The 72089-nt window shown below is 38.1% G+C and overlaps 5 protein-coding genes across 8 annotated transcripts in view; 4 read left to right on the top strand and 1 right to left on the bottom strand.

The window, feature by feature from the left end:
- The first annotated feature begins 25641 nt into the window (after positions 1 to 25641).
- On the top strand, positions 25642 to 31810 carry mybl2 (MYB proto-oncogene like 2). 2 transcript variants are annotated; one of them, XM_023324553.1, is made up of 15 exons: positions 25642 to 25907; positions 26291 to 26387; positions 26473 to 26544; positions 26617 to 26709; positions 27488 to 27708; positions 27796 to 27928; positions 28014 to 28073; positions 28530 to 28715; positions 28794 to 29066; positions 30034 to 30176; positions 30263 to 30362; positions 30443 to 30553; positions 30701 to 30817; positions 30906 to 31034; positions 31118 to 31810. In XM_023324553.1, exons 1-15 carry the CDS (start codon positions 25888 to 25890, stop codon positions 31244 to 31246), a joined length of 1884 nt encoding a protein of 627 aa, XP_023180321.1. In that variant the 5' UTR covers positions 25642 to 25887; the 3' UTR covers positions 31247 to 31810. The 2 variants fall into 2 exon arrangements, with proteins under 2 accessions (XP_023180321.1, XP_023180319.1); XM_023324551.1 differs by having other exon boundaries at positions 28524 to 28715.
- Positions 31811 to 32398: 588 nt separating this feature from the next.
- On the top strand, positions 32399 to 46819 carry rpn2 (ribophorin II). Of its 2 annotated transcripts, XM_005815554.2 has the most exons (18): positions 32399 to 32489; positions 32762 to 33009; positions 33120 to 33215; positions 33789 to 33964; positions 34038 to 34113; positions 34196 to 34330; positions 34788 to 34964; positions 35250 to 35368; positions 36907 to 37012; positions 41768 to 41859; positions 41960 to 42074; positions 42210 to 42404; positions 42492 to 42578; positions 43378 to 43473; positions 43827 to 43902; positions 45219 to 45348; positions 45820 to 45925; positions 46240 to 46330. In XM_005815554.2, exons 1-17 carry the CDS (start codon positions 32477 to 32479, stop codon positions 45869 to 45871), a joined length of 1989 nt encoding a protein of 662 aa, XP_005815611.1. In that variant the 5' UTR covers positions 32399 to 32476; the 3' UTR covers positions 45872 to 45925; positions 46240 to 46330. The 2 variants fall into 2 exon arrangements, with proteins under 2 accessions (XP_005815611.1, XP_023180996.1); XM_023325228.1 differs by lacking the exon at positions 45820 to 45925 and having other exon boundaries at positions 46240 to 46819.
- Positions 46820 to 48314: 1495 nt separating this feature from the next.
- LOC102238359 (glucagon family neuropeptides-like) lies at positions 48315 to 51958 on the top strand. Its single transcript, XM_005815553.3, has 6 exons — positions 48315 to 48443; positions 48733 to 48844; positions 51117 to 51221; positions 51407 to 51511; positions 51604 to 51729; positions 51818 to 51958. The coding sequence occupies exons 2-6, from the start codon at positions 48762 to 48764 to the stop codon at positions 51822 to 51824; spliced, it is 426 nt and encodes a 141-aa protein (XP_005815610.2). The 5' UTR covers positions 48315 to 48443; positions 48733 to 48761; the 3' UTR covers positions 51825 to 51958.
- Positions 51959 to 54513: 2555 nt separating this feature from the next.
- cdk5rap1 (CDK5 regulatory subunit associated protein 1) lies at positions 54514 to 64731 on the top strand. Of its 2 annotated transcripts, none has more exons than XM_023353502.1 (13): positions 54514 to 54958; positions 55042 to 55145; positions 56037 to 56071; positions 57073 to 57173; positions 57244 to 57457; positions 57542 to 57662; positions 58275 to 58505; positions 58663 to 58760; positions 59248 to 59303; positions 60646 to 60776; positions 60850 to 60996; positions 61787 to 61927; positions 64422 to 64731. In XM_023353502.1, exons 1-13 carry the CDS (start codon positions 54688 to 54690, stop codon positions 64515 to 64517), a joined length of 1746 nt encoding a protein of 581 aa, XP_023209270.1. In that variant the 5' UTR covers positions 54514 to 54687; the 3' UTR covers positions 64518 to 64731. The 2 variants fall into 2 exon arrangements, with proteins under 2 accessions (XP_023209270.1, XP_023209269.1); XM_023353501.1 differs by having other exon boundaries at positions 60847 to 60996.
- Positions 64732 to 64852: 121 nt separating this feature from the next.
- Positions 64853 to 72089, bottom strand: part of LOC102224717 (bactericidal permeability-increasing protein-like) — a 7513-nt gene continuing 276 nt past the window's right edge. Inside the window, exons 2-16 of the mRNA XM_005816213.2 lie at positions 70203 to 70313; positions 70002 to 70116; positions 69795 to 69926; positions 69561 to 69716; positions 69415 to 69478; positions 68480 to 68540; positions 68308 to 68399; positions 68036 to 68212; positions 67899 to 67958; positions 67648 to 67815; positions 67500 to 67567; positions 67370 to 67412; positions 67226 to 67289; positions 65396 to 65472; positions 64853 to 65285 (exon numbers count right to left, since the gene is read on the bottom strand). Of these exons, the coding sequence (XP_005816270.2) occupies positions 65244 to 65285; positions 65396 to 65472; positions 67226 to 67289; positions 67370 to 67412; positions 67500 to 67567; positions 67648 to 67815; positions 67899 to 67958; positions 68036 to 68212; positions 68308 to 68399; positions 68480 to 68540; positions 69415 to 69478; positions 69561 to 69716; positions 69795 to 69926; positions 70002 to 70116; positions 70203 to 70308 (1425 nt within the window). The 5' untranslated portion in view covers positions 70309 to 70313 and the 3' untranslated portion in view covers positions 64853 to 65243. The remainder of the gene's footprint in view (positions 65286 to 65395; positions 65473 to 67225; positions 67290 to 67369; positions 67413 to 67499; positions 67568 to 67647; positions 67816 to 67898; positions 67959 to 68035; positions 68213 to 68307; positions 68400 to 68479; positions 68541 to 69414; positions 69479 to 69560; positions 69717 to 69794; positions 69927 to 70001; positions 70117 to 70202; positions 70314 to 72089) is intronic.

Below are 72089 nucleotides of genomic sequence, written 5' to 3'. Positions count from 1 at the left end.
AACAAGCATAAAATGACATGACTACTAAACATGAACAGGTATAAAATGGCACAAATACTAAACATGAACAAGCATAAAATGACATAACTACTAAACATGAACAAGCATAAAATGACATAACTACTAAGCATGAACAAGTATAAAATGGCACAACTACTAAACATGAACAGGTATAAAATGGCACAACTACTAAACATGAACAAGCATAAAATGACATAACTACTAAACATGAACAGGTATATAATGACATACATATTAACATGAACAAGTATAAAATGACATAACTACTAAGCATGAACAAGTATAAAATGGCATAACTACTAAACATGAACAGGTATAAAATGACATCACTACTAAACATGAACAAGCATAAAATGACATGACTGCTAAACATAAACAGGTATAAAATGGCACAACTACTAAACATGAACAAGTATAAAATGACACAACTACTAAACATGAACAAGTATAAAATGACATAACTACTAAACATGAACAGGTATATAATGACATACATATTAACATGAACAAGTATAAAATGGCACAACAACTAAACATGAACAAGCATAAAATGACATAACTACTAAACATGAACAGGTATATAATGACATACATATTAACATGAACAAGTATAAAATGGCACAACAACTAAACATGAACAGGTATAAAATGACATCACTACTAAACATGAACAAGCATAAAATGACATGACTACTAAACATGAACAGGTATAAAATGGCACAAATACTAAACATGAACAAGCATAAAATGACATAACTACTAAACATGAACAAGCATAAAATGACATAACTACTAAGCATGAACAAGTATAAAATGGCACAACTACTAAACATGAACAGGTATAAAATGGCACAACAACTAAACATGAACAGGTATAAAATGACATCACTACTAAACATGAACAAGCATAAAATGACATGACTACTAAACATGAACAGGTATAAAATGGCACAAATACTAAACATGAACAAGCATAAAATGACATAACTACTAAACATGAACAAGCATAAAATGACATAACTACTAAGCATGAACAAGTATAAAATGGCACAACTACTAAACATGAACAGGTATAAAATGGCACAACAACTAAACATGAACAAGCATAAAATGACATAACTACTAAACATGAACAGGTATATAATGACATACATATTAACATGAACAAGTATAAAATGACATAACTACTAAGCATGAACAAGTATAAAATGGCATAACTACTAAACATGAACAGGTATAAAATGACATCACTACTAAACATGAACAAGCATAAAATGACATAACTACTAAACATGAACAGGTATAAAATGGCACAACTACTAAACATGAACAAGCATAAAATGACATAACTACTAAACATGAACAGGTATAAAATGGCACAACTACTAAACATGAACAAGTATAAAATGACATAACTACTAAACATGAACAAGCATAAAATGACATAACTACTAAACATGAACAAGTATAAAATGACATAACTACTAAACATGAACAAGCATAAAATGACATAACTACTAAATATGAACAGGTATAAAATGACATAACTACTAAGCATGAACAAGTATAAAATGGCATAACTACTAAACATGAGCAAGTATATAATGACATATCTACTAAGCACGAACAAGTATAAAATGGCACAACTACTAAACATGAACAAGTATAAAATGGCAAGACCACTAAACATGAACAAGTATAAAATGACATAACTACTAAGCATGAACAAGTATAAAATGACATAACTACTAAGCATGAACAAGCATAAAATGACATAACTACTAAACATGAACAAGCATAAAATGACATAACTACTAAATATGAACAGGTATAAAATGACATAACTACTAAGCATGAACAAGTATAAAATGGCACAACTACTAAACATGAACAGGTATAAAATGACACAACTACTAAACATGAACTAGTATAAAATGGCACAACTACTAAACATGAACAAGTATAAAATGGCACAACTACTAAACATGAACAAGTATAAAATGACACAACTACTAAACATGAACAAGTATAAAATGACATAACTACTAAACATGAACAGGTATATAATGACATTCATATTAACATGAACAAGTATAAAATGGCACAACAACTAAACATGAACAAGCATAAAATGACATAACTACTAAACATGAACAGGTATATAATGACATACATATTAACATGAACAAGTATAAAATGACATAACTACTAAGCATGAACAAGTATAAAATGGCATAACTACTAAACATGAACAGGTATAAAATGACATCACTACTAAACATGAACAAGCATAAAATGACATAACTACTAAACATGAACAGGTATAAAATGGCACAACTACTAAACATGAACAAGCATAAAATGACATAACTACTAAACATGAACAGGTATAAAATGGCACAACTACTAAACATGAACAAGTATAAAATGACATAACTACTAAACATGAACAAGCATAAAATGACATAACTACTAAACATGAACAAGTATAAAATGACATAACTACTAAACATGAACAAGCATAAAATGACATAACTACTAAATATGAACAGGTATAAAATGACATAACTACTAAGCATGAACAAGTATAAAATGGCATAACTACTAAACATGAGCAAGTATATAATGACATATCTACTAAGCACGAACAAGTATAAAATGGCACAACTACTAAACATGAACAAGTATAAAATGGCAAGACCACTAAACATGAACAAGTATAAAATGACATAACTACTGAGCATGAACAAGTATAAAATGACATAACTACTAAGCATGAACAAGCATAAAATGACATAACTACTAAACATGAACAAGCATAAAATGACATAACTACTAAATATGAACAGGTATAAAATGACATAACTACTAAGCATGAACAAGTATAAAATGGCACAACTACTAAACATGAACAAGTATAAAATGACACAACTACTAAACATGAACAGGTATATAATGACATACATATTAACATGAACAAGTATAAAATGACATAACTACTAAGCATGAACAAGTATAAAATGGCATAACTACTAAACATGAACAGGTATAAAATGACATCACTACTAAACATGAACAAGCATAAAATGACATAACTACTAAACATGAACAGGTATAAAATGGCACAACTACTAAACATGAACAAGCATAAAATGACATAACTACTAAACATGAACAGGTATAAAATGGCACAACTACTAAACATGAACAAGTATAAAATGACATAACTACTAAACATGAACAAGCATAAAATGACATAACTACTAAACATGAACAAGTATAAAATGACATAACTACTAAACATGAACAAGCATAAAATGACATAACTACTAAATATGAACAGGTATAAAATGACATAACTACTAAGCATGAACAAGTATAAAATGGCATAACTACTAAACATGAGCAAGTATATAATGACATATCTACTAAGCACGAACAAGTATAAAATGGCACAACTACTAAACATGAACAAGTATAAAATGGCAAGACCACTAAACATGAACAAGTATAAAATGACATAACTACTAAGCATGAACAAGTATAAAATGACATAACTACTAAGCATGAACAAGCATAAAATGACATAACTACTAAACATGAACAAGCATAAAATGACATAACTACTAAATATGAACAGGTATAAAATGACATAACTACTAAGCATGAACAAGTATAAAATGGCACAACTACTAAACATGAACAAGTATAAAATGACACAACTACTAAACATGAACAGGTATATAGTGACATACATATTAACATGAACAAGTATAAAATGGCACAACAACTAAACATGAACAAGCATAAAATGACATAACTACTAAATATGAACAGGTATAAAGTGACATCACTACTAAACATGAACAAGCATAAAATGACATAACTACTAAATATGAACAGGTATAAAATGACATAACTACTAAGCATGAACAAGTATAAAATGGCATAACTACTAAACATGAGCAAGTATATAATGACATATCTACTAAGCACGAACAGGTATAAAATGGCACAACTACTAAACATAAACAAGTATAAAATGGCAAGACCACTAAACATGAACAAGTATAAAATGACATAACTACTAAGCATGAACAAGTATAAAATGACATAACTACTAAGCATGAACAAGTATAAAATGGCACAACTACTAAACATGAACAGGTATAAAATGGCACAACTACTAAACATGAACAAGTATAAAATGACATAACTACTAAGCATGAACAAGTATAAAATGACATAACTACTAAGCATGAACAAGTATAAAATGACACAACTACTAAACATGAACAGGTATAAAATGGCACAACTACTAAACATGAACAAGCATAAAATGACATAACTACTAAACATGAACAGGTATATAATGACATACATATTAACATGAACAAGTATAAAATGGCACAACAACTAAACATGAACTAGCATAAAATGACATAACTACTAAACATGAACAGGTATAAAATGACATCACTACTAAACATGAACAAGCATAAAATGACATGACTACTAAACATGAACAGGTATAAAATGGCACAACTACTAAACATGAACAAGCATAAAATGACATAACTACTAAACATGAACAGGTATAAAATGGCACAACTACTAAACATGAACAAGTATAAAATGACATAACTACTAAACATGAACAAGCATAAAATGACATAACTACTAAACATGAACACGTATAAAATGACATAACTACTAAACATGAACAAGCATAAAATGACATAACTACTAAATATGAACAGGTATAAAATGACATAACTACTAAGCATGAACAAGTATAAAATGGCATAACTACTAAACATGAGCAAGTATATAATGACATATCTACTAAGCACGAACAAGTATAAAATGGCACAACTACTAAACATGAACAAGTATAAAATGACATAACTACTAAGCATGAACAAGTATAAAATGACATAACTACTAAGCATGAACAAGCATAAAATGACATAACTACTAAACATGAACAAGCATAAAATGACATAACTACTAAATATGAACAGGTATAAAATGACATAACTACTAAGCTTGAACAAGTATAAAATGGCACAACTACTAAACATGAACAGGTATAAAATGGCACAACTACTAAACATGAACAAGCATAAAATGACATAACTACTAAACATGAACAGGTATATAGTGACATACATATTAACATGAACAAGTATAAAATGGCACAACAACTAAACATGAACAAGCATAAAATGACATAACTACTAAACATGAACAGGTATAAAATGACATCACTACTAAACATGAACAAGCATAAAATGACATAACTACTAAACATGAACAGGTATAAAATGGCACAACTACTAAACATGAACAAGCATAAAATGACATAACTACTAAACATGAACAGGTATAAAATGGCACAATTACTAAACATGAACAAGTATAAAATGACATAACTACTAAACATGAACAAGCATAAAATGACATCACTACTAAACATGAACAAGTACAAAATGACATAACTACTAAACATGAACAGGTATAAAATGGCACAACTACTAAACATGAACACGTATAAAATGACATAACTACTAAACATGAACAAGCATAAAATGAAATAACTACTAAACATGAACAGGTATAAAATGACACAACTACTAAATATTAGCAGATGTAGAATTACCTAACTACTAAACATGAACAAGTATAAAATGGCACAACTACTAAACATGTCCAATTATAAAGCGACATAACTACTAAACATGAACAAGTATAAAATGACATAACTACTAAACAGGACCAATTATAAAGCGACATAACTACTAAACATGAACAAGTTTAAAATGACATAACTACTACCCTCTGCCGCCACACATCACATAGTGCACCCGACCCCTTTGGCCCCTCTCTCAGGTTGTGGGCCCATGGGAGGGGGGACCCATGTTTCCTCTTCGGGCTGAGCCCGGCTGGGCTCCTTGGGTAAAAGCCCGGCCACCAGGCGCTCGCCATCATGCCCCCCATCCAGGCCTGGCTCCACAGTGGGGCCCCGGTGACCCGCGTCCGGGCGAGGGAACGCCAAGTCCAATGTTTTCTCTCATCATTGGGGTCTTCGGGCTGCGCTTTGTCTGGTCCCTCACCTAGGACCAATCTGCCTTGGGTGACCCTACCAGGGGCATGAAGCCCCAGACAGCATAGCTCCTAGGATCATTGGGGCACTCAAACCCCTCCACCACGATAAGGTGGCAGCCCAAGGAGAGGAAATACTAAACATAAACAGGTATAAAATGGCATAACTAGTAAACATGAACAAGTATATAATGACATACCTACTAAACATGAAGAGATATAAAATGACCTAACTACTAAGCATGAACAAGTATAAAATGGCACAACTACTAAACATGAACAGGTATAAAATGACACAACTACTAAACATGAACTAGTATAAAATGGCAGAACTACTAAACATGAACAAGTATAAAATTACATATCTACTATACATAAACAGGTATAAAATGGCATAACTACTAAACATGAGCAAGTATATAATGACATATCTACTAAGCACGAACAAGTATAAAATGGCACAACTACTAAACATGAACAAGTATAAAATGACACAACTACTAAACATGAACAAGTAAAAAATGGCACAACTACTAAACATGAACAAGTATAAAATGACACAACTACTAAACATGAACAGGTATAAAATGGCACAACTACTAAACATGAACAAGCATAAAATGACATAACTACTAAACATGAACAGGTATATAATGACATACATATTAACATGAACAAGTATAAAATGGCACAACAACTAAACATGAACAAGCATAAAATGACATAACTACTAAACATGAACAGGTATAAAATGACATCACTACTAAACATGAACAAGCATAAAATGACATGACTACTAAACATGAACAGGTATAAAATGGCACAACTACTAAACATGAACAAGCATAAAATGACATAACTACTAAACATGAACAAGCATAAAATGACATAACTACTAAGCATGAACAAGTATAAAATGGCACAACTACTAAACATGAACAGGTATAAAATGGCACAACTACTAAACATGAACAAGCATAAAATGTCATAACTACTAAACATGAACAGGTATATAATGACATACATATTAACATGAACAAGTATAAAATGACATAACTACTAAACATGAACAGGTATAAAATGACATCACTACTAAACATGAACAAGTTTAAAATGACATACCTACTAAACATGAAGAGATATAAAATGACCTAACTACTAAGCATGAACAAGTATAAAATGGCACAACTACTAAACATGAACAGGTATAAAATGACACAACTACTAAACATGAACTAGTATAAAATGGCACAACTACTAAACATGAACAAGTATAAAATGGCACAACTACTAAACATGAACAAGTATAAAATGACACAACTACTAAACATGAACAAGTATAAAATGACATAACTACTAAACATGAACAGGTATATAATGACATTCATATTAACATGAACAAGTATAAAATGGCACAACAACTAAACATGAACAAGCATAAAATGACATAACTACTAAACATGAACAGGTATATAATGACATACATATTAACATGAACAAGTATAAAATGGCACAACAACTAAACATGAACAGGTATAAAATGACATCACTACTAAACATGAACAAGCATAAAATGACATGACTACTAAACATGAACAGGTATAAAATGGCACAAATACTAAACATGAACAAGCATAAAATGACATAACTACTAAACATGAACAAGCATAAAATGACATAACTACTAAGCATGAACAAGTATAAAATGGCACAACTACTAAACATGAACAGGTATAAAATGGCACAACTACTAAACATGAACAAGCATAAAATGACATAACTACTAAACATGAACAGGTATATAATGACATACATATTAACATGAACAAGTATAAAATGACATAACTACTAAGCATGAACAAGTATAAAATGGCATAACTACTAAACATGAACAGGTATATAATGACATACATATTAACATGAACAAGTATAAAATGGCACAACAACTAAACATGAACAAGCATAAAATGACATAACTACTAAACATGAACAGGTATATAATGACATACATATTAACATGAACAAGTATAAAATGGCACAACAACTAAACATGAACAGGTATAAAATGACATCACTACTAAACATGAACAAGCATAAAATGACATGACTACTAAACATGAACAGGTATAAAATGGCACAAATACTAAACATGAACAAGCATAAAATGACATAACTACTAAACATGAACAAGCATAAAATGACATAACTACTAAGCATGAACAAGTATAAAATGGCACAACTACTAAACATGAACAGGTATAAAATGGCACAACAACTAAACATGAACAAGCATAAAATGACATAACTACTAAACATGAACAAGCATAAAATGACATGACTACTAAACATGAACAGGTATATAATGACATACATATTAACATGAACAAGTATAAAATGGCACAACAACTAAACATGAACAGGTATAAAATGACATCACTACTAAACATGAACAAGCATAAAATGACATGACTGCTAAACATAAACAGGTATAAAATGGCATAACTAGTAAACATGAACAAGTATATAATGACATACCTACTAAACATGAAGAGATATAAAATGACCTAACTACTAAGCATGAACAAGTATAAAATGGCACAACTACTAAACATGAACAGGTATAAAATGACACAACTACTAAACATGAACTAGTATAAAATGGCACAACTACTAAACATGAACAAGTATAAAATGACACAACTACTAAACATGAACAAGTATAAAATGGCACAACTACTAAACATGAACAAGTATAAAATGACACAACTACTAAACATGAACAGGTATAAAATGGCACAACTACTAAACATGAACAAGCATAAAATGACATAACTACTAAACATGAACAGGTATATAATGACATACATATTAACATGAACAAGTATAAAATGGCACAACAACTAAACATGAACAAGCATAAAATGACATAACTACTAAACATGAACAGGTATAAAATGACATCACTACTAAACATGAACAAGCATAAAATGACATGACTACTAAACATGAACAGGTATAAAATGGCACAACTACTAAACATGAACAAGCATAAAATGACATAACTACTAAACATGAACAAGCATAAAATGACATAACTACTAAGCATGAACAAGTATAAAATGGCACAACTACTAAACATGAACAGGTATAAAATGGCACAACTACTAAACATGAACAAGCATAAAATGACATAACTACTAAACATGAACAGGTATATAATGACATACATATTAACATGAACAAGTATAAAATGACATAACTACTAAGCATGAACAAGTATAAAATGGCATAACTACTAAACATGAACAGGTATAAAATGACATAACTACTAAGCATGAACAAGTATAAAATGGCATAACTACTAAACATGAGCAAGTATATAATGACATATCTACTAAGCACGAACAAGTATAAAATGGCACAACTACTAAACATGAACAAGTATAAAATGACATAACTACTAAGCATGAACAAGTATAAAATGACATAACTACTAAACATGAACAAGCATAAAATGACATAACTACTAAATATGAACATTTATAAAATGACATAACTACTAAGCATGAACAAGTATAAAATGGCACAACTACTAAACATGAACAAGTATAAAATGACACAACTACTAAACATGAACAGGTATATAGTGACATACATATTAACATGAACAAGTATAAAATGGCACAACAACTAAACATGAACAAGCATAAAATGACATAACTACTAAATATGAACAGGTATAAAATGACATCACTACTAAACATGAACAAGCATAAAATGACATGACTACTAAACATGAACAGGTATAAAATGGCACAACTACTAAACATGAACAAGCATAAAATGACACAACTACTAAACATGAACAGGTATAAAATGACATCACTACTAAACATGAACAAGCATAAAATGACATAACTACTAAACATGAACAGGTATAAAATGGCACAACTACTAAACATGAACAAGTATAAAATGGCACAACTACTAAACATGAACAAGTATAAAATGACATAACTACTAAACATGAACAAGTATAAAATGGCACAACTACTAAACATGTCCAATTATAAAGCGACATAACTACTAAACATGAACAAGTATAAAATGACATAACTACTAAACAGGACCAATTATAAAGCGACATAACTACTAAACATGAACAAGTTTAAAATGACATAACTAGTACCCTCTGCCGCCACACATCACATAATGCACCCGACCCCTTTGGCCCCTCTCTCAGGTTGTGGGCCCATGGGAGGGGGGACCCATGTTTCCTCTTCGGGCTGAGCCCGGCTGGGCTCCTTGGGTAAAAGCCCGGCCACCAGGCGCTCGCCATCATGCCCCCCATCCAGGCCTGGCTCCACAGTGGGGCCCCGGTGACCCGCGTCCGGGCGAGGGAACGCCAAGTCCAATGTTTTCTCTCATCATTGGGGTCTTCGGGCTGCGCTTTGTCTGGTCCCTCACCTAGGACCAATCTGCCTTGGGTGACCCTACCAGGGGCATGAAGCCCCAGACAGCATAGCTCCTAGGATCATTGGGGCACTCAAACCCCTCCACCACGATAAGGTGGCAGCCCAAGGAGAGGAAATACTAAACATAAACAGGTATAAAATGGCATAACTAGTAAACATGAACAAGTATATAATGACATACCTACTAAACATGAAGAGATATAAAATGACCTAACTACTAAGCATGAACATGTATAAAATGACACAACTACTAAACATGAACTAGTATAAAATGGCACAACTACTAAACATGAACAGGTATAAAATGACACAACTACTAAACATGAACTAGTATAAAATGGCACAACTACTAAACATGAACAAGTATAAAATTACATATCTACTATACATAAACAGGTATAAAATGGCATAACTACTAAACATGAGCAAGTATATAATAACATATCTACTAAGCACGAACAAGTATAAAATGGCACAACTACTAAACATGAACAAGTATAAAATGGCACAACTACTAAACATGAACAAGTATAAAATGGCACAACTACTAAACATGAACAAGTATAAAATGACACAACTACTAAACATGAACAGGTATAAAATGACACAACTACTAAACATGAACAAGCATAAAATGACATAACTACTAAACATGAACAGGTATATAATGACATACATATTAACATGAACAAGTATAAAATGGCACAACAACTAAACATGAACAAGCATAAAATGACATAACTACTAAGCATGAACAAGTATAAAATGGCACAACTACTAAACATGAACAGGTATAAAATGGCACAACTACTAAACATGAACAGGTATATAATGACATACATATTAACATGAACAAGTATAAAATGACATAACTACTAAGCATGAACAAGTATAAAATGGCATAACTACTAAATATGAACAGGTATAAAATGACATCACTACTAAACATGAACAAGCATAAAATGACATGACTGCTAAACATAAACAGGTATAAAATGGCACAACTACTAAACATGAACAAGCATAAAATGACATAACTACTAAACATGAACAGGTATAAAATGGCACAACTACTAAACATGAACAAGTATAAAATGACATAACTACTAAACATGAACAAGCATAAAATGACATAACTACTAAACATGAACAAGTATAAAATGACATAACTACTAAACATGAACAAGCATAAAATGACATAACTACTAAATATGAACAGGTATAAAATGACATAACTACTAAGCATGAACAAGTATAAAATGGCATAACTACTAAACATGAGCAAGTATATAATGACATATCTACTAAGCACGAACAAGTATAAAATGGCACAACTACTAAACATGAACAAGTATAAAATGGCAAGACCACTAAACATGAACAAGCATAAAATGACATAACTACTAAACATGAACAGGTATAAAATGGCACAACTACTAAACATGAACAAGTATAAAATGACATAACTACTAAACATGAACAAGCATAAAATGACATAACTACTAAACATGAACAAGTATAAAATGACATAACTACTAAACATGAACAAGCATAAAATGACATAACTACTAAATATGAACAGGTATAAAATGACATAACTACTAAGCATGAACAAGTATAAAATGGCATAACTACTAAACATGAGCAAGTATAAAATGACATAACTACTAAACATGAACAAGCATAAAATGACATAACTACTAAATATGAACAGGTATAAAATGACATAACTACTAAGCACGAACAAGTATAAAATGGCACAACTACTAAACATGAACAAGTATAAAATGGCAAGACCTCTAAACATGAACAAGTATAAAATGACATAACTACTAAGCATGAACAAGTATAAATTGACATAACTACTAAGCATGAACAAGCATAAAATGACATAACTACTAAACATGAACAAGCATAAAATGACATAACTACTAAATATGAACAGGTATAAAATGACATAACTACTAAGCATGAACAAGTATAAAATGGCACAACTACTAAACATGAACAAGTATAAAATGACACAACTACTAAACATGAACAGGTATATAGTGACATACATATTAACATGAACAAGTATAAAATGGCACAACAACTAAACATGAACAAGCATAAAATGACATAACTACTAAATATGAACAGGTATAAAGTGACATCACTACTAAACATGAACAAGCATAAAATGACATAACTACTAAACATGTCCAATTATAAAGCGACATAACTACTAAACATGAACAAGTATAAAATGACATAACTACTAAACAGGACCAATTATAAAGCGACATAACTACTAAACATGAACAAGTTTAAAATGACATAACTAGTACCCTCTGCCGCCACACATCACATAATGCACCCGACCCCTTTGGCCCCTCTCTCAGGTTGTGGGCCCATGGGAGGGGGGACCCATGTTTCCTCTTCGGGCTGAGCCCGGCTGGGCTCCTTGGGTAAAAGCCCGGCCACCAGGCGCTCGCCATCATGCCCCCCATCCAGGCCTGGCTCCACAGTGGGGCCCCGGTGACCCGCGTCCGGGCGAGGGAACGCCAAGTCCAATGTTTTCTCTCATCATTGGGTTCTTCGGGCTGCGCTTTGTCTGGTCCCTCACCTAGGACCAATCTGCCTTGGGTGACCCTACCAGGGGCATGAAGCCCCAGACAGCATAGCTCCTAGGATCATTGGGGCACTCAAACCCCTCCACCACGATAAGGTGGCAGCCCAAGGAGAGGAAATACTAAACATAAACAGGTATAAAATGGCATAACTAGTAAACATGAACAAGTATATAATGACATACCTACTAAACATGAAGAGATATAAAATGACCTAACTACTAAGCATGAACATGTATAAAATGACACAACTACTAAACATGAACTAGTATAAAATGGCACAACTACTAAACATGAACAGGTATAAAATGACACAACTACTAAACATGAACTAGTATAAAATGGCACAACTACTAAACATGAACAAGTATAAAATTACATATCTACTATACATAAACAGGTATAAAATGGCATAACTACTAAACATGAGCAAGTATATAATAACATATCTACTAACCACGAACAAGTATAAAATGGCACAACTACTAAACATGAACAAGTATAAAATGGCACAACTACTAAACATGAACAAGTATAAAATGGCACAACTACTAAACATGAACAAGTATAAAATGACACAACTACTAAACATGAACAGGTATAAAATGACACAACTACTAAACATGAACAAGCATAAAATGACATAACTACTAAACATGAACAGGTATATAATGACATACATATTAACATGAACAAGTATAAAATGGCACAACAACTAAACATGAACAAGCATAAAATGACATAACTACTAAACATGAACAAGCATAAAATGACATAACTACTAAACATGAATAAGCATAAAATGACATAACTACTAAACATGAACAGGTATAAAATGGCACAACTACTAAACATGAACAAGCATAAAATGACATAACTACTAAACATGAACAGGTATATAATGACATACATATTAACATGAACAAGTATAAAATGACATAACTACTAAGCATGAACAAGTATAAAATGGCATAACTACTAAACATGAACAGGTATAAAATGACATCACTACTAAACATGAACAAGTTTAAAATGACATACCTACTAAACATGAAGAGATATAAAATGACCTAACTACTAAGCATGAACAAGTATAAAATGGCATAACTACTAAACATGAGCAACTATATAATGACATATCTACTAAGCACGAACAAGTATAAAATGGCACAACTACTAAACATGAACAAGTATAAAATGGCACAACTACTAAACATGAACAAGTATAAAATGACACAACTACTAAACATGAACAGGTATAAAATGGCACAACTACTAAACATGAACAAGCATAAAATGACATAACTACTAAACATGAACAGGTATATAATGACATACATATTAACATGAACAAGTATAAAATGGCACAACTACTAAACATGAACAAGTATAAAATGGCACAACTACTAAACATGAACAAGTATAAAATGGCACAACTACTAAACATGAACAAGTATAAAATGACACAACTACTAAACATGAACAAGTATAAAATGACACAACTACTAAACATGAACAGGTATAAAATGGCACAACTACTAAACATGAACAAGCATAAAATGACATAACTACTAAACATGAACAGGTATATAATGACATACATATTAACATGAACAAGTATAAAATGGCACAACAACTAAACATGAACAAGCATAAAATGACATAACTACTAAACATGAACAGGTATATAATGACATACATATTAACATGAACAAGTATAAAATGGCACAACAACTAAACATGAACAGGTATAAAATGACATCACTACTAAACATGAACAAGCATAAAATGACATAACTACTAAACATGAACAAGCATAAAATGACATAACTACTAAGCATGAACAAGTATAAAATGGCACAACTACTAAACATGAACAGGTATAAAATGGCACAACTACTAAACATGAACAAGCATAAAATGACATAACTACTAAACATGAACAGGTATATAATGTCATACATATTAACATGAACAAGTATAAAATGACATAACTACTAAGCATGAACAAGTATAAAATGGCATAACTACTAAACATGAACAGGTATAAAATGACATCACTACTAAACATGAACAAGCATAAAATGACATGACTGCTAAACATGAACAGGTATAAAATGGCACAACTACTAAACATGAACAAGTATAAAATGACATAACTACTAAACATGAACAAGCATAAAATGACATAACTACTAAACATGAACAAGTATAAAATGACATAACTACTAAACATGAACAAGCATAAAATGACATAACTACTAAATATGAACAGGTATAAAATGACATAACTACTAAGCATGAACAAGTATAAAATGGCACAACTACTAAACATGTCCAATTATAAAGCGACATAACTACTAAACATGAACAAGTATAAAATGACATAACTACTAAGCATGAACAAGTATAAAATGACATAACTACTAAGCATGAACAAGTATAAAATGACATAACTACTAAGCATGAACAAGTATAAAATGACACAACTAATAGACATGAACAGGTATAAAATGGCACAACTACTAAACATGAACAAGTATAAAATGACATAACTACTAAACATGAACAAGCATAAAATGACATAACTACTAAACATGAACAGGTATAAAATGGCACAACTACTAAACATGAACAAGTATAAAATGACATAACTACTAAACATGAACAAGCATAAAATGACATAACTACTAAACATGAACAAGCATAAAATGACATAACTACTAAATATGAACAGGTATAAAATGACATAACTACTAAGCATGAACAAGTATAAAATGGCACAACTACTAAACATGAACAAGTATAAAATGACACAACTACTAAACATGAACAGGTATAAAATGGCACAACTACTAAACATGAACAAGCAAAAAATGACATAACTACTAAACATGAACAGGTATAAAATGACATCACTACTAAACATAAACAAGCATAAAATGGCACAACTACTAAACATGAACAAGCATAGAATGACATAACTACTAAACATGAACAGGTAGAAAATGGCACAATTACTAAACATGAACAAGTATAACATGACATAACTACTAAACATGAACAAGCATAAAATGACATAACTACTAAACATGAACAGGTATAAAATGACATCACTACTAAACATAAACAAGCATAAAATGGCACAACTACTAAACATGAACAAGCATAGAATGACATAACTACTAAACATGAACAGGTAGAAAATGGCACAATTACTAAACATGAACAAGTATAACATGACATAACTACTAAACATGAACAAGCATAAAATGACATAACTACTAAACATGAATAAGTCTAAAATGACATAACTACTAAACATGAACAGGTATAAAATGGCACAACTACTAAACATGAACAAGTATAAAATTACATATCTACTATACATAAACAGGTATAAAATGGCATAACTACTAAACATGAGCAAGTATATAATGACATATCTACTAAGCATGAACAAGTATAAAATGGCACAACTACTAAACATGAACAAGTATAAAATGACATAACTACTAAGCATGAACAAGTATAAAATGACATAACTACCAAGCATGAACAAGTATAAAATGGCACAACTACTAAACATGAACAAGTATAAAATGGCACAACTACTTAACATGAACAAGCATAAAATGACATAACTACTAAACATGAACAGGTATAAAATGGCACAACTACTAAACATGAACAAGCATAAAATGACATAACTACTAAACCTGAACAGGTATAAAATGGCATAGCTACTAAACATGAACAAGCATAAAATGACATAACTACTAAAAATGAACAGGTATAAAATGGCACAACAATTAAACATGAACAAGCATAAAATGACATAACTACTAAACATGAACAGGTATAAAATGGCACAGCTACTAAACATGAACAAGCATAAAATGACATAACTACTAAACATGAACAAGCATAAAATGACATAACTACTAAGCATGAACAAGTATAAATAACATAACTACTAAACATGAACAAGTATAAAATGACATAACTACTAAACATGAACAAGTATAAAATCACATAACTACTAAACATGAACAAGCATAAAATGACATAACTACTAAACATGAACAAGTATAAAATCACATAACTACTAAACATGAACAAGCATAAAATGACATAACTACTAAGCATGAACAAGTATAAATAACATAACTACTAAACATGAACAGGTATAAAATGGCAAGACCACTAAACATGAACAAGTATAAAATGACATAACTACTAAACATGAACAGGTATAAAATGGGAAGACCACTAAACATGAACAAGCATAAAATGACATAACTACTAAACATGAACAGGTATATAATGACATACATATTAACATGAACAAGTATAAAATGGCACAACAACTAAACATGAACAAGCATAAAATGACATAACTACTAAACATGAACAAGCGTAAAATGACATAACTACTAAACATGAACAGGTATAAAATGGCACAACTACTAAACATGAACAAGTATAAAATGACATAACTACTAAACATGAACAAGCATAAAATGACATAACTACTAAACATGAATAAGTATAAAATGACATAACTACTAAGCATGAACAAGTATAAAATGACATAACTACTAAACATGAACAGGTATAAAATGGCACAACTACTAAACATGCACAAGTATACAATGGCACAACTACTAAACATGAACAAGTATAAAATGACATAACTACTAATTATGAACAAGAATAAAATCACATGACTACTAAACATGAACAAGTATAAAATGACATAACTACTAAACATGAACAAGTATAAAATGACATCACTACTAAACATGAACAGGTATAAAATGACATCACTACTAAACATGAACAAGTATAAAATGACATCACTACTAAATATGAACAAGTATAAAATGACATCACTACTAAACATGAACAGATATAAAATGACATCACTACTAAACATGAACAAGTATAAAATGACATCACTACTAAATATGAACAAGTATAAAATGACATAACTACTAAACATGAACAAGTATAAAATGACATCACTACTAAACATGAACAAGTATAAAATGACATCACTACTAAACATGAACAAGTATAAAATGACATCACTACTAAACATGAACAAGTATAAAATGACATAACTACTAAACATGAACAGGTATAAAATGGCACAACTACTAAACATGAACAAGTATAAAATGACATCACTACTAAACATGAACAGGTATAAAATGGCACAACTACTAAACATGAACACGTATAAAATGACATAACTACTAAACATGAACAGGTATAAAATGGCACAACTACTAAGCATGAACAAGTATAAAATGACATAACTACTGTCAGGATACAGGTTGGAGTGAGGGTCCTTTCCAGAGACGAGCTATGCGGAGGAGTTTGACAGCCTGACGCACCTGCATCAGATTCCGGTAACCAGCGCCAGGCTTCTTAAGAAGCGGTGGAACCACCAGTCATCGCTCCATGGTTACCACTTGTTGATCAGACTCAGCCCTAAGATCTCGCGTAGTCCATGTTAAGTATTGTCCAGTCATTTTGTCCTTTTTCTCTCCGTTACCTCTCAGATCTTGATCCCACTTCCCGGAGCCAAGCCTGGAACTTCACCGGTCAGGCGCGTCTCGCTGGTTGGCACCTCCAAGCCGTTCTGATCCGCTGCAGCCCGGGACCCCCGAACCTACCTGGACTCTCGTTTCCTCCTGACGTCCTCCAGTCTCAATTCTCGAACCATCGTTTGACCTCATTAAAACAAACCCTCTTAACCGTAAAGTCTGTTCTTCTGTGCACACCTGCATGTGGGCAAGGAAATTAAAATCCAACATGACAACTACTAAACATGAACAAGTATAAAATGACATAACTACTAAACATGAACAAGTATAAAAAAGGGGGACTCTACGCTGCCATATAAAAGCATCATAATGGACACCAGCAGAGTTAAAAGAGGAAAAAAATCATTAGGTAATTCACATGTAAATGTGGCTCGAAGCTTATCTCCAAGGTTTTTTAGTGCTTCCCTGAAAGCATCCCTGTAGCTGATCGTCTTCCACCGATGCTGAAGTCGCTTTTCCATCGTAGTGAGGACGTTTCTCTCCATTATCGGCGTCCCTGCCTGCAGGAGAAGGAGTATGTTCTCTGGCTTGCTGCACCCCTTCAGCAGGTCCTTAAAGATGGCCTTCCCCTGGCGTGTAATCGTGTCCGCGCTCATGTTGAGGACTGTGGGTTTGGTTTCAGCCCAGAGTTTTTCAAAGAGTCTATCACAGATGGCCTTGTATTCCTCTCGAGGGTAGTCTCTCTGTCCTGATTTATCAATAATCATCTTGATCATGTCTCCGACCAGGCTTCTCACGGCTGTTTTGCTCCTGTCTACCTCTTCAGACTGGTCTTCCTCTGACTTGCTGGTGGATTCCATTTCTGGTTCTTCCAGTTCCAGCTCACAGATAAAATTTTGAACTGGATGGGAAACTATGAATCCAGGTAGATGTGAAGCTATTTCCTCTCTTTCCTCTTCAGAGCAAACTTGGGAACCTGTTAACTCATCATTGCCGTCATCGTCCAGCACTGAAGAAGCCGACATCTGATTGTCCCACTCATTCACAGAAGTAGTGAAGGCAGATGAGGAATCATCAGAGCTGGACTCCGGTTCTGATTCATTTTCCAGCAGATTTCCAGTCAACAAGATCTCTGGTTCAAAGAAGGCTTCTGTGGGTGATACTTCATCCAACTTTGGCTGCCCTTCTAGTTCCTGTGGCTCTTCGGTTGACTGACTCTCCGGTACAGAGTTCTCCACATCTGCATGAACATCAAGAGGATCGAACGGCTCAGCAGGTGAGATTTGATCAACCTCAGGCTCCTCTTTGTGTATATCTGCGGCTCCCTGGACGTCTAGAGGAATAACGGCTGCCGTGGTCGTAGTTTTCTTCTCATCTTTGGATGGCTGAGCCTCTGCTACACATCCTTTAATATCTGAAAGGTTGTTGACATCTTCCACCTGGATCTCCAGCGTTGACTTGTTTTCAGTCAGAGAGGTTTCCTGTTGTTCCTGGATGATCAATGGAGCCACCTTTGATGAATGTTTGCCAGTGAAATTTCTGAAAAATCTCTTCATCTTCCCCATCAACCTTTCAATCTTAGATTTCGGCTCACAAGTTGTACCGTCGGCTGGTTTCTTGAATTCCGATCTATCCAAAAAGTCCTGCAAAATCAAACTGGTTTCATCCACCATATGTCTGATTATTGACATGCCAGCTGCTTGCTCAACATGTTCTCTTGTAGGAGCACCTGAGTCCAAGCTGTCATTGACTCTACCCATCAGATATTGCACAATGAGCCTGTTTAAATTGTGTGTGTGCTCAGTAATGATGTCTTCATTGATCTCCAGAAGTTTAGCAAAGGTTTCGGGAACTTTGTTTCCCAAGGCCGCCTTCAAGTCCTTCATTGTGCAGCTTTCCTTGTGGAGACTTTGCAGAACGTTGCATGTAAACAACTCCAAGATGTCTCCAAAAGTCTCCTGCAGAGCACAGGTGGTGCTGGGTTCTGGGTTCCCATTTGATAGTCCCAACCTCTCCTTCGGGGAGATGCTTTTGAAAAACGGTTGGACCGCAGCCATCAGGGCTTCCACGGTGATGGTCTGTGTCTCTATGGTTGGTGAACTCTGTATGTACATGATTATTTGTCAGGTTTGAAGATAAAATTCAGGTTTTCTGTGAGAACAACAGGCTCTGCAAGGAACAACTGCGAAGTGACCTCAGGGAAAAAGAACGAGCAAATAAAGACCCACACGTCATAGGCATCAAACCCGCCCACACAGCAGCCTTATGTCGTCACGTACGAAGTCACGTTGGTCAGCAGACACTTTACTGCGCATGTCAGACTATCTATTTAACTATTTAAATGATTTACATTTGGGATTATTCAATAATTTACCGCAGATCGCCTCTCTTCGCCCAGCACAATGTCCGCAGCCGTCAGGTTTTATTTTTAGCACATCGTGTGTGAAGCTCACACCGCCGGTGCTTTATTATTATTATTATTATTATTATTATTATTATTATTATTATTATTATTATTATTGTTTTTTATTATTTTTGAAGGCTTAGTTTGTCAAATGCCGTCATGGAGGAAGCTACAGCTTCATTTTCCTCTGGCTGTGACCACAATATGGAAAAAAATGAACAACTATAAATTTATTTTATCCAGCAATCTGTCATATTTTACATTACAACGGCATTTTCCAGAAAGTATTTTTCCAGTCAGAAAATATTTACCTGTAATAAAGTAATTGAGGATCCAGAAATGTGAAGCAGACGGTTTCTATGGGTGGCGGGGCGTTCTGGATTCTGATTGGACAGCGCCTTCAGGGAGTGGGCGGGTCTTATCTGTCTGGTTTAACGCCTGGATGATGTGATGAAGCTGCAGCAGCAGCAGCAAGCAGTGGCGATTCTAGCCCAGTTTTAGTGGTGCTTTAGTATCTCAGCTCCCTTGAATAGGATTGCCACCCGTAAAACACGGAATCGTCCCATATTTGGCCGTTAAATGTGCGTCCCATTTTAAACCGATACATAACTGTCCGATAGACACGCCTATCATACACACATCAACACTAAATTTAACAATAATGACCACAATAAAACACAGGAAATATTAAGGTCAGCTACATTGTCTAGCTAAAGGACCCCCTGAACGCTACGGACAGACGCTGAACGTCCCGGTTGCCCAGAGACGGACACTACGCAGCCGCAGTGAGCTGCTATCAACCCGCGTCTATTTTAAACGTCCTCGACCCGATTCCATGTCCTTAGAAGCAAAAACGCTTTAAAAAAACAGACGTGAGTGAAAAGACGCGAATTATAAACTGAACAACTTCAGAGAGGATGGATACTGTGGACATCGAAAGACAAAAAAAATGTGTCCGTCGTGGCGCAGTCCATATATCAGACAGAATGGATCATTAGAGGAACTGCAGACCCGCTAGAACCTAAAGAACCAGAAATCAGCGTCTCTTCATCCTCAATCATCTCCTGACGCTGATATGGTACAAAATATTTAGTTATTATTGATTCAGTTTCTTATTGTGATTTTAGTTGACTATTGTGGTTTGATTCTTTGCTTAGGATGTTGAGTTTGGATGATATTTAATAAATAATAGCATTAGCCAAAATAAGTGGCCATTTAAAGAACAAATCATACTAATAAATTAACAGTAAATATATAATTATTTCCTACATTATATTACTTTCTGTGTGTTTTATTAAATTTTTTTTTGATATACTGTATTTTATGAATAATTTCTTCAGTGGTCATTTAATGTATTTCTTCAATAATATTGTATTAATGTGGTTTACCAGTTTGGATAATCTGACTTCCTATCAATGAAGAAAAAAAATTGCTAAGTACTTAATTAATTTAGAATTGTTTTCATATTTTTGAAGGAAATTGTGTACAGCATTGGCTTTATTTATTTGAAGAGTATTTTGTAGTTCTGTACAAAATGTTGTATATGTGCAAAATATTTGGATAAATAATGGGTTAGTCTGATCCTGGTCTTAGCCTTGTTAATTACTCTTTTTGGTCTTTTTTGAAGTTTGATTAGTGACTGTTATGTTGTTTTGTACTTAATGTCCCAAATCTCTCTGGAGTCATTTAAATAAGGTAAAACTAAAGAACAGTGCAGAATGATAGATTGTTTCTGTGTCTGTGAATAGAAAGGTGTTTGGTACTGAAACTATGACAGGCCCACTTCATGAACTGTGAACTGAAATATTAAAACCCCGACTCATCATGTCTACTTTTCCATAGATGGACATTCATTCTTGTTTAAAGAAAAAAGGCCAACAGCCGCATAACGTTCAGACAAAAATAAGGGTAATGCAATTTCTAAGAATGATTTTCAAATAAAGTTCAGGTTAATGACTAGTTTTCACTAGTCATTAACCTGAACTTCTACCTTGATAGTAAACTGGTTTTAGGTTTATTAATCCTATGCATTTAGTAAAATGTTCTTCAAATGACTGGAAATGCAGTTTTGAGTAGATTTTATTTTAATTTCTGGGAGAGCAGATCACACTAGGACCGTGTCTCTCCACAGCTGCTTGTGTCTCATTAATGTTAGCAGATGTTGGCAGGTATGATGTAATCTTGAGATTCTGTTTCAAACTGAGTATATACACCTCTGGAAAAAATTTAAAGTTTCTCTATAAGTATATGTTTGAGTGAAATGAACATTGTTCTTTTATCCCATGAATTACTGACAACATGTCTCTTCATTTTGTTTGTGAATGTCTAGATTTAGAAAACTGCACCAACAAATATCTTCTTAGCCTTACTGGGGGTTAAGCACCCCTTACGGTCAGATCCTAGAATCGCCCCTGCCGCCATGTTATTGACTCAGGTGACAAAAACTTTTAACATCACTGCATATGGGAAATCATTCCACAATCATTCATGAACACCAAAGGAAGACTGGCAGAAAATAGGTGGCAGGGCGTTATATATACGCACCTATACTAACAAGTATGTCCTGATCGTAAACATACTACTAATATACATTAAATTAAAAAAAAAGCTAACAAGCTAACATTAAGCTGATGTGCCATCTAACTAAATGTAATTAATTGAGTAAACTGGTAAACAGTCAAAAAGAAGCGTTACTGACCCCAGCTCTGAAACAAACTGCTGCTGTGTAATATTAGCATGCATTTCATTCAAAACTCCACATATATATATATATATACTGCTCAAATAAATAAAGGGAACACTCAAATAACACATCCTAGATCTGAATGAAAGAAATATTCTCATTAAATACTTTGTTCTGTACAAAGTTGAATGTGCTGACAACAAAATCACACAAAAATCATCAATGGAAATCAAATTTATTAACCAATGGAGGCCTGGATTTGGAGCCACACACAAAATTAAAGTGAAATAACACTACACGCTGATCCAACTTTAATGTAATGTCCTTAAAACAAGTCAAAATGAGGCTCAGTATTGTGTGTGGCCTCCACGTGCCTGTATGACCTCCCTACAACGCCTGGGCATGCTCCTGATGAGGTGGCGGATGGTCTCCTGAGGGATCTCCTCCCAGACCTGGACTAAAGCATCCGCCAACTCCTGGACAGTCTGTGGTGCAATGTGATGTTGGTGGATGGAGCGAGACATGATGTCCCAGATGTGCTCAATCAGATTCAGGTCTGGGGAACGGGCTGGCCAGTCCATAGCTTCAATGCCTTCATCTTGCAAGAACTGCTGACACACTCCAGCCACATGAGGTCTAGCATTGTCCTGCATTAGGAGGAACCCAGGGCCAACCGCACCAGCATATGGTCTCACAAGGGGTCTGAGGATCTCATCTCGGTACCTAATGGCAGTCAGGCTACCTCTGGTGAGCACATGGAGGGCTGTGCGGCCCTCCAAAGAAATGCCACCCCACACCATTACTGACCCACTGCCAAACCGGTCATGCTGAAGGATGTTGCAGGCAGCAGACCGCTCTCCACGGCGTCTCCAGACTCTGTCACGTCTGTCACATGTGCTCAGTGTGAACCTGCTTTCATCTGTGAAGAGCACAAGGCGTTAGTGGCGAATTTGCCAATCCTGGTGTTCTCTGGCAAATGCCAAGCGTCCTGTACGGTGTTGGGCTGTGAGCACAACCCCCATCTGTGGACGTCGGGCCCTCATACCATCCTCATGGAGTCGGTTTCTAACCGTTTGTGCAGACACATGCACATTTGCGGCCTGCTGGAGGTCATTTTGCAGGGCTCTGGCAGTGCTCCTCCTGTTCCTTCTTGCACAAAGGCGGAGGTAGAGGGCCTGCTGCTGGGTTGTTGCCCTCCTACGGCCTCCTCCACGTCTCGTCTCCTGGTAGCGCCTCCAGCCTCTGGACACTACGCTGACAGACACAGCAAACCTTCTTGCCACAGCTTGCACTGATGTGCCATCCTGGATGAGCTGCACTACCTGAGCCACTTGTGTGGGTTGTGGAGTCCGTCTCATGCTACCACGAGTGTGAACGCACCACCAACATTCAAAACTGACCAAAACATCAGCCAGACAGCATAGGTACTGAGAAGTGGTCTGTGGTCCCAACTGCAGAACCACTCCTTTATTGAGTGTGTCTTGCTAATTGCCAATAATTTCCACCTGTTGTCTATTCCATTTGCACAACAGCAGGTGAAATTAATTGTCAATCAGTGTTGCTTCCTAAGTGGACAGTTTGATTTCACAGAAGTTTGATTTACTTGGAGTTATATTGTGTTGTTTAAGTGTTCCCTTTATTTTTTTCAGCAGTGTATATTTATTTATATATAGGTGTGGGTGTGTGGTTTTATTTTGAAGGTCCAAACGGATGACTTTCCCTCTTCCCATTCGGCTCTCTGCGCATATCCGCAGCGCAGCCACGTCACAGCTCTGGCAGTTTCGGGGAGAAGGGCGCGAGATAGAAATTGCAGAGCGCGGACGGAATGATTGTTCCGCCGCAGCTGATCGTTTCCTGGCTGCACAGTCCAGCTGAAAACTCCAACCACCTCCACTGCTGCTGGCTGCTACATTAAAATATTAATAAAGCAGTGAACGTCGTGATATTTTCCTATCACATTTGCACATGACGTGCGGCGGCGGAGGCAGGCAGAACCACTGGGTGACTGTAAACTAGAAGAAAACAGAGGGAAATGTCCTGGTGGCCGCGCGGGTAAGAGACTCTTCACTGCTGTCTGGGTTATTCTCTGGAGGTTTATTACTTGTTTAAAGGAGCTTTTCTTTCACCCAACAGTGTTAGAAACAATCACACTGCTTGAATAAACACAGTAAACCCGAACGTTCATTTTTGAGCTGCCGCCCTTTTCCGGAGTCATGAACCCTGACTGGGCCTTTTTTGTTTTCCATCAACCGCTTTCTGTGTGAACTCAGAGAGAAGAGAAATCCCAGCTTTCATCTCAAAAAGCACGATAAAACTAACAGTCGTCTCTGGAAATGTATCATTTAGCCTCCGATCACCAGCTAACAGCTAAACTCGCTAAACTTGTTCTCCTAATCTGTTATCCATGTCGTTTTTTGTTTTGGTCTGGTTTCCAGTGAGGATGGAGACGACGCCATGCATCAGGACACTGATTCTGATGTGGCCGAGCAGAGGGACGGAGGGAAGGGGAAGGTGAAGTGGACACAAGATGAGGTGATTGTTGGGACATGTCCCCGTTTGGCTCTGTTTATGTGTCTCCATGCGGGACAGCCGGCCTGAAACCTGTTGATGTCTGCAGGATGACAAGTTGAAAGCGCTGGTCCACAAACTGGGATCCAGTGACTGGAAACACATAGCCAACTTCATCCCAGTGAGTGACTAACGATCTTCATGTTTTATGGCATCATATTTAAAATCCTGAGCATAGTGTTTTTTGTTTTAGAATCACACAGAGCAGCAGTGCCAGCACCGCTGGTTTAAGGTCCTCGATCCAGAGCTGGTCAAAGGTCCCTGGACCAAGGAGGAGGACGAGAAGGTGGGCAGCATTTTGCTTATAGAATGTCCCGAACTGAACTGAAAAGAAACCAATATGCCCATCGTATCTCAGGTGGAGTGTATTGTTCATCTGTCACAGACAATTCTGATAAAATACAGTAATGCTGGTAACCTGTGAAAATGTTGAGAGGTGTGTGAATACTTTTGCAAGGATCTCTTGTAGCAGTCAGTCTTGCAACAAATCTAAAGATTAGGCTAAAGAATGCTGCTGTATGCCATCTTCATGACTGTCCTGACGTCCTGATAGCTCAATATCTGAGAAACGGAGACAATATTCCAGAGCAACATGTCCTGGACACCACAAGTACTACTCTAGAAAATTTGTAATGTGCTTCCCTAGCACACCAGACGCATAAAAAGTGTGATGTATGTCACTAATCTGCTCACAGTACCTGATTTTAATCACATTTTCAAATTTATTGATACCCTAAATAAAGAAAAATAGTCAAATTAACAATCCAGACAAAACTGTTTTGGGGGGATTTCGACATCATTAATTGAAATTTTTTGTGACAACAATAAATCAAAATTCTTATCATGATAAGAAATTTTTCATGATAAATGATACAATAAATGCCCACCCCTAACTTGAACGTCAGGAAATAAGGGCCGATTTATCGGTGCACCCCTTGTGTCCGTTGAAGTTTCTGGCTGTAACTTGACAAAATATAGTTTCAGGGATATTAACAATTTTGCAAGTCTATGATGTGTAAAAACTGTGGTCTATAAAAAGAAACCCCACACATTTCTCCCTTCAGGTCATCGAGCTCGTGAATCTCTACGGCAACAAGCAGTGGGCAATGGTGGCCAAGCATCTGAAGGGTCGGCTGGGGAAGCAGTGCAGAGAGCGCTGGCACAACCACCTCAACCCCAACGTGAAGAAGTCGTCATGGACAGCCGAGGAGGACCTCATCATCTACAAAGCCCACTGCCTGCTAGGAAACCGTTGGGCCGAGATCGCCAAGCTGTTGCCCGGAAGGTCCGCTGACTCCAAAGTCCTTTTTGTTGGTTCTGGAAAAGCCTGCCCGATCCCCCGACGATCTCATTTTACGGTTTCTGTTGACAGGACGGACAACGCCGTCAAGAATCACTGGAACTCCACCATCAAACGCAAGCTGGAGATGGGCTTCTACGCCCGAGAGGTGTTCAGACCGAACGAGCTCGAAGAGCTGTTGGCACGCCTGAATAAAGACTCGCAGGTAAGTTCACCTCAACCTGATGCTCAGCGCCGCCCTGCTGGCGCTGCGTGGTGCTGATCCCACTGTTCTGCCTTCTGTCACCCAGGGGGGCAGCAGCTGTCAAGATGCTTCAAGCAAAGAAATGGAGCAGAAAGACCAGCTTCCAGTAAGAACATGTTACATTTAGCTCAGCAAGTATTCAGAGATGACAGCGTGGATAAAACATGTTATCACCATTTATTTTCTGTTTGGAATGTGGAAATTAAATGATACTAGGCCTGTCATGATTAATTTCGCTGGACAATAAATGAACCCAGAAGTTATTTCGATAATGATCCGACAAATGCAATTGTAAAAAGGTCAAACCTATGGAAAGTCTATTGGACACCGTCTGCATCGCCATGCATCAGGACACTTTTCTTTTTGTGATAGTGTTTATTTTATTTTCTTAGTGGCCCTAATACTCCGTCTTACTACCAGAATAGATGTGTTGAAGTTTAAGGTCTACGGAGTACTTCTGCAGGCAGCTGTAGCTGTGTAAATATTAGGACAGACCGAACTAATATCTCCTTTAGTTAACAGCTGCTATCAGTGAGTTCTGCTATTTCTAACCAAGCTGCAGAAAGCGCCGGCTGCCAGTGAAGCAGAGCCATCCAAAGCCGTCTCATCACCGAGGGACGATTCAGACATCAAGATGGAAGTTGACCCTGGTGAGGAAGCCAGCAGTACCAACTGGGTGGTGGACAGCTCTGGTTTCCTTTCCCCCACTGGCCCCGCCCTGAAGGAAGTGCTCGACATGGTGGATGGGGTAAGGATCCCTACTGCAGCAGACATGACTACAAAACATGGCGAGCAAGACGAATCGTCCCCCCTGTCCCACATGCAGGACCTGGATGGCTGGTGCAACCTGGCGGCCTTTGACCTTCCAGAGGACAGCCCCAGCCCCGAGCGCCACCAGTTCCGCCTGGAGGGCTCTGCCCTGCAGGAGCTGAGCAAAGGCAGCAGGGGAGAACTCATCCCCATCTCCCCCGGGGGGATCAGCCCGCCGTCCATACTGACCCGCCGCAGCCGGAGACGCGTCACACTGTCTCCAGACGGCGCACACTCCATGACGCCCAAGAGCACTCCGGTCAAAATCCTGCCATTTTCTCCATCTCAGGTGAGCTGTTGGCTGCTCAGGGTTTCACACGTTTTCTAATGAGTTATGTGAACTGCATTAATCAAAATGTTTTTATTAGGGATGCACCCATCCACTTTTTTCACTTCCGATGCCGTTATCTGAGGTTTAGTATCAGCCCATAGAGAAACGTAGTGCTGAATTGACTTAAAGTGTTCCTTTTTTACAGTGTTTCTTTTATTATATATAATAATAAATGATAAATGCAAACATAAATGTAGTGAATTACAAATTCATTTAATAACTACACCAGTACAGCACATTTAAAGGGGCGGTATTATATGTTAGCGCCATTTTACAGCACAATTAAGTAACTATATTACCTTCCATTGTTATAAAAATGTTGAACATGTGAAATATGCCTTAAAAGAAATTTGACTGAATGTTGATAAATGTTTGACCAAGCTTCACAAGTTTGGTCAAACATGTAAAAACAACATTAATTTGTTCAGTCAGTGCTATTAAGAGTATATCAGCCAATGTTAAATAAATAAATAAACTGACAAAAACAGGTTGTCTACTTTAGTTAAATATGTAAAAAATAAACTGCAACGACCTTTCAAATGGTTCAGAAAGTGTGATTAAGAATTCTAAATATAATGTAAAATTAACAATAAAGCGTGATGTTGCTAAGGACACAAAGCATAGAACTAGACTGAATAGATCTGCCCTCATGGATAGACCACATTGTCACCGATACCCAGTCTAGAATTTTTTTCAATATCAGGACAGATGCAGATATTAATATTGAATCAGTGCAGATCTAGTTTATATCAGTATTGAAAGGATTGTTACCGTGACTCGATACCGCTGAGGTCCATATAGTCCGGTCACCAGCTGATTCTCTAACTGAATGTCTTGTTACACCATCTTGTCTAGTGGCCATGTTGCAGAGAGTAACCCAAACAGTTCTGAGGCCTGCTGCTGATTTTCCTGTTTGTCGTTTCAGTTCTTGAACCTGTGGACGAAGCAGGACTCTCATGACCTGGAGAATCCCTCCCTCACGTCCACGCCAGTGTGCAGTCAGAAGGTCATAGTGACCACACCGCTGCAGCGAGACAAGACCCCCCTCACCCAGAAGGAGAACTCAGTGTACGCAATGGAATCTGGTGATTGGCTTGGACTGCATATTCCATCCACAGATAAGCGTGACCAACGTTTTTTTTTTTTTTCTTCAGGTTTGTTACACCTAACCACAAATCGGAGCTGAGCACAACCCCACGGACGCCAACGCCGTTCAAAAATGCCATGGAAAAGTACGGCCCCCTGCAGCCTCTGGTGAGCGGCGCTCTGAGGCTCCAGAAACCGCTACCTCCTTGTTTTTGAGTTTACCTTCACTTCCTGCTTTCCCTTCTCAGCCTCAGACTCCGAACCTCGAAGACGACATCAACGAGGTCATCCTGAGAGAGGCAGGCATCAACATGGTCGTCGTCCAGGCAACGCCGCCTGATCCCCGCCGCAAAACAATGGTGAGAACCAAGCAAAGCCTTGGAGGCTTGGTACTAGGGCTGCACCGATAAATCAGCCATGATTTCCTCAATTTTGGGTGGCCTTGCAAAAGAAACAGATTTTTTTCCCACCGATGCTTATTTCTTGTATTTGTGTTTTGACCTCAGCACCGCCCTCCTATGAAGAAAGTTCGGAAGTCCCTGGCTCTAGACGTCATGGACTGCCGGGTGGTGCCAATATCCAAGCGCAAATCCAGCAAAGCGGAGGCCAAACGCAGCATCAAGGTGAAGTGGGAATGAATGGAACGATGGCTTCCTTGCAGACCGAGCGCCCATAAACACTGAGCTTTTCGTCTCTCCTTCTTGGTCGCAGGAAGAACCGGTGACGGTTTGTCTCAACTCGTCGTTTTGCAGCAAGAGGCATGAAAACATATTAGACCAGGGCTTCCTGTTGGGACCGAGCGACACGGCCATCTTTCCCAGCGCAGCATCTCCTGCACCCGTAGGTTCCTGTAGTTTTCGAATTGAGAACATAAAAAAAAAAAATCTAATTTTTCCATATTTGTATACATTTATTATTTCCAGATGTCAAAAGAATGGAAGAAGGTGGTTTGTGGGCAAACTAAAGACCAGCTCATAATGACGGAGAAGGCGAGACGCTACCTCCGCTCTCTGAAGAGCCATCCACCAAGCCGGGCTCTGATTCTGTCCTGAGATCCTTCTGCCTCCCTGGAAAACAAAGAAACGACAAACAAGACACCTACAGTTAAAATGACTCATGTTGCAGTGGTGCTTTACTTCCCATTATAGTTGATCATACTTGTTAGAAAACAACAGTGATTCTAAGAGTAACAAATCAGTGAAAAGTCAGGGTTTTACATTGCATAATGTATCTAAAATGTAACCATTTGTTTTGTAACGTTGTGAACTACAAACACTCGGGTAGAGTTTCCATATCTAGTCATCGTATGAAGAAGATTTAGATGTCAGTGGTAGGTTGAGGGATCATGTGGTTTTTAGGATTTCCCCACCCCGCGGGGAGGAACCAACATGTTCCAGTTACATGAATAAGTGGTAAATAAAGTTGGCTCTCTACCTTGTTTTATTAAGAAAAAAATGGTTCAGCCTGTTAAATTTTAGGCAAGAGTCATAAAGCAGAGAACTTCACTGAGCACTGTTTAAAAGGTGGATGTGTTGTAAGGCACTCTTTGTAAATATATTTAGGCTAAAATGTTTTACTCTTGTGACAGTTTGTCACAAGTGGAATAAAAACAAATGTATGTACTGCACCCGTTTGGCTCTTTTTTTGCTGCTTGACCTCATAGGACTCAAAACAAACTAAGGCTATTTGTTTATAAATGAAATTAGAAAAGAAGATGAAACGTAAATAAAATAAGTATTTTCCAATTAGGTACGTTTTTTTTTCCTTTGAGTTCTGATATTACGAACGTACGACAGATCATGACCAGGCTAAGAAAAAATACATGAATAAAAAGGAATGCTGTGCTGCCTGTGAATCTACCTATGTATTGATTGTATGAATGGACATACCTAATCTTTTAACACATCAGCATCAAAACATTGGTAGTAGGACTTTAAAACGATTGTGCAAACGACAGTATTTCGAACCATGGACTTCACGAGTAGCTCGCATCATATCAATATTTTTGAGCGTCTATAATTTTTAATTTTTGAAAAGTATCTTAGTCGGGTACTAATACTCTGTCGAACATAAAATCCAAAACGTATATTAAGATGTTTAAAGTAATGACGTGTTTTTGAAGCTTTTTAAAAACTTGGATATAAATCACAGTTTTGCATGCTTTAATGCTTTTATTTTGAAAGCAACCGTTGAAGACGGAAGTCATCCGTAACCTGACAGGTTTCTCTCTGGGACACCGGAAGCAGTCGTGGGTTTGGTGACGCTGCATTAGACTGCAAGATATGATTCTGACCAGTGAGTATATTCAAATAATTAATACAACATTCTGTGCTACTGATTCGTATTGTTCATTAAGTTTATATTATAAATGAATATTTAACTATATAATTAGATAAAAACGCCGCTTGCTGCACGCGCTGCGGTGCTTCCTGTCGAGGTTAGCCTGTTCTGCTCTTAGCTAACCCTTTCAATCGGCGCGAGACTTATCTGAATGAATGAACGAATAAATGAATGAATGAATAAAATATATAGTTATGTGTATGTGTCTTTTCTATGTAATGTAACAGTGAAGCACGCGCTCAGGCCGAGTGGTGGGCTTGCTAACTTCGGCTGTGTGTCCGCGGAGCTATTCGGGGTTCTCCTCCTCAGCCTGGCTCTTGCTGGAGCTCAGGCTCTCACACCGTCTCACCACCTGTCCCTGTCTGATGTGGGCCGGCTCCAGAATCTTCTGAACCAACCATACGACGACCTGGAGTCCGCATACTACTCTGTGGTTGGGCTCACCAAGCTCGGAGCAGCTGTTCCAGATCCTGCAGTAAGATATTCACCGCTTCTGGTTCTGACCACAAACTATTAATGTCACCAATGATTCCATTCATCATGTGCTGTCCTACATGGGGGTCTCCTTATAAATCTGTTTTGCAGGAAGTTTGCCAGTTCCTGAAATCCCAGCTGGATCCCGGTAGTGTTGATTCTTTGTTCTTTGCTGCTGAAACCAGTAAGGCCATTTCAGGATGTGAGGTATGAATTATTATCCTGCTCATTTACATCCCCCACACTAGTTTAGTCATAGTTTTGTTGAGCACAGAACATGGATAAATAAAAGCCAGTAAAAGAAAGAAATTGTCATTTTTAAAGACAAAACAATCACTACAGAAGATTGACAAGATAAACAGCATTAACAAAATTTCCGTTTTAATTCAAATATACTTAATTTATCCTTAAAGGAAACCGAATGTTGTCGTAACTCGTATCTTCAGAGTTGTTGGGGATGGTGTTGCTGTGGGTACTAAAGATCTCCAGTGGCAGTCAGTCTTGCAACACATCTACTGAGGCCTCTGACTGAAAACTGTTGCTGTGACATGCTAATAGCATTAACTGCTAATAAAAAAACCCTAAATGTCATTTAAGAACATGAAGAAAACGCATACAAAAAAACCCATATAATTGATCAGATTTTTATTATTAGTGCTGATATTATATTTTTGATATTATATTTTGACTATTTTTTTTTCACAGCAGGATTGAACAGCATAGGAAGTGTTCTATGTCTTACATTTAACGCAGTGGAAATAACCCTGGTCCTTTTTTTAGATCCCTGTTTCCAATGAAACCAGGGACATCCTCCTGGCGGCGGTCAGTGAGGACTCGTCCATGTCTCAGATCCACCGGGCAGTGGGCGCTCTCAGCTCCTTGGGGCTCCCACTCGCTTCACAGGAAGTGGTCGGTGCCCTCACGGCTCGTATCAACAAGGAGGACAACGTCATGGCGTAAGTGAAACGTGGAATCGGTCCGATCAGCAGCTCCTCTGAACGCTACCTTACTCCGCCTGTTTGTGTGCAGCATCATCTCGGCCCTGCAAGCCGCATCCCGCCTGTCCCAACAGGCAGAACTGGGAGGAATCCTGGAGGAGATTGAGGTGATTCTCCCAGCCTCCACTAGGTGGTGCCATATTGCCGCTGTGGAATCGGTTTGAGAGGTTTTTGTGTTTTCTCTCTCAGGATCTGACGGCTCGCCTGGACGACCTGGGAGGCGTGTACCTGCAGTTTGAGGAGGGGCTGGAGGCCACCGGCCTTTTTGTGGCAGCGGCGTACAGCCTGTCGGACCACGTGGATATGGAGCCGCCTCTCAAGGAGGTAGGAGTTCTCGCATCATCTCAGTTTTTCCTCTGATACCCCTGAAAGTAGGCCTGTCATAATAAAGAATAAATCAAAATTAAAACAGCTCAGTAATTTCCATTTGAATGATTCATAATTTTTTTCTTTTCTCTCTTTCTACCAAAAATTGGATGATAAAACTTTTCGGTCCAGTGCTTGGGTCTCAACTAGAACCTTTTTTGAAGGACAATTTTATTGACGGAGACTTCATAATTCATTTTATTTATTCTTTATTTTGCATATTTAAAATGTCTCCCAGTTGTCTCAACAGTTTCAGTGTTGAATGTTACAATTTAAAGTTTATTGATCTTTGAGAATGCATTATTATGCCATTACTGTTATATTGCTAGAAAATTGTCTCAAAGCAACAATATTATCATGTATCACTGCAACTTAGCCAAATTTGCCTACCTGAAAACCTGCTCTCTCCCCTCAGGACCAGGTCATCCAGCTGGTCAACTCCATCTTCAGTAAGAAGTCGTGGGACTCTCTGTCTGAGGCGTTCAGCGTGGCGAGCGCTGCTGCTGCCCTGTCCAACAACCGCTTCCACGTCCCTGTGGTGGTCAGCGCTCAGGGCCCGGCCACCGTGTCCCACAACCAGCCGACCCTGCAGGTACACCCACTAGCTGCTTCCTGCTGCGCACAAACACGTGGCTAAAGAACAGCTTTTTCCCAACAGCTGTCAAAACAATCTGTCCACTTTCCATCCTCTCTGCCCCCCTGCAAACACACCACACCCTCATGCTGCACCCTACGAACTGATTAAGACTTTATTTATTTATCACTGAGGGTAAAACTCCAATGTCATTATGTTCTTGAAACATAAAGACAAATAATTATCTTATGTCTGTAACGGTGTCATGGTGGTGATGTCATGGCTCTGGGTGTTTTATTCCAGCTCCTGGTCACTGACGTCATGTCCCAGCCTCTGGCCTCAGCCAGCGTTCTGGTGGAGTCTGCATATGCTTTGGCCTCCAAGAGCACCGTTCTCAACCAGGCACCGTTCACTCATAACAAGTACGTATGACGGAGGTGACCTCACAGGAGGCGGAAAGTGACTGAGAAAGGAGGAGAGGAAGAAACTGTATTGTTGCTAAGCCTTAAAGATTTAAAGTTAAAAAAAAAAGATCAAGATTAACAAATATATTATTTCCTAGTGTTTCCCCTACGAACTTGGCTTTGGTGGTGACATGGGGAGGGATTTTTAGAGGTGCATAGACTGATCGGCCTGATTTCTTTAATTTTGGGTGAACCACTATCGGTCAATACTTGCATATGGAGCTAATCTTAACTCATCTTTTCTACATTAGAAGCCCTCGACGTTTTTACTCCACTAGTTACTAGGATACCTGTGTAAGATAGCGGTGCGTTCGCACTACGTTTTCCTGTGAAAGTGTAGTGCGAATACTTTCAGCTGAAGAGAGAAACTCAAATTAGCTAAAAAGCTAAAGTGAAGCAACAATTCTTACAGGGCTTTTACAATAAATCTGCTAAAATAACTTAGATCTGAGTAGGTCTGTCCCAATAAGAAATAAATCAATTAATCACATGATGAATTAAGACAAATCAATAATTTCCATCTGCATGATTTATCATTTCACCCATTTTTCTCTTTCAAGCAAAAATTGGATGGTAAGTTTTCAGTCTGGTGTTTTGGTCTCAACTAGAATGTTTTTTTGAAGGACAATTTTGTTAGCAGAAACTTCATAATTAATTTTATCTGTTGTTTTGTTTATTTAGTTTGGATATTTAAAATGTTTTCCAGTTCCAGTGTAAAATGTTCACTAGAATATAAAGTTTATTGATCTTTGAGAGTGTGTTTTTGAATCATTATGCCATTACTCTACTACTTGAAAATGGTTTCAAAACACCAATATTATCCTTTATCACAATAATTTCTGGGACAATTAATCATCCAGCAAAAGTTGTTGATGTGACAGGCATAGATCTGATTGGAAATAATAGTTTAAACTGCTGTTTTCTAGCTTTAATTTATGAAAATGTTCAAATGTTTTATCCTTTGAACATACCTAACTGCCTCTGGACTCATTTACAGTTTGAATGTTAGCCTTTAGCTAACATAATGCCGAAGTAGCTGTGCCAAAAGCAGAAACCTTTAGAAAATATGTTCTTCATGAGAAAATTAAGAAAAGAAGTTAAAGTACTAAGAGACAAAAGTCATGGAATAATCATGTCCTAAAAATGGGAAATATTTTGAAATTTGATAAAAGGATAAAATAAACACAGTGAGATCATCTGAGGTGTGTGAATGCATTGATGCCAATACTTCAAAATATATAGAACCTCAATATGAATTGTGATGATGGGAGCAAATGAATAAGTAAAAAATATTTTCAATTTAATGGCAATATTTAACATCACGATATGTTTTTTTCAATATCGTGCTACGCTAATCCACAACAGGATTACCTATCCCTAAGCTAATGCAGCTCTGATTTCCTCCATGTTCTGCCTTAATAACTGTGAATCCCATATGGGTGTGGGCAGCAGTCCTGCTGATCACTTACTGTGTTGTTCTTTTTTCCTGTTTTCAGTGGCGTCTTTGAACTGAATTTCATGTCCAGCAAGCCGGCCAGTGGATATTACCAGTTCACTATTGGTGTGACTGGGGACAGCCGACTGGTGGCCAATCACATTGAGGTATGATTAGTTTCACTAACTAGCTATGTTTAGGTCAAGTGTAGACCTCTATAAACTACTCTCTGCTTGTGGAACTTTACATAACTCCACATTTGATTAGTTAATAGTTGATTATTTAATTAGATTCCAATGATTAATCTCCATATTTAATTTAAATATTAGTGTTAAATATTGACATGCTTACTCATAACTCCTGTTCTATGGGGCATAAAATGCTAGCTAAAATGTCTGTTCATATGCTTTAATCAATGGTGGTAAGTAACAAAGTACAAGTACTTTGTTACTGTATCTAAGTACAATTTTCATCCATCTGTACTTTACTTAAGTAGATTTAATAATGGATACTTTTAGTCCACTATGTTTTACAGTAAGTATCTGCACTTTCTACTTCACTACATTTCTAAAAATCTGTTGGGTTGCTCGTTACATCCAAGTCGCTTTGTGCTTTTTTTTCCGTTAAAATGTGAAGTACAGGGACTTAACGTGGCACTTTAAAAATCCAAGCAATAACTTGATTTATTAATTACGTGTGTCTGTTGTTACCCATCGCCTCCTCCTTTCACTCACACGTGGAGTTCCAAGACATGCGCAGTGGTTTTCTCTGAGCAGGAGAAGATGTCTGTCTAAAATTCCGCTACATAAATCATAAGATTTGGCGACATGTAAAATCAGCAGCACTTCACTTTCACAGACGATGGGGACTTTGTCCAACTTTTAGCGTCACTTGGAAAGGAAGCTTAAAGAAAGGTAAGCTATGCTTACATGATGTTAGCAAAGCTAGCTGTACAGAGACACATATATTGCATCTGCGATGAAAAAAAGTTGTCACTCATGCGCTGAATTATTGTGAGGAGGTGTTGACTGTGGTGTCGCTTATATGGGACGACGCTGTGACCCAAGTCTGCGGTACAATGATATAATATTCACGAACTATCCAATTCTTCTGGACAGATTTTTACTAATCCTGTAGGACTGAAGCCTCACTGAGAGCCGCTCTTTGTTCTTGTAATACCCTGCATACTCTGCAGTGGCTATTATTATTTTATTTAATAAAAAAATAAATACATATTTATTTAATTGCCGATTAAATAACATAAGAACGCAGAGCATGCTCATTGCTCTTTGATTGTTTTCGTCACCTGTCATGGTGACAGACAGGGTGAGTATAGTCACGGTGCTCCTTCTGCTTGGTTACTTCTTGCTTGTTGCGCCTTGGACAGTGTTCATAGTTGAGCATTGTTTACCGTTAATGCATTGCCTTAATTGCTGTTTAATAGTGCAGACAGTTGTGGTTTCTGACATGGGCAATATGGGCAACCACCCAGGGCGTTATTTTTTTAGGGATGGCAGGAGACCTCTGTGGATTGTGGCACAGAGATGGAAACAAAGCAGAATGAAGGAGAGTTTGAATTGATAAGGATGCTGATTAAATTTGTTCCAGCTCTAAGTATATAATACTTAAGTGTTTTATGGGAATGTGGATCTTTCAGATCAATTTGAGAAGCAATTTTGATAGGTGCACTTAATCTTATTGTGTCATGTAGCGCAGGGCGCTGGTCTTGATCTTGACTTGGTCTCAGATTAGGTAGTCTTGACTACAACACTGCTACGTGGCTCCTTGGTTGCATGTCCTCCTCCACCCACCTTTGTTCCATCCCCTTTCTGTTGGATTTTTTTCAAAATCAATACCACCAGTGGCAAAAAAGTTAAGTTCATGCTATGTGAGGACAGGAGACAAGATGTTTCCATCCCTGAAATTATGATGCATAGAATCACATATCTAAGTCTAAACTGTCACAGAGAGTAAACACAATAAAAACATGCTTTATCTGTGGCATTGTTCATTGAAATGGCACATTACTGATGTATTAAAATTAAATGCAATAAATACACTTAATGATATTGTATTAGCGAATGTATATACTTGCATTCAGCAAGTACTTTTACTTTTAATACTTAAGTATTTTTAAAAACCAGTACTTTTTTACTTTTACTCAGGTAAAAATGTTAATGTGGTACTTTTACTTTTACTAGAGTACATTTTTGTCTGTGTATTTGTACTTTTACTTAAGTAAATTTTTTGAGAACTTTCTCCACCACTGGCTTTAATGTTGGCAAACATGCTACTACTTCTACTCTGAAGTTCCACCTATCCATCCATTTTCTAACACCTTTGTCCCTAGTGGGGTCAGGAGGTGCTGGTGCCTATCTCCAGCGAATGTTTCGAGCGAGAGGCGGGGTCACCCTGGACAGGTCGCCAGTCTGTCACTCTGAAGTTTTCTTTTCTAATTTTCATTATGACAGTAGAATAAGGAAAGTTCCAGAAACCTCTTAACATTTTTATTTCACCTTTATTTGTAAATCTCATTCAAACAAAGGGTTTCATTTTTCAAGAGCAACCAGTTTGAAATATACATACAAAACAATAATATAAAACATAATATAATCAATTAACTGAAAAAGTACAACTCAAAATAACAAAAACCCCATAGCAGTAAAACATTAGGAGCTGAAGCAATATTGCTAAATGCCTGATTATCCATAAAATAATCAGAGACTGAATCATTCTGTTTGTTAGTGTTGCATTGCGGGTAGGTTTTTCATATTATAGCAGCTTCTTTTGCTGTTTGGTTTTGGACACCACCAAATTGAGTCTCAGCTGGTTAAATAGAAGTGAGCAAAAATGTACATGATTAAATCCAATGTGGCACATTTTTCCTTCATCTTTGGGTCAAAACCAACCAATATTTGAAATGTATATTCTGCAACAAAAGAACAATTCTTCTACTTTTGGAGCTCCGCTGTGATGGGTTGAGGGCGGCAGATTACATGAACAGGAACATTTCATCCAGATTGATTTAGTTACTTCTAAATCAGTATCATTCAATACTGATTGAACAAGCAAAGATGCACAGTGTATTCACATTGTTTTCTAAACATAGAACAAAACCTCTGAAGAATAAAAACAATTATATATAATCATGTTTATTTTTGAAAAAGCTATTGTGTAGAAACTTTTAAAAGGAAACAACCTTTTACATTTAGTGTGGATTACAGGCATTGTGTCCTGTATTTATTTCCAACAGATGTTGGATGTTTTTAAGGTTAATCAGAATTACTGTCATTGAAAGTTTTATAATAACTATTCTATTGTTAGCTAAGGCATAAAAAGATACAAATATCTAATCACAGTTGCATAATTGCGGTGAGGTTAGAGAGATGCACCAATCTGGCCAGTACCATATTTCAGATATATTTGATAATTAGTTTCCAATTTTGACCAATCCCATTCTGATTATTTTTATTATTTCCTTTTTATTTAAACATATATTTGTTTACCCTTGACCAACTCTTTTATTACAGGCAAATGCAAAGTGGAAAACTTTAGGTTTATTAGAAAGATAAAAGTTAACAAGGATAACTTTGCAATCTCTTCATTTTCTGTTGAGTTCATCTAATGAGGAATTCATGATTAATGTTTGTAATATTTACCTGTTGAATTAAGAGAAAACTGGAATGATCAGGCCTGAATTTAAACAACTTCTCTCCATATAAGACACTATCAAAAAGACCTCCAAATCAAACCTACACACTCTGACCCCTACAAATACACACACTCCAGAACTAGTCTAATAATAGCCGCAGCTGCTTGACTCAGCAGCGTACTGCGTGTGTTAGTGTCTGCTTGGATCACGGCACATTTGTATATCCATTCAATAGAGAATGCAACATGAATCATAGCACCTCTGGATACAGCCACAGTGATCTCAACCAGTTTGTCTTTGTGTCCATTAGTTTTATGATACAAAGCCTTGCATAAGAATCCATGCCCCTAGACTTATTTCTCATATTTTGTTTTAAGATATTGTGGAGGCATTTATTAGGTATTAGAGGTATAAGATATTAGAGTCATCACTCTAAATAATCACTGTAAGCAGTGATTGTTTGTGATGTGGAAGGTAACCGTTACATGATTTTCATATCTCTGCGAATAGAAAACTGAAAAGTTGTGGCATGAGTGATTATGCATCCCTTTTAGACTGACATCCAACACAAATGGCCTTTTTCCATCAGTGCCTAATCCGCGATGTGAGACTGGGCTCTACGCCACACTGTTCTCACTTAAACCAAGAAGATGGAACACATCAGCCCAGTTCTAAAGTCCTTCCCCTGGAGTCTGTCATGAATAAGTTTGCCTTTATTGCCAGTTGGCTGGAAGATGTTTGCACATGTCTGTAGAGATATAGATCTTAAATCTTATTCATAAAGATCTTAGAAAGGTCTTAAATTTGATTTGGTGAAACCTGCAGAAACCTTGCATGCAGTGCTAAGGGTTTTCCACTAGTAATAATTATGTGGTATCAACCCCATTTTTAGAACCTATTTTGAAACCTCATAGGATTCAGTCACTGAGTGGTCAGAAGGAATCCACTGGTTGCTGAAAAATCAGTCACATTTAAAGTTTGTCATGAGCCACGCAGAAGAAGGGCTAAAAAATGGAGCAATTCGGTCATCACTCTACAGTAGGGGCAGGGTCTCCTCCAGAAAACCTGCTAGGGCAGTCCACCAGCGGCCCACTATGCTTTTGTGTTTAAAAACATGTTATGTTCTCTTAACAGGAAATTAGCCTAGATAATGATGTGTTATTGTATTGTTTTCTTGTGGCTTTGCAAAACGCATCACATTTTAACCTGTAGTTACCTAAGGAACTGAGCTAATAATATCCCTTGTTTCATTTAAACTGTTGACTTGCAGCTGAAGGTCAAAGTTTCCACTGAGGTGGCTGTTACTAACATGGACCTCTCTGTGGTGGACAAGGACCAGAGCATCGGCACAAAGACCACCAGGTCAGGAAACATGGCGGACCTCTGGAGCTGCTGCTCTGCACACCCAGAGGCTAGATGTTTAACACCACTTGTTGTCTCTTCCTTTGGTCTGATAACATAGAGTGCAGTATCCCTCCAAAGCCAAGAGCTCCTTTACAGCAGACAGCCACCAGAACTTTGCCATGTCCTTCCAGCTGGTTGACGTCAACAATGAGCAGGAGCTCACCCCTCACCAGGTATGTAGCTGTCCTCTGAGCTATTGTTTCTGCTTTTATAATTACCGCTGTTAGCGTTAAATTATACAGCTGATTGGCCAAGAGTTGGGGCTCATCACTGCGGTTAACACCCAACGCCTTTGTTGTCCCTACAAGACGTTTGTCCGGCTGCACAATCAGAAAACTGGCCAGGAGGTCGTATTCGTTGCCGAACCAGACAGCAAGAACCTCTACAAGTTCGAGTTGGACACGGCTGAACGGAAGTCAGAGTTCGATTCTATGTCTGGTACCTACTCTCTCTACCTCATGGTTGGAGATGCCACCCTGGAGAATCCCATCTTGTGGAACGTGGTCAGTGTCCAACCAGGCTTTGTTCTTGGAAATGGCGGTTTTTCATATGTAAAGTGTTGCTGAAACTGACTTGTAACCTCTCAACAGGCTGACGTCATCCTGAAGTTTGCAGAAGAAGAAGCTCCAGTTGCTGTTCAGCCAAAGACTCTTTATGTACCAAAACCAGAGATTCAGGTCTGTTTTCTTTCATAGTTTGTACATCCTTAACAAGGCTTAAATTCATCAAACTAAAATTAAGGCCTTAGAGTGCCCTAAATTCATAAAAAATATATATATAGATTGGCCTGAAATAATCACAGGTCTTAAATTTTGTCGTGAATATGTAGTTTTCTTTTCTTACTGGGCCTGTATCAGGCAAAAGTTTGAGTGGTGCACAGACATCATCACTGCCCTCTGTCTCTTGATTTGGTTAAGGCTACTGGTAACAAGCTGCTAATGCTAACTAGCCTAAATTGTTTTGTCCATCACGGGTAAGTGTGACTATATCGCCACGTAGCTGGACAACATTTGTCTTCACCATTGATTAGCTTCTGTTGACAACCCATATGAGGCTACATGCAGTCTGTGCCTGTTGTGAATGGATTGGACAGTCAGTAGTTTAAGGCCTAGTCCACATGTAGCCAGGAAGGGGGAAATAAATAAATTTTTATCTATTTATATTTTAATGTGCTATTTCAAAGTAGCTCAATCTATTTATTTGTCCACACAAATGAACCTCCTGGGCCATGTTCATTTTTAACAGGAAATCGTGGTCTTTTTCAAGCAATCTGCTCAGGTTTTTGCGGTGCGCTACACTGCCCCCTATGGGTAGGGGCAGTGGGGCACCCATAAACCTATGGGTTTGGCATGTTTAAAACAGTGCTGAGGGGCAGATTTTTTTAATCAGTGTAATAGAGATATTGGTCTTAATAACAACTCAGGTAAGTGAGCACAAGGCTTCAGTTTGACTCGTGTGAAATCTTTTTCTGTGCAGCATTTGTTCAGGGAGCCAGAAAAGAAGCCTCCAACGGTGGTTTCCAACACCTTCACCGCTCTCGTACTGTCTCCACTCCTGCTTCTGCTCATTCTGGTAATATTGAAAAACATGTTCAAAGTGTTTTTAATTTTTTTTTTTTTAAATCTGTTGTAGTTCAGAAATCCATTTAGAAGCACCACTCATATAGTATTCGGTATTTTTATATCCACAATCCCATTTTCAGCAAGAACATGGTCAATGGGACTGTCCAGTATAAATATAATGCCTTTTTTAATTTAAGAACACAATAGTGCGGTGTTGTTTTTTTGTCTGCTGAGTGCTGGGTATTGTTGCTGCTAATCATAGTATTTTATTAGCGATAAACCATTTATTCAGCTCTTTTGTTTGCCGCTCTGACTGGAGAGTAAAAATGATCTCATTGTTAGAATTTTCCCTCTCTTTTGTAGTGGTTTAAACTCGGAGCCAACATCTCCAACTTCAGCTTCTCTCCAAGCACCATCTTGTTCCACCTGGGACACGCAGGTAAGCTCCCACAGTTTTTCCACGTTTGCTTCGTGATTAAAGCTGTTTTTAATCATAGCATTATATAGAAATGGAATAAGACGCAAATTGTTTTGCTAAAGGATTCCTGCCTCTTGAACTTTCACATTTTCTCTAATTCTACAAACTCAACTAAATCTGACAGTGTGGCGTGTATTTTTCAGCCTGTCTGTATTGATACTGTTGTAGACTGTAGACTGTTGTAGTCTGAAATTGTTGTTAAATTTTATTTGCACCAGGCTCAGTCTGATTAGTTTCAAATAACCTCCATCTGCAAAGTTTTTGTTGGTGGTGTTATGCTAAGCTAACAGAGGATGGTTTGTCCCCTCTTCTGAGACTTAATCTTAGAACTAATAATGGGGCTCAGTTAAAAGTTTTGAGTTAATTCCAGACTCTCTAATTAATTAATCCCATCTTAATCGAAAACCGTATATCTACAAAATACACAGCATTTTCAATTTAAATTATTGAATAAATAGATGTATGAGCTCAGCAACAAAAATATTTATTGTTTTTAATCTGTTATTTAGGTTCTTCAACCATCAGGTTGGAGCAAAGTGTTATTCTATCCATTCAGCTTCCCAGAGTTTCAAGAATTCTGATCTTTCATGGAACTTCTTTAGAAATATGTACTGTTTACGCCGACATTAGCGTTGGCTGCTACATGTTTAACATTGAGATGCTTTTTTAGGCTTGAATAAACTAACTCCTTTTGGCACAACATGAACACAACAATCGTCTTTTCCAGCGTCCAATCAGAATGTTTTCTTGAAATAAAAATGAACTCCCAGTGGACCAAGAGAAGCAGCTTTGCCATCTGTCGCCATTGCTGCTGATGTCACTTGTGCTTCAGATTTAGGGGCATAGCAGAAACGTGCAAATACAAAAGTTCCATCCAGAACCTTTTGTAGGTTGCAAAAAAAGTGATTAAAATTTTAACATGCTAAATTCTGGGTAAAAGTCCCAGCCCTAGTTGAAGTATTTTGGTGTTTGGCTAGGCAGTGGAATGATAATAATTTATGGACTATATACTTTCAGAAGGTTTTTGGTTGTACTTGATTTTATCTTAGGGGTGTCAGGTGAAAACAAATATTTGCCCAATATTTCAATTTTTTATTTGTAAAACATGTCTAAATATTACAGTCCAAGGAGCATGAGTAAATTTGCAAGACATTTTATTCCTAAGGAAGCAGTAAGATGAAAAGGGTGCACATTCTTTAGTTTGACTCTTCTGTCTCTTAGAACAATAAAGTTCATCATGTGGCCCTTAGTTTACTTAAAGTCTTCTGTTGTTCCAGCCATGCTGGGCCTGATGTACGTCTACTGGACCAACCTGAACATGTTCCAGACTCTGAAGTACCTGGCAATCATCGGCGGCATAACCTTCCTAGCGGGGAACCGCATGCTGGCCCAGAAAGCAGTGAAGAGGTAAGTATTCTGACGGAGAGAGTCCTTCACCCGGACAGAAAAGCATCGCCCCCCCATTCCTGGTGACGAACACTGGTGCTGCTCTTTGTAATTCTTAGCTGCAAACCTGAAGGAAAAGAGCCTTTTCTGTCTGTAGCTCCCCTTTTAATGGGACTTCAAAGGATCATTTCAGTCCAAAGGTCTCCGCCAGAAGAAGAGCTCATGAATACAAGGAGAGAAGCATAGCAACAGAGGGGGCAATTTCCCCCCCCCATCAGTATGTAGAGCTCTTCAGGGGCTGGAGTGAGCAATTTGCAGCCTGTGTTGCTGACTGAAGCGGTCACTTTGACTGCCCTCTCTTAAGCCAGCCCATTTAACCCGCTTTAAGCAAGGAGAAGGTTTCAATGAATGATTTCCCTAATGTTGGACGTTTTCCTTCTGTCTTTTTAACCCTTCTGTCCGCACCTTGCTGTCTCTCTACTCCTTTTTCAGGATTGCTGCAGAGCAGAGTAGTAGGTTGGCAAAGTATAGGAGCCTTCGGTAAAGCACCCCCCCCACACTTTTGTAACATAAGAGTGGGTTCTGCTTCCAGGCTGAAGTAAGGGCGTTCTCTGAGACTGCATCCACACTGCATTTACCATAATGTGTGGCAGTGTGCATGGCTGTGTGGTGCTCTCATCTCCCAATCACTCACCCCATCATGACCATTACAACCAGAGTCCATAGCAGCAACATAGTAATCCCTCCATTGTGGTCTATACTCTACTAAACAGTTTGCAGTTCAATTTTTATTTTTATTTTTTAACATTTTTGAGACTCTATGCACATTTTATAAAATGCATGACCAGCTTCACTAGTTGGATGAATCCAGTCTGAGTAATCACTAATGTTTTCTTTCTTTTTTTCCCACAGAATGGAGAAAAAATAAAGACAAAAGAAGAAACTGATGGTGGTCATTTTGTAATTTTAATTTTTTGGTTTGCTACAAAATCAGACTCTGGGGAAAAAAGGCACGAATGTTCAAGAATCCAATCGACGGTTTTAAACATGCAGTACGACTGTGTTACCAAACAGAAGGGACAGAGACGCCTTGGGACAAACACTGATGGATTCTCCTGCAAAGGGCGGTAGAGCTACTGATCGTTGCACTTTTCTTTTTGTCCAACACAGCAGAGTTTTTCAGTGAATTTTTTGTGGTTTCTTGATGAAAATTGGGTTTTGTCCTTTTTTTTTTTTTTTTTTTTTTTTGTACATTCCTCTTCGTTGATGCTCTGTGTCCTGTTTCACCTCAGGAAGGAGCTGCCGCTTCTTCTTCTTCCAGAAATAATCAACAATTCGACATCGCACTGACACCCCAAAATAATATCAACTACGCTGATGGGTTTTCCTGTGGTACTCTTTTATTTTCTACAGAAGATGCTCCCAGGATGTGTTGATGATAAAAAATATGTTTTTGTAATGAAGATGGGGAAAATAAAGAAGCTGAGGTGAATTTATGCTTGTTTGTCTTTTATTAGTTAATGTGAAAAGAAGATAACTAAATGATTCTGAATAATCTCTCAGCAGAACATAAATTTAAAAAATATTTTTGTAAAGGTTTTAAAAGATTCATAGATATGAATAACTAAATGATTACATATATGTAACCTTTTCTTCCAAAATTTTTGCATAATGGAGGAGATGATTCAGTCTTGATCTTTATTGTATTCCTGTCGCTGTCGGAGTACATTGTTCAATCAATGTCGCCTTCTTAAACAGGAAAACGTGTTCTGTCTGTACAGCATAAAAACATCTAGCAAGTAGTTGTAGAATCACTCTTCAAAAAGCCATTATTTTGAACAGTAAGTGTTCAGGTTCAAGGCAAACTTATATTTTGTATGTTTTCCCCCATTCCTGTCAAAGGCCACTAGAGTAAAAGAACTTAAACTAGTTCTGAAGTGTACAGAAATATCAGTAATGACCAGAGTTTGAGTACCGTAACTTAACTCACCCACATCTATGTCTTTATTAGAGGGTTATTAGAGGGTGGTGCAGCCAAGCTAACCAACAAAGATACAGCAGACTATTACAGGATAAGGGTCAATTCTAGTAGTGCAGAGTAACAGTAGGGTTTAAATCCTCAGGTAAAAACAGCTGTTGGCAGTAAATCATATTTTAGCTGACTAAAACATTTTAGCTAGCTAGCTCATGTTGAGGAAAAACTATATTCTCATTAAAATCCACAATTCACTTATAACACCAGGTGTTCCATAAGAAATGTTTTTTCAGTCTAAAAAGAAATTATTTTTTTTACCCTAAAAACATTCAATATTAATAATGAAATGAACAAAATCATTTTTGTGATGCATAATTTGTAAATCACTGTAGAACTAAACATGGATCCATAGAGTTCTATTTCTTGGTCTAGAAGAAAGTTTGTCTCCTCAGCAACAGGAATCAACCAGATACAGACTCTGTCCTGCTGGACATCTTTGATCTTACTTTTTATTTCCAGGCAGTTGTTATAATGCATAACTGTGGCAACAAGGTATTGTTTTGCAGCTGGAAGCAGCTTATTAGCATATTAAAAATTCTAATAATACCTGAACTCTGACCCCAACTCACAGATGAGTTGAAATAGAGGCTATGTGGATTTACTTTGTGTTGCAGGCCAGGAACATCAGATGAAATGTACATGAAATGAAATGAAATTGATTAACCAGAACATTATTGTTTATTTCACGTTGTTCACAATCCATCATCATCATCCCCCCCCCACCCCCCCACCCCCCCTCATACATTCTGTCTTTTACTGATTAATTATTATGCAAAAACCATAATACACTGCAGCACTGAAGTGCTACTCAATTATGGTCATGCCCAAAAGGAAAAAAAAATCCAACCCAGAGAGTTGATGTTGACGGCTGGGCTCAGTGAGGGAGAGTGGTAGTGATGATGTGAGCTGTGGGTGTGACTGAGCCCCAGGTTCAGTATAAACTGACCATGGATGCAGAGGGGGGCAAACAGCAGTGTTCCTGTCTCTTTTGTCCTGTTTTTCCCGGCAGGGACGGACGATGAGAGTGGAAGGCACCGAGTAGTGGCTCAGCAGGGACGCTCTCGATCTGCTTTAAAACTAGGTAACTCTCAACACACACACACACACACACACACACACACACACACACACACACACACACACACACACACACACACACACACACACGCTACACATGAGTCTAACATGAACTGTTCCATTGGGTGTTCCTTTTATGCGTCAGGATACACATCTCCATGCCTCAACTTAGTTTTTTTTTGTAGATTTTTTTTTTCAGTTGTGTGGTGACGCTGATGCTGGGAAACTGTGATTTCAGCGTTTTTTTCTTTTTTTTCTAATGTAATTTCTACTCCTGTCATTTATTCTGGTAGTTCAGTGTTCTCCAGGACTTACTGCGGTGATGGAGAAAGCTGCTGTGCTGCTGCTGTTCTTCTGCTGCCTGGTCATGTCTTTGTCAGGCTCCCCGCTCTACCCGTCCATCAGGTACGTCTCAACATTCAGAACTTGTTAAATGCTGTTTTTATAGAGCAATTTAAGGATCATTTGAAAGTTTTGGAAATCCCTCCCCACTGTTCGAGTCAGGTGTTTCTGTAGAAACTAAAAAACAGAATTTCATCAATAATATTTTGTATTTGGTTTTAATCAATGTTCTACAGTTGAAATAAGGATAGTGTAACAGCTAAAAGAAACTTAATAAGGTACAGTTCAAAAATGTTAAAGATGTATACACCTGAATTAAGCTCTAAAATTGTGTTTTACATTATTTTGCAGATTTGAGTTCTTTTTAACTCAAAATTGTATTTATTTTTTTTACAAAAGGATATTTTTGTAATTAAGGCAAACGTTTCTCAATATGTATCCACCTATCACTTATTGGCAATTGGGCAACAGGTTCAGGAGGTAAAATCCAACATGTCTCTACCCAGCAACACTGTAGGTCATCCTGGACGGTTCCACAGTGTCACTATGCCAGAAAACGTAGGTCTCTGCAGCAGGCTCTTGCTCTGCCCTGTTGTTGTCCAGGATGCGCCTGTAAAACCCTCAAAGGTTCGATAGGAAGCTGACTTCAGCTGCTTGTAATCAAGCTCTCAGTACTTTCGAAAAGACCAGAGCGACAACTGCGTTTCTACTGAAGGCACCTCAATCTGTTTATCCATCTACTGGTCTACTCTTCCATCACTCATGAAGAATAAGCTTGTCTGTCTGGAGCAAACACTGACCCTCACCAGTCTGGAGTGAGACATCCACCACAGTCATTGATGGGAGACACCAACAGAACCACATCCTCTCCAAAAAGCAACTGAGATCCGGAGATTCCCAAACCAAACACCCTCCTTTTCCAGACTGCTTTGGTATCGTTGTCTGTGAAGCCCAAAGACTGGAAAGAGGCAGAGTGCAACACACAGATTTAATATCCCCAACAACCACAGTAGTAACAACCACAGTTGTTAGCTGTATATCTACCTTATAAGCTCCTCCACCAGATGTCCCCATTTCACCCATTTTACTTATTTGGGCGCCACCTGGTGGCGATAAATTGGTGGCTCTAATCCTTGCTTCACCAAGATGTTCCGCAATAAATGAATGAAGGGCCACTAAAATAGTACAAATAAAAAAAATACATCTATTCTGACAAGGTGGCAATAAACATCTTCCCTGAACACTGTAGCTAAGTTTTAACAACAACTCGGGATTAATAGCGTTGCTCGCTAGCTGCAAACTAGCTAAAGCTGGAAACAAACTTAAATTCTTGCTCCAACATAGAAACCTTGTCAACCGCAAAGTAGAGAATTTATATTTAATTTATTATTCGAATCAATAAAATGTTTTTGGATTGAATTGAATTAATGTTTCTGTTTTTAGCTGGACACTGCATACAACAAATGAGAACAACAGCTGACTGAAGTATCTTCATTGATGTTTATTGAAACATTACTAATTCTAAACAATCTAATATCTCATTTGTTGGGTCAATAAAACTCAAACAACAAAGATATCTATGTGGTGTCGTTTGTAAAGTTAGTTAAAAACTAATATAAGAAAAAAATGGGGAGCATTTTTTGAAAGCCATATTATGCCCATGTTATTTATTATTTTTTAAGTGTCACAACTTCAAAATAAATACCTACCTCTGAGCTAACTGTTCAGCCTGAAGTTAAATATTTAGCGTGCCAACTATTTAGTTTGAAGCTAAATATTTAGTTTGTAAAATTACGGTGCTAATAAAATATTTAGTTTGAAACTGTGATACTTAAACATGAAAATATGATTTTCTTTCTTTTACTGCAGGAAAAGTAGCACAATTTATTGCTCCAAACTTTGACTGTGTAACTTTACAAACGGCACTCCATAGATATCCAGCAGTTTTCAACCAGGTAAAAAAAAACAAACAAACGATAAAACAGACAAATCTACATTCATGCCTAATGCAAATGTTGTTTTGAACTTTTCACCACTTACTTTGCCTGTCATGTCTTTGTCCTCTGCTCCTGTTATGCAAAGAAGGGTCAAGATGTCTGAATTAGTCACTGTAGTTACATTGTTCCACTAGCGCATCTTAATCATGTTGTCCAGCGCTCAGGCAGCAGAACATGTCATTTGACAAGGACAAGAGCATTTTGTAAACCCCAAGCACGGTTTAGCATCTAACATGAAAATTAGATTTTATAACTCCTAAGTGCGGCTTACAGCTGAGGAAGGGCGTGTTTGGAATTTGGTATTGGACATTCAGGAAGAATATGGTGATGTCTGACAGGTTTGGCCAAAGGGACACGTCCATCCTCATGACGTCTTCCCTGAAGAATCCGGCAGAGCAGCAGGACGAAGACGGGATCTCTCTGAGGGACGGAGAGGAGCTGCGGTGCGTATGGCTGTTGTTTGGCCAGATTGGGTGAAGACTAAGAAAATGTGTCTGTGAGGAAAATCTCTAATTGTGGGCAAATCAAACCAAAGTTACTTACACTAATGCATTTGTAAAGTAAAGCTACGAAAATCATTGTCTGTTAAAGCAAACTGATGTCAGCTTCCCCCTTCTCTGATCTTTAGCTCTGAACGTCACGCGGATGCCATCTTTACCAACAGTTACAGGAAGGTCTTGGGCCAGATCTCTGCCAGGAAGTTCCTTCAGACTATCATGGGCAAACGGCTCGGGTAGGCAGGGGCGTCTGTGCGCAGAGTGTGTTAGTCACTGCAGAGCTTCATTGTCAAACTCCTATTGTGGCTCTCACTGTGCTCCTTTGCAGAGATGAAAGTGAGAGCTACATGAAACGTCAGTCAGACATCTATGAGGGGACGTTTAAAGAAGATCTCACATCCATCCAGAGCGATCAGAGGTACAGAGGAGGGCGGGGGAACGTCATGAGACCCAGGTGAAGAAATACCTCAGGCTTTAAGATCTAAATCCTCCCTCAGTGATATTTTGTTGTTGAAACTAACTTAAATACTGATTCTCTACAGAAGTTGAGGATTAACTGAAGAGGGGGAGCCATCACTGATTGGGTTCTTTTGCTTTATCTGTATTTGTATTCTATTTATTTGTATTGTATTATAACTTTATTTGTATTCTATACAAATAAAGTTAGTAATATTGTCTTTTGTTAGTTGTTATTAAGAATTACATTCTTAATAATAATTATTATTAAAAACTGTGAAGACAACCTATGTTTGGTGTCATTCCTGGGGAGAACGGAATCATTCCAACGAGCAGATTTGATTTACATCGGCTTGCTAAAATATCCATTCCTCTTGTCTTCTTTTATTTCATTGCAAAAACAAACTTTAATGTGCTATAAACTTTAAACATTCTTGTTTCCTATCACATAGGATAGGTAAAGTGGAAAGGAAATTATATATGGATTTCAAAATCTTTGCAAATAAAAATTTTAACAGGTCGTATGAACAAATTTATCTCCTTTTGCTCTGAAACTGTGAACTCAAGTCCAGGTTAACCAATTGGAAGTAAGCAATGGCCACCAGGGTATAAGAGGTTTGTTAGAAAACATAACTGAAGACAACATGAAGACCAAGGAACACATCACACACATCAGGGTTAAAGGGGCAGTATTATGTATTTTACAGTGGCATTTTATTGTAAAGTGAAATAACAAGGTTACTTTCGATTGTTATAAAAATGCTATAATTATCAAAAATGGCTTAAAAGAAATTTGACTTTGTAACATAACGCCTTAAAATTGAGCCTCTGTCTCTTTAAGAAACTCCTGCTTTTTCTGAAACTCCACCTTCAGGAAGTCATCACAACATGGCTCCTCTATTAACCCTTGAACAACGTTTTTACCAGTGTTGCTCTGAGAAGTAGATCCGCACTTAATGGCTGCTGGCTAGTCTGCAGGATCTTAGAAACTGTAACTCTGAGGAGGAGCTGTGCCTTGAAGGCAGAGCTAGGTCCACCCAAGGATTTTGCACAGTTGAATGGTTGCCACAGGAGATTAAAGGGTTTCTTTAAAGCTTTCTGATGTCTACAGAGGGCTGCGTAGCTTATGAAGCGATTAGTCCAAGCTTTGAACATATCAGAGCATTCTTCAATTGATAAACTGCAAACCTTCCTATGCATTACTGTTTACCTAAGGCCAGGAAATGAGAGCATTAGTCAGAGAAGTAGCCAAAATGTCTACAGTAAATTTTGCAGGAGCTGCAGAGACTCTTGGTTCAGGTGGGGCAATCTGTTGATAAATATTGGTGGTGTTCTCCACAACTCTGGTCTTTTTTGAAGAGTGGCCAGAAGGAATCCATGTTTCCAGTTTATCACAAGCCATGCAGGGAACACTACATATATGTGAGAAAAATAGAGACCAACCTTTTGGTTGACGTGACTGTGTGTTACTCTTTTCAGCATGCTGCTTGGTAGCTTTCTTGTTTGACCGTAATTAGTTTAACCCATTTTTTGTTGTTACAAAACCGAACCCAGACTGCCAGGTCAAACCCTTAATCCAGTCCAGTTGGAATAAATGGACCCTCGGCTGGTTTTGTTCATGTTTGACTCATATGGTAGGAAAATAAAGGTCAATAAAAACTCTGCAGTAACAAATCTGTTCCCTCTTCCAGGGTTGCAAGAACAAGATTAGATCATTCTGTTCTTGCAGATTTTGTTTTTGACACTTTGTGTGGGCAAACATTGTTTTCTTTTGGGATGTTAGTAACTTTTATATCAAGGTCTTTCCAAGAGTTCTGTACCTAGGGTATCACCCACAGGAACCCCCCCCCCCCCAGAAATATGAAGGTTGTCAGCTGCAGTGAGAGAATTCTGTATTTAAGTTCTTGCAAAGTACGGTGTGTCCAAACCAGGAAGAACTGCTCTTGTTCTTGCAGAACAAAGAGCAAAATTCTCTATTCTTGTTGAGTATTGGCTGTGGGGTCATTTGAACTCAGCAGTTTGAAAAGACATAGTAAGTTGATAAAAGTATGACCATAATATTGAGGCAGCACCCTTTCGATTCTTACAGAAGAAACAACTGTCCAGTACAAAAACACTGTCAAAAAGCACTTATTCCGACAGGTTATAAAAGCAGAAATATGACCAAAAATGACAGGAACCGTAATGCATTTAAATAAGTAAATTGTGTAGCTGTATAAGTGTAGTGCAATTGCAAAACTTCAGAACCCTTTTCCGGGTATGTGAAATTAATCTAAATAAAACACAGCCTCAGTTAAATTCCCTCTCAAGTTGTCAGGAACCTTGTTAGGTGGGACATTTTAGAGACGGACTACAAATATAGACGTACTGCAGCTGGGTTCAGCACGCAGGATGCAAGAGGATTCTCCGTCTTCCGCTATGTCATCGTCACAGGTTGTTGTTACAAAACCTAAAACACTCCAAACCAGTTGGAATTTTGTCCTCCCATTCTTCAGAAAATGTCCCAAATTTGATAACGTTTGTAAAAATACGCGTTAAGCCGACCAATTTCCTCTTAACAATAACAATAGTTATCATCTGTTTTGTACTCTTGTAGGTGAATATAGGCTGATTCAAACGCAAAAATCCTTTATCAACATTCTGCTTGTACCTTAAGTTGTAGAGTTTGCGCCCCACTTTCACAGTGGCCACCGTTATTATCTTACGATGGCATTTTATAATTTAGACTGTTTAATAGTTTTGTGACACCGAACAGGAAGTGATTCCTCTTGCTGTGGAAACATCTTCGGCTGCACGTTACGTCGGGAGCTTAAATGACATTTACTCAGCTTGGTACACCCCTTTATTTTTGTAACTTAAGACATAGGAGTTAAAGAAATTGCGGATATTAGTCCTACGTCTTGCTAAATAAAGTAAAACCTGTTAATTTTATTACACAGGAAGCTCTTAAACAAGCATGAGGACTGTAAAGCCCTTTCTTTGCGCCTCCAAACACTTGGCTCCTCTCAGGTGGCTCTCCAAACCCAGAAACTGTTCAAATGCAGCCAGAGCCAGCTCAGGAGAGAAGAACAAAGGTGTCTCCGACAGCTTCAGGAGACAGGTAGCTTCCGGTCCGCGTTTTCAGGACTTTATTAAATCTCCTCCAGTGACTCTGGCTGTAAATTGCGAACACACCGACGAACATTATCTTTCTGAGGACTTGGGGCTGCTGGGGGACGCAAGGAAAGGTTGGTGGCACGGCTGACAGCTTCCGCCAGCTTTCCATTCAGTGGTTTTGGAGTGTGTGTAATGATGGCTTACCTCATTTCAGTGTATTTTGAAACTTATGGATGTCAGATGAATGTAAATGACACAGAAATAGCCTGGGCCATACTGCAGAAGAAAGGCTATCAACGGACAGCTGATTTGAAACAGGTATTTATTATTAAGTTCTAAGTCTTTCCATGAAACAAACTTCCAGAAGCATAGCTAGATCATGATAGTCAGGAAGTTTCTGACCAGGAAATGATCAGAAATGGTTAAAGGAGGTGTAGAGAGAGATACATCTTTATTGTCATTGTCACACGAAATTTAAGTTTAAGCAAAGCTTCATCCCACATGTGCACAGTTTGGCACATAAAGCATTTTATACATTGTTCCTGCAGAGGAAAAAAAACTGAAATCTTAGTCATTTGCTTTTTTCTTTTGAAAATCAACTTTACCAATCATCCTTCACATGGCTCTGAGGTTTCCTTATTACTTTGACCGAACAGCATGAGTTTATATAGAAGGAAAATATTTCTTTCATTTCCTGAAAAGTAAAATTCTTTGGAGATACAAGGTTCGTTTTAAACAGTAGCAAATATCATCAACAACTTGACGGTCGTTGGATAAATGACTCAAACCCAGACATCAGCAGGTGTCGGTCATGCAGTCTGGACCAATCAAAATGCAGGAGAAACATTTTAACCACTACAGGGTTAAAATACGTTGTAGTGGGACAGCTGATCACCCTGATGTTAGTACTAATAGTTTTTGCTAGCTTTTCTCAGTGACGTTGCTAACTAGCTACACATGGCAATAACAATGTTATATGAAAATAGGACAATTTATCAATCTTCCTTTAGAGCATTGAGACTCTAAAGGAACATGTTTTCAGAAATGGTTGTCCCTGTGTGTGCGTGGGCGTGTGTGTGTGCGTGTGTGTGTGTGTGTGTGTGAGGCAAATGCGAGACTTAAAATTAGTGTCAGAGTGGAGATAGAACACAATGTTTTTTTTCACTTTTTAACCCACGGTTTAGTTAGTGTTGTTTTTTCCTCTTCTAGGCAGATGTTGTCCTCTTGGTGACCTGCTCTATCAGGTGAGCTCCTTCAGGTACATATAGTGGACCCCCTGGTATTTGCAGGAGTCATGGACCACCGCCGCCCACAAATTGCTAAAATCCGCAAATACTTGAGACCACTAAAAACACCCATTTTAATCGTTTTAATAACGTAAAACTCGTGTTAAGTCGTCTACAATAAGTCACAAGTATTGACCAGTCGCCATGTTCAAAAGGAATACAATAGAAACTAATGCAGACTGAAGTGGCTGGAGGCAGGAGATGAGCAAGAATAACAATTGTTTTGTAGAAAGAAGTCAAAATACAATACAATTTAACAAAACTATTAATAACAAGCTGGCATAATGTCAATATGTAAACCCTAGTCCTGTTGAATTCAGTGTTTCAGTTAATCCTTCTAATCATCAAAATGTCTTTTTAGTTCACCTTGTTTTCTGTTCAGTGGTTTGAGTTGTTTCCTTGTTTGCGTTAGCAGCGTAGGGATGAAACAAGTTCTTTCAGTGAATGTTCGGTTCTGGGTACAATCCAGGAATCCAATCCAGTTTTCTTAATAGGCCAAAAGAAAACTAACCAACAGGTTTCATTTTAACACCAAATATACCTCAATATAGATTAGTCTGTACGGTGGAAACTGCTTTAGCTCTGCCACAGAAGCTCACATCAGCAGTCTTATCTTTGTACATCCAATTGGCGTTAAGGGAAATAAATGGCATTCCTTGATTGGCTGCTTTGCAAATGCCCAGAAATAGAGCGTCAACTAGCATTACGTCAAGGCATTTCAGCTTCCTTAGCTGTATTTTCTTTACATTGTTTTAGATAAACTCAATGAACAAAAATGCAAACAGCCAAATTTTCCACCAGTAATTTGAAGTTGCTCTCCACAAAAACTTCTGCAATCCCTGAACCACGAACTTGGGGGTCCACTGTACTCTATTTTGAAAAGCTCCTTATTTGTTCCCATTGTACAAATATACGACTTTGTGGTCAGATTAACAGAAGCGACGAAACTCTTTCTCTAGAGAAAAGGCCGAACAAACCATTTGGAACAGACTCCAACAACTGACAGCCATGAAGAAGAAACGATTAAAGACCAACTCGCCAGTGAAAATAGGCATTTTAGGTAATGTAACGTACACATCTGTTCGGCTCTCAGATGTTGCAGTAGTATTCAGACAGCTGTGTTTGTCCAGGCTGCATGGCTGAGAGGCTGAAGACTGAGCTGTTGGAGCGGGAGAAGCTGGTGGACGTCCTGGCTGGCCCCGACGCCTACAGAGACCTTCCTCGACTTCTAGCCGCCGCCACCGCCGGAGGTCAGCAGGCGAGCAACGTGCTGCTGTCTCTAGAGGAGACCTACGCAGACATCATGCCCGTCCAGCATGCCAGTCAGGGCCGCAGTGCTTTTGTGTACGTTGCTTCTCTGTTTTGTCAGAACTGATCACCCGGATCAGTTCTTAACGTTTTTTTTTCTTCCTGTTTTGTTGCTGGCAGCTCCATCATGCGAGGCTGTGACAACATGTGCAGTTACTGCATTGTTCCCTTCACCAGAGGTAGAGAGAGGAGCCGTCCCGTCAGCTCCATCCTGGAAGAGGTTCGGATGCTCTCTGAACAGGTAAATCACGACCCATCACCCAAATCAACCAGCTCTTCTCAGTCCTCTTCTAATGCTCCTGCTGTTGGAGTCGTCCTCCTCCACTCCATTGCCGCTTGTCCCTCACTTCACACGCAACTTCCGTCACCACAAGCCCCCACAAATATGCAACCTGTATCAGAGTGTCCGCCATCCTTAAAAAGTATGTGATTTCCAGCCACATAGTGTCATTTTATAGCAGAATCAAGTAACTGTGTTACCTTTAGTCGTTCTAAAAATGCTATATGTATCAAATATGACAAAATAAATTTTACTTCCTGATTTAACACTTTGAAATTGGGTGTCTGTCTCTTGAAAAACACCTGCTCTTTCTGAAACCCTCCTTCAAGAAGTCATAACAAAATGGCTCCTCTATGAACCACTTTCATAGAGGACCATTTTCCTGACAAGTATAACATTGTGGGGACCCACTGCTCCTTGTGGGGCCCACAGCCTGGGCACCACAAGGGAAATGCTGTTTTTGGGTTACTTTTAGGACTAAGGTGTGAATTAAGTTTGGGTTAGGCTTAGTCAATGGAAAGTTACTGCAAAGATAGCGAGACAAATTTGTGTGTACGTGTGTGTATGTGCCAGGGTGTGAAGGAGGTGACTCTGCTGGGTCAGAATGTGAACAGCTACAGGGACACGTCAGAGGTTCAGTTCTGTGGCTCGGAGCGGACCAAGCTGAGCCGCGGCTTCAGCACCGTCTACCGAGCCAAACAGGGCGGCCTGCGCTTCTCCGACCTGCTCGACCTCGTGTCGCGCATTGACCCCGACATGAGGATAAGGTTCACTTCCCCTCACCCCAAGGATTTTCCTGATGAGGTACGCCCCGCACGCGAGGTTCTCTCTGCTTGGAAATGTGTTCCTGTTGATTTCTTGTCAAACACAAAGGTTCCACTAGAGAACATAATACAGTTCTGTTGAGCTGTTGCTGTTTAACCCCGGATGGTGAGTTCTGGTGTATGATGGTTTCCTCCAGGTTCTGCAGCTGATTGCTGAGCGACAGAACATTTGTAAGCAGATCCACCTTCCGGCTCAGAGCGGGAGCAACCAGGTCCTGAAGGCCATGCGCCGGGGGTAGGAAATCACTGCTGCCATTTGTAGGCCTGTCACAATAGGCAGAAAATCAGTTAATTGCATGATAAATTGAAACTAACTCAATAATTCGATTTGTATGATTTATCATTTCTCTTTTAAAAAAATTATTATTTTTTTTTTTACCAAAAACGGAATGACAAAAGTCCTTTGTCTCAACTAGCCCTTTTTTTGAAGGACAATGTTGTTTACAAATAATACATAATTCATTTTAATTGTTGTTTCTGTCATTATGTTTAATGTTCATTAGAATTTGAGAATATGTTCTTGCATTATTTTGCCATTATCATTATATAACTCGAAATGATCTCAAATCAACAATATCATTGTTTATCGCAATAACTTCTGGGACAATGTATCGTCTGTCAGAATTTATTATGATGGCAGGCATAGCCATTTTAAAATGACAGCTGAAGGATTTTGTTTTATGAAATCTTTTTATATTGGAATCTTTACTTTTTCTGTCCAGTTACACGAGAGAGGCCTACCTTGATCTGGTGGACAATATAAAGCAAATCATCCCAGGTAAGCAACTAGAACCACTTTGATTTATCTTCTGTCACTTTGTATTACTAAATGAGATGTTTATCTTATGGGAATCTGACAATTACTGTACAGAAATTCCATTTATAAACCAGTTTGATGTGTTTGGGGTCATTGTCCTGCTGGAAGTCTCAAACAGTTACCTTCAAGCCAACCATTAAAAATGTTAAATTATTATGAAATTTATTCTGATGATGACTGCATACTAACATCTGACCTGTGCTTTATGTTGCTTTACATAAATAGGACTCTGTTGTTCTCACAACAAAAATGTTGAATTGCAGTTAAAGTTGTGTAATTCGTTCCGACGCCTTCGCTGCAGGAGGCCGACCTGCAGGAGGCTCCCCCATCGGGGAGCGTCGTTTACTGCTGACTCAGCCAATGAGAAGGCAAGAGACGTCAGCGTTTCTGCACTTTTAGAAAACGAATGAAAAGAAAAAGAAATGCTAGAGTGAAATACAGACTGCGCTGCTGTAGCCCTCACACTTCTACAACCGAGAAACGACAGCCTCCAGTTTTCAGCTGCTGCTTCAAAGGAGTTTAAAGATGTTTTATGGTCTGACATTCAAATCAAAGTGCACAAGGAATTACACAGGTGTTGTTTTTGTTTTTTTCATTTGTAAAAATAACTAAAACGATAGTTTCACTAAACGCAAACTAATAATCATAAGCATTAGTTCTGATAACGCCAAGGCGCTCCACACAAACACGGTTTTGAGTTTGAGCTGATGCTAAAGCGTTAACTTAAATTCAAATGATGTCTGCTCTAGAAAGACTCGAGCACCAACGTAATTTTGACATTATAGTTGACATGTTCTATAATGTCCTTAGAAATAAAGTTATTGGGGAGGAAACAGAACGGCTATGTAAACAGCCTTCACTCTTCAAAAGAAGAGCAGGAACATTAACGTCTAACCTCTTGAAAAATTCTTCATGTCATTAAACAAAACGTCAGTAAAGATGTTGTTTACAAAACAGCCAAGTAAATTAATGTCTTAGTAGTTTTCAGGAACGGTTAACTTTGGGGAAGCTAGGTGTGCAAAGTGTTAGCAAAAGTGCTTAGTTAAAAATTAGCTCTGCTATTAGCGCATTAGGGGAAGTGTGCCCAACATATTTTCCTTCAAAGTTAAGGAAGGAAAATAACTTCAAGCTGTTTTTGAGGACAGTAAGCTGATGTACTATTGCATTAAAAACAATCATGAGTTCCTCAGAAATTACATGGAACCTTTAATCAGCATTGTGGCGTTGGCTTCATAGTTTTTTGTTTTTTTAATAAGTTTCTGTAAAATCCAATTGACTGGTCATCTACATTCTTGTGTGTCAGACGTGAGTCTCAGCAGCGACTTCATCTCAGGCTTCTGTGGTGAAACGGACGACGACCATCAGCAAACTCTCTCCCTGATCAGAGAGGTGGGCTTCAACGTGGGCTTCCTGTTTGCTTACAGCATGCGAAAGGTAACCTCCTGCTGAACCGCTGCAGTGTCGTGCTTTGCAGTATTTACTCTTTCGTCCCGCTCTCTTTCAGAAGACGCACGCCTTCCATCGGCTGCAGGACGACGTGGTGCCGCAGGTGAAGCAGCGCCGGCTAGAGGAGTGCATCAGCGTTTTCAGAGAGGAAGCAGAGAGAGTGAACGCCGCTGTCGTTGGCAGCACGCAGCTGGTGCTGGTGGAGGGAGTGAGTACTTCACTGACTGCATGAAAAAAGCAGAAACTTTTTACGTATCTGATCAGGGTGAAACTCGGTCGTCTTGATCATCTATTTTTGATTCCCCACCCTGTTTAACACCCCTTGACATTTTTCATTTTTTTGTCAGTAAAATCCAAATCTTTGTTGCATTTTATATGCATTTTAGAAAATGAAGGCTCAATAAAATGTATGTCACACTTTTAATATTATTTGTAAAAACAGGGTTGTTTTAATTCCACTTTGCAATTATTATATTGGGTTGGTCTATCACATAACAAGATTAAAATACCTTCCTAAAATAATGGCCTAAATAATTTTTTGCCCAATGTGATTATTTTTTTTCTGTAACATGTTTTGGAAAGAAAGAGGGAGAGAGGTTTTCTTTTTCTTTTGCTTTGCCAAAATCAGTTTTGGCAAAGAATGACTTGGGCCATTGTTTTAGGGAGGTGACGATATTCAGTTTGTGGTTGGATCATGATAAAATCTGAGAAACTACAATCACATTGGATATGTGGATTTAAAACTGTTCACATTAAGATGAACCCGAAAACAGGATGGTTTCTATTTCATGACTGAAAATGGCTTTGGGATATTTCCTCAGTTGAGCTAAATTCAGGGATGGGGAAATGTGATCTGGATTATCTCTTTCAGAAAAAAATATATTGACATTTCTAATGTGCCTCATTGTGTGCAACAGCAAAAGTCGTGTATCTGTGCAGGGTTACTTTAACCTGTTACCAGGCAACGCCGCTCAACTCTGCTTTTCATTTTTATTAAGGAAAGTAAAAGGTCTGCCGAGGATCTGTGTGGGAGAACTGATGGGAACATGAAAGTGATTTTCCCCAAAGAAGATGTTGCCGTTCAGGCTTCTGCGTCCAACACCGCACCGATCCGTGGGGGAGGCTATGTCCTGGTGAAGGTAGGAAGGGTTAGCTTTCATCCCCACATATAACTGGAATCGGTTCAGAAACTCAACACAGTTTCATTTAGGTTTAAAGTACAACCAAGCTTATTTAGCAAATGATTTTAGAAGACATAGTTTTGCACAATTTTCTCTGGGGTGTTAAACTACAGTTTCCCAGGGTGCTGTGGTGGCACAGGGGTTAAGCACAACCAACATATGTGACCGTCAACGTGACCGTCACAGGTTCGATTCCTGGCCTGGTGACCTCTTCCGCATGTCTTCCCCCTTCTCTCATTATCCATTTTCCTGTCAATTCACTATCAAATAAAGGCCACTAGAGCCAATAAAACCTTAAAAAAAACAACAACTACAGTTTCCTTTGTGACGAGTCTGTAGTAGAGAACGAGAAGCAAATTGATAATTCCATGGTAAAACCTTGAGGTCCAAACCTTTTGTCAATTAAGACCACATGCATTATCAACTGGAATGAACATATACAGTACAGACCAAAGGTTTGGACACACCTTTTAATTCAATGAGTTTCCTTTATTTTCATGACTATTGACATCGTAGATTCACACTGAAGGCATCAAAACTATGAATAACATGTGGAAATATGCACTAAACAAAAAAGTATAAAACAACTGAAAATACCCCTTATATTCTAGTTTCTTCAAAGTTTCAACCTTTTGCTGTGATTACTGCTTTGCACACACTCTGCATTTTCTTGATGAGCTTCAACAGGTCGTCACCTGAAATGGTTTTCACTTCATAGGTCAACCTGCCCTGTCAGGTTAATAAGTGGGATTTCTTGCCTTATAAATAGTCATGAAAATAAAGAAAACCCATTGAATTAGAAGGTGTGTCCAAACTTTTGGTCTGTACTGTATACTGACAGGTTTCAGAGAAACTGGCCACTGAAGGGTGTATTGTTGTCAGGACACTCTTGTAAAAAAAGATCTTTGATCTCTAGGAGTTTTATCATGATTAAATAAAGGTAGAAAGAAAAGAAAAAAAAATCATGCAAAATGATATCAACAGAGCATTGATCCCATCTACTGCACGCTCTGAATCCACCACGTTGCAGCATTCCTGCCCTTATTCACACCCACATAGTGATGAACACACCGCTGAAGGACACACACCCAACTTGGCTTGAAGCGAAACAGACATTGACCAGCTAGCGTGAGACTTGCCAATGGAAAGGTCTCACCACGTTATGGAGGACATTATCCATGAACAGGCCCCAATAGGGTTTGGTTCCCCTTTGCTACCAAAATAACCCTGAGCTGTTGAGGCATGGATTCCTCTAAGCCTCTGAAGTTGAGCTGTACTATCTGGTGCCAAGACATCGGCAGCGACATTTTAAGTCAGCGGTCACAAACTGTATTCCTCGAGGGCCAGAGTCCTGCAACTTGTAGATGTCTCCCTTGTCCTACACTCTTGAAGTCAATGGAGAAAATGCCTCACTTGCATGAGGTCCATCTCTACACTACAGTGCGCTGCCAATATCAGAGCCGGGTGTGCTGAAGCATAGAGGCATCTGAAAGTTTCAGGACTTCGGCCCTTGGGGCCTGGAGTTTAAGTCTTGTAAATTGTGAGGAAGGATGTCCATGGATTGGACTTGTTTGTCCAGCACATCCCAGAGACATTCGATTGGTATGGTCAGAATGTAGAGGTCAAGTCAACACCTCCAAGTCTTGGCTGCCTTCATCAAACCATTGAAGCATTTTTTTCTTTGTGGTATAGAGCATTATTCTGCTGGAAGCCACAGCCAATAGGGAACAATTTCTACACTGATTGATCTGCAGCTGTGCAGCTCAGACTGAAGTATTTGTGTTGGAACTAGCTTTATCATTTTCAGTAATTTGGCCTACATTAGTTTATCAGATTGGACCAAACTGGCTAGCCTTCATTCCCAATTTTATCTATAAGCTTTGGACTGTTATGGTAGATGTGACCACTTCAACATTTTATAATAACTGCAGTATTAGAGATGCTGTAAGGGTAGCCTTTAAAATGAGTCAAACTCGCTCAAATCCAACACACAAACTTTGAAGAGAAAATGTTCATTTGCTGTCTAATACATCCCACCCACTAACTTAGGGGACAATCAGTGTTACTCATTGTATCTGTCAGTGGTCATAATAAAGTGCTCCCACAATAAAAAAAAATACATTTCAAGTTAAGATGATGACAAACATTTATTAGAACCAATTTAATCAATTCTGCATTGAACATTACAAGAGATACAATGATTACAAGTTTTTTGTCAGTAGTTTGACATCTTAGTTTTTACAGTAAGAAAAAATCCTTGAAATGTAGAATTAAATGCTTGAATGTCATTTTCCTATTGAAATGTACAGTAAAAAAACAATTTGAGTGGAAGTATTTGCTACACCTTCTACATTCTCATTCTGGTCCATGTTGCATCTGTACAGCTGGATAATCTGACATGTCAGTAGTTTGGTTTCTGCTACATTCAGTCTGACGTCTTCTCTCTGTGTAGATCCTGTCAGCCGGCTCCCAGAGCCTGAGGGGCCGGGCCCTCAGTCACAGCTCCCTGATATCAACACCGACCCCCAGCTGTGATGGATACAAGTGAGGTCACACTTGTATCATTAAACCACTATTTAATGTTCAACTTTATACGCTTTTATCATCAAGAATAGTTGTATTTATTTGACTAAAATCCAGTTATTTATTATGACAAATAATCATTTAACTATTGCCTGTGTCTGGTTTCTATTTTTTCCCCCCTCAATGAATTTGATTGATTGGTTGCAGTGACAGCGTAAGGCTCCAGTCCTCAAGGGCCGCTGCCCTGCAACTTTTAGATGTGCCTCTGCTGCACCACCTGAATAGAATAATTAGGTCATTAGCAAGATTCTTGAGAACTGATCTACACAAGGAGGAGGTCATTAAACCATTTCATTCCAGTATTTTGTACCTGTGGCACATCTAAAAACTATAGGACAGCGGCCTTGAGGACTGGAGTTTGACACCTGTGCTGTAAGGAGATTCTGCAGGAGAACTGTTCAGATCAGCACATTCACAGAATCATTTCACTAAGATGGAAACTTTCAAACAGAATTTAGCTAAAGTCATCAGCTGAAAGGTGCTGCAGTCTGCTTTGGAAGGAGTGAACTGTTCCTGAAAAGGAATAATAGAGGGCACCAGTTCCACAAATATCTCATTACAGTTTTTAAGAGAGAGAGAAAAAAAATCAAGCAAATGTAGAAAAACAACTCCAAAATGAAAATGATTTTGACAACGGTATAAAAAATGGGAAAAAAACAGTGTATTCTACTTGTCTTTGGTTTTTTGCAGTTCAATCCGTGAAGTTAACATCTGTCCCGATCAGCATGTAATCCTGCAAATAAAACAGAAAAAAAAGGTTTATCAGAAATCAGTGGGTTTTAACAGTTTTATGTAGAATCTGATCTCTGCAAAAGTCAAAACAGAAAATATCACGTCTCTAACCTTCATTATTTGAAGCTGGGGGTTCACAAGGTTCATTTTTCCGAGTGCAGGAAGTGGGTAACCCTTATCGAATTGAACTGTAAAAGAAAAATCAAGTTGGGTACAAATCAAATCACAAACCTTTCATCCTGAAGACAGTTATTCATATAAATACAACCACTGAGTTGTCCATGTCATGTATGGAAATCCTTATATAACATGTCAATTCATTAAAAACCAAGTTTCCTACTTTCTGAGACAAGTTAACTAGTTTAGCAGCAGCGCTAACATTAAAGACAAACTTGCTAGCAAGCTGAGCTAACCCTGAGGCAGTCAATGTTACCTAAACATAATGTTTGACAGAAAAAAATAGAATGTCTTTTCACTGATATTTTATGTTGATCACAAACCAGTTCTTACTTCTTAACATCCAGAACAAACGGACAGAAAATAGTAAAAAAGTAATTACTTTAGCTGAGTAAACATATTTTAGAAGCCATTTTGATTTTTTTTGTACTTAGCTGTTAAACTTAATACAAAGTCATACTAATTATGATTGCTTTTACAGATTTATACATTTTCTACCAGGCAGTGGTAACACATGTTAACACCTTCACGTGTTAATACAGGTTTGAATGAAGACTATAGCAATACTACAAAAGTATTTAAAGGTCCACTATTTCACACGTCTCTGTCCTTCCATTTGGGTACCTACTGCTTCTAGATAGATGCACTTTATTTTCAAAAGAACACTAAACACTGGAACTGATCAACAAAATAAACAAACCAACCAAAAACAAAAATAAAATGGATTCTCAGTCTCCATTAATAAAAAACGCACTTGAAAAAAAACTAAACACCATAAAGCCAAAGTGGAAATAAATACTGCATTCAATCAAAAGAGTGCAGATTATGAAGTCTGTATATTATGTTGCCTTTCAGTAATAATTAGATTTAAATAGAGAAAATGGGCACATCGACTACCTGATGCAATAGTTCACACTACATGATTTTTTGCTCCTATTTTTCCCCTTACAACAATCTTAAAACGTTGGTCTTTCTAAGATTGTGTGGTGTGTTACGGTAGATAGTCGTTGCCGCTCCGATCTAAATCAGGGGTTTTCCCGACTGGGATCTTAATGCAGCCTGTTGAATGTGACAGGTAGCCAATCAGAAAGGGTGGATTCCCCTTTATGCTTTCTGGGGGGAAATTACAGAGAGGAATCCCAAACAGCTGACAGGCGGCAACCGAAGTCCAGCGGACATCGGAGATGATATGTGGAAACAACATTAATGTTTATTCAACATGCAAAGAATATAGAAATGACAAGGGGAGGAGTTGGAGCGAAATTGCTACTGCAGTTGATAAACCCGGTAACTTTTCAATAGGTTCTAATGATTTTCATTCAGTCAGAACTGACACTAGCCACATGCATTGCAGGTAGATTGTAGTAAAGCATTGATTAATGCCTGGTTTTAAAATTAGTTAACTGAACTTGTAGCCATTATTTTGTGCCCATTGTTGGACACCACAGGGCAGGACCGAACCCGATGGAACCGTTATACCTAGGATTTCTGTGGGTAATGTGTGATCTGTCAGGTTTTGAAAATGGGCCGACAATCGGCCGACAGCTCTAAGATCGTGTAGTGTGCGCTGGGCTTTACACTAAGGAAATGAGGAAGGGAGGGTCAGTGGAGAGCACCGGAGATGAGCCTTTTTTCATTCAGTGTCATTAACAGAAAGAGAAAAAGGCGGAAAAGACGATAATGCCGATAATTAAAATGACGTTGATAGTTTTAATTTATCATACCATTAATTGATTTATCGTTTATCGCAACAGGCCTACTTACCATTAACTATGGGTATCACTATCACTTTGAGGACCATTCGGAGCACACTGTCAAGGACGCCGACCTGTAATCCAAAAGCAGACTTTTAGCTTGACTTTGACTAGAGGGTCCTTACAGAGACTCATCAGGAAATGGAGATCTTACCTGAAACTGTCCCACATAGCTGGTTCCTACAGACAGTTTCATCCTACATAAGCAGAACAAAGTTAGAACTGATTGAACATCCATTCAGAGAGCTTAAAGGAGCATTTCCTGGCATCTTTGAGCAACTCACTGGTTGAGAGTGAGGCGTCCGGCAATGTTCAGTCCTCTGACGTACACGTCGGCGCTCACGCTGCTTTCCTACCGAGGAAACATCAGAAATATTTACATTTTTTTTTCTCCTTCCAATCAATGATTTTTCATCTTGTAGTGTGACGTACCAAGTTCAGGACGAAAAGAGGGGAAAGTGTGCCGTTGGGTTGGATGGCGTATGCCGCCATCGTGGCAGTGGCCACAGCGGTTGCATTTTTGGGCTGGAAAGTGATGGTGGGACTGTTCTTAGCCCTCAGCAACAGCTTCATCATCAGACCTGGATACTGCTTTGCAATCTGACAAAACAGAAGCAGATCCACGTTGCAGTGCATGCCATCGACGATTGCGTTCCTCAATAAATCCTTGAAATGTTCCTCACCTGTGGGATGAAGACTCCGAACGTTTTGGTATTGAGTCGGAATGGAGAGCCTTTGGGGACCTGTTTGGGACGGAGCAAGGAATGTTGTTACACAAGTGGGATTTTGTGGGCTCGGAGGACAGTGAACTGTGGCGCACCATGTCGTCTGTGATGTACAGGCTGAGGACTCCAGCTTTGTTGTACACGAAACCTGCAGAGTTGGCGGTGAAGGCGGACAGGCCCATGTACAACATGTTGTTGTTCTGGGGTGGAAGGGAAAAGGCTACAGGGGTGAACGGAGGCTCCTGGTGCTTCCCAATGTTGTAGAACTGACCCTATAAATAGAAATAAAAAAATAAGTGATCTTGAATTTTTAAAAAAAGTGTATAATTAAGGCTTTAAAAATGCCCCGTCGTTCACAATTCTTTACCTTCAAGTTCAGATCAAGAGACGATTGTGAAATAACTGGAGATGACACCATGGAATATTCAATCTCTGCGTATTTGTCCACCTTGGCCAGCACTGCGACAAGACAGAGATGTTAACGAACATTCTGGAACAGAAGCATATATCTTCATTAAGGGCAAAAGGAAAAGCTTTACCGTTGAGTGTTTGCAGCTTAGGGTTTAAACCGGTAACTGTCTTGTCCACCAGAGGGCAGATCTGCAACAGGAAAGAAGAGGAATAATGATTCTCAATTCTTCCTGAACAAAAAGCTGTTTGAAAATCAAATTCTACAGAACTATGAGCAATAAATTGCTAAGAATGTTTGGTATATGAATTAATGGTTTGATTGTTATTAATATAGGGTACAATTATAAAATAAAATTTAACTTTATTCAAAAGTCAAAATTTTGACTTAAAACTATTTTTTGTAACTAAATCTTTCACACATTCCTGTAGTGAAAATGTTTTGTGGAAAACCTTTTAGCTGCTCTGCTTTTCATGTTCAAGTTTCCTAATTGTTGACCTGGAAGTTCCCCGCCTCCTGTCCTTCGATTCCAACTGAACTGGTCAGTTTTTATTAGAAGAAAAACCTTGAAATGATGTGTAATCGGTACAGAAAGCCAATTGATGTGGAAGCAAAATGATGGTAATGGGAGTGAATGGAGGATCTGCCTCAAAACTCAGTTAAAGACGAAAAGAGATATTTACTGCTGGATGAGTCAAACAAAATGGATCACTCTGATTAAATGTAACCTGGTCAAAGTTGGTTGTTGAGCGTTTATTTTAACTCGACATGTAAATCTCGCCAGACTACAACCTCAAACTACAATGATCTGAATAGGATTTATGTGATAGAACAAAAGTAGTGCATAAATGTGAAGTTGTAGAAAAATATTGATTGCTTAAACTTTCTTCAAAAAAAAAATTAAATTAATCTTTTAATCCAACTCAAAATATTGCGATCCTTTGTGTTGCTCTGTGACATAAGCTGCCATCTGAACTTTGGGTTTGAGTTTAAGGGGAATGAATATTGCTCTATGAATTCAGAAAGTGATGGTAGATATGAGCGTCTTGGCTGCTTCGGCCTCACCTGTTTCTGCAGAGCGTTCCGTAGAGCCTTGTTTATGAACTTGCTGAAGAGATTGTAGAGCCAGCTGAAACAGACAACCACAGCACTTGTTAAGAGTTCTGCAGCGTTAGTTTGCAGTAATGTTCCCTCACGGTTTTCCTCTTTACCTGGCTCCACCATGGAACTTGACTTTGGCACTGGCCACATTGGCTACGCAGTTGGTACTGCTGACCACCGGCCGACCCGTCGCGTCACTTTTCACGACGACACTCGTGCTGATTGTGAGTCCATTGACATTCACGTCAAAAGAGCCGCTGTCCTTTCTGTTTGGGAGAGATCCACAGAGGGGTCAGCGCTGGAGGAAGGGGCTTCATTTCGTGTCTGAGACGGTCTTTACTCACATTATTCTGAGGTACTTGACCCTCCAGTTTCCATTCAGATTCATGAAGGCGTCTCCGATGGTCAGCCTGACCCCGGTCCCCGGCACCAGAGCCACCGCAGACCTCGGCAACCCCACGTTCACCAACCGTATGCTGGAACAGACGGTTTCAGGACAGTTGGTCTCAGTTTTTCACAAAATGTAGAGTGGTTAGTGAAGAATGCCTTACTTTGTGAGACTGTACTGGACTTTGCCAATGGGAGACACCCTTTCTGAGCCGGAAAAATCTGGAATTTGGATAGATTTAAGTTTCTCCTGCATGGCGGCGATGCCCAGTTGTTTCCCTGGAAACAGAAGAAAATTGATGGTTGTGACAAAGAAACAAGGGAGAAGTCTTATCACATTAGGACGCTTTGGCTGTAAAGCTTACCATATTGGAGGCCTTTATCGGTCAGCCTGACCGTCACGCCCGGGTTGACGCTCAGGGTGGTGGAGGCAACCGCCAGCAGGACCAGCAACAAGGACAGAGCCGACATGACTTCTGGGAAACACACAGGAAGAGCATTCCTATATGAACTAATGTTTGGTTGATGTTGCCACATCCTGAAAGAAGTGTGTTTGCTTATATATTTTCAAATTCACTTATATTTATCTATGCTCTCTTGGAAAAAAAGCAGTGGAGAAAAAAGTTAAAGCTTTTGTTTTAATATAAACTGGATTTATCATGACAAAAATAAATAAAAAAATCTTATCATGACAAGACATTTTTCACAAAACATGATAGACAATAAATCCTCTCCCCCTTTTTGTGAAGGATATTCATTAAATAAATCCAGCCTGCCTTGCTTAGAGGAGCGGATACAACAGAATTAGTTAGTTTCACAGACAAACAGCTGCACTGAATTCAGAACTTTACTGAAATAATGCATTTTATAACTTACAAACATCATAAACTGCAAGTAAATAAAACTGCAGTGTTCTCAATATGGTTGGCATTCTTGTATTTGAAAGAAATGCCTGTTTTCCACTGGACAGAACCACATGACCGTCGTTAAGTCGGCCTGAGACTCGGTGTTATTAAATTAGGCTACGAGTCGTTCTTGGTTCACTTCAAATGAAGAATGTTTGAATCAGAGCAGAAAAACGTCCCTGGCTGGATGTTTTAGGACAGAGTGTGTTGAGACGTAGACAGAAGCCGGTCCAAGTGACCCAGAGACCTCAGACCCAACGGTCAGTTAAAGTCCTTCTGCTTCAGCTCGCCCAGAACCAAACAACTGGATCATTACCAGCTATGATGAGAAAGTCATCAATTTTTGTTTTTTTACAGTTAAATTCTAGTTTATCTAAAACATCTGAATGCAAACATTTGTCATATGAATTGGGCAAGAAATAGAGAGAAGAACTAATTGTGGTTTTAGTATGTTAGCTTAAAATCTTGACCCTTGAGCCCTTCATGCTAAGCTAATAGGACAGTCGAAGTGTTGCTGCTGACATGTTGAATGTGTTTTTTTTTATTGTTTACATTATTAAGAGGCAATATGGATTTATTTATTTCTGGTACTGAAACTATAAAGAAAGTGTTTGGATTTATTTCAATACATTACATTAAGTTGTAATTTTCTCTAACGTCTGTTTCAGAAGATTGTCATGGGTGCACACATTTAGGAAATACACTGCTCAAAAAATAAAGGGAACACTTAAACAGGTGTTTAACACTTAAAGTGTTCCCTTTATTTTTTTGAGCAGTATATATCTACATTTCCTCCTGAGATGCAAAATATAGGTTGGGGGATAGGAGGACATTTTTTGATGCGACACCAGGAAGTTAAAGGAATCCAGCAGTGATGAAGGAATGAAACTTGGCTTTGGGGGAAAGCATCCAAAAATTTCTCCTTTTAAATAACTGAAAATATGGTTTGTTTTAAATGATTTTTTTCAGTGTCATTTTGTCCGGTAGTTATGATTTGCTGACTGAACCTAGGTTTATTTATGTATTTATTTACTGTTGTTTCTTGTAGGTGGTCCTGTTATCTGCATGTTCACTGTTAGTCAGTGATGTTTTGTTATCCTTAGTTGTTTTTTAAAGTTGAACTCATTTTGTAATTTTTCTAATTATTTGCTCTTAGGTAAATTTTGTCAGCTACATTTAGAAAATTAAACAAAGGTATATTTATTTTATACATATTTATCTTTCTGTCTTATTGCTTGGTCCTTGAAATGGGATGAAAAAACTTTCTAATTCTATAAGCTCCATTATAATTAACCACATCCTTCCTGTTTCTAGCATAGAAACAAATAAAGTGGCATAAATTCAATG

The sequence above is a fragment of the Xiphophorus maculatus genome, chromosome 20 (genome assembly GCF_002775205.1).
Source record: "Xiphophorus maculatus strain JP 163 A chromosome 20, X_maculatus-5.0-male, whole genome shotgun sequence".
Taxonomy (NCBI): domain Eukaryota; kingdom Metazoa; phylum Chordata; class Actinopteri; order Cyprinodontiformes; family Poeciliidae; genus Xiphophorus; species Xiphophorus maculatus.
This window is presented reverse-complemented; position numbering and strand designations above follow the sequence as displayed.

Excerpts from the sequence above, each read along its gene's own strand:
- cdk5rap1 (XM_023353501.1), top strand. The coding sequence starts at position 54,688 with ATGAGGACTGTAAAGCCCTTTCTTTGCGCCTCCAAACACTTGGCTCCT. Across the intron at positions 58,506-58,662 it reads CCAAGGATTTTCCTGATGAG|GTTCTGCAGCTGATTGCTGA; the intron begins GTACGCCCCGCA and ends GGTTTCCTCCAG. Across the intron at positions 61,928-64,421 it reads GAGGCTATGTCCTGGTGAAG|ATCCTGTCAGCCGGCTCCCA; the intron begins GTAGGAAGGGTT and ends CTCTCTGTGTAG.
- mybl2 (XM_023324551.1), top strand. The coding sequence starts at position 25,888 with ATGTCCTGGTGGCCGCGCGG. Across the intron at positions 27,929-28,013 it reads GCCTGAATAAAGACTCGCAG|GGGGGCAGCAGCTGTCAAGA; the intron begins GTAAGTTCACCT and ends TCTGTCACCCAG. Across the intron at positions 30,554-30,700 it reads ATCCCCGCCGCAAAACAATG|CACCGCCCTCCTATGAAGAA; the intron begins GTGAGAACCAAG and ends TTTTGACCTCAG.
- LOC102238359 (XM_005815553.3), top strand. The coding sequence starts at position 48,762 with ATGGAGAAAGCTGCTGTGCTGCTGCTGTTCTTCTGCTGCCTGGTCATG. Across the intron at positions 48,845-51,116 it reads CCGCTCTACCCGTCCATCAG|GTTTGGCCAAAGGGACACGT; the intron begins GTACGTCTCAAC and ends GATGTCTGACAG. Across the intron at positions 51,512-51,603 it reads ATCATGGGCAAACGGCTCGG|AGATGAAAGTGAGAGCTACA; the intron begins GTAGGCAGGGGC and ends GCTCCTTTGCAG.
- rpn2 (XM_005815554.2), top strand. Across the intron at positions 33,216-33,788 it reads AGGCCATTTCAGGATGTGAG|ATCCCTGTTTCCAATGAAAC; the intron begins GTATGAATTATT and ends TCCTTTTTTTAG. Across the intron at positions 34,965-35,249 it reads ACAACCAGCCGACCCTGCAG|CTCCTGGTCACTGACGTCAT; the intron begins GTACACCCACTA and ends GTTTTATTCCAG.